The sequence below is a fragment of the Misgurnus anguillicaudatus genome, chromosome 19 (genome assembly GCF_027580225.2).
Source record: "Misgurnus anguillicaudatus chromosome 19, ASM2758022v2, whole genome shotgun sequence".
NCBI lineage: Eukaryota > Metazoa > Chordata > Actinopteri > Cypriniformes > Cobitidae > Misgurnus > Misgurnus anguillicaudatus.
In genome coordinates this window covers 11,546,773-11,618,861 of record NC_073355.2, presented here as the reverse complement: position 1 = coordinate 11,618,861, position 72,089 = coordinate 11,546,773, and the positions used below count along the sequence as shown (strand labels likewise).

Sequence of the window (72,089 nt, the reverse complement as noted above, 5' to 3'; positions counted from 1 at the left end):
GAAGTAATATTTCTCCAAATATGCATACTTTGAATTAAAAGCCCAGATGGATGTTGTTTCATCGAGTGCTTTCATGACGATCACGGATGAGTGTTTTTATCAATGAGTGCGGCTGAGGGTTATATTTCAAATTAAAGGTATGTACCGTTTTTTATTTTCATTTTTGTAAATAAATAGCTCTTCAGTACATCCACTCCCTCGCGCAGGTTATCAAGTAATAAACGTAAATATACATGTACATGCTATTTAACACTTTAACAAATCATTATCCTAAGTCATTGTTAAAGCAGAGTCCTCTAAATATATAATTTAAAACAGTATGAAGCTTGCCTGCTTTAAAGGGAATGAAGCTTACAGTATAAAGTTGACCTGTTAAAACAGAAATAAAAGTACATCAAAAACACACAAAACTTCAATTTACAAAATGTTTAAACAGTAAATAACTATTATTTTAATGCCAGCATTAAAAGAAACATGCATACATCACCTTTAAAAGCAGGATGTGTCTCTCATATCAAGCGGTCATACGCACTGCCTTTACTCCCAGCATAAGAAAGATAACCTCACATACGAAAACTCTAAAATATCAATAAAAAAACTTAAACACATGTTGTACTACATTCTTCTGATAATTAGTTTAATAAACTTAATGTACAATATACATGTATTTGCATTTTAACAAATAATTATCCTAAGTCATTGTTAAAGCAGAGTCCCCTAAAAATATATCATTTAAAACAGTATAAAGCTCACCTGTTATAAAAGAAATAAAGTACAATAAGAACACACAAAACTTAAATTTTCTAAATGTTTTTAACAGTAAATAAGTATTATTTTAATGTCAGTATTGAAAGAAACATGCATGCATCACGTTTAAAAACAGGATGTGTCTCTGTAAGATTACCTCACATACGAAAGCTGAAATATCAATAAAAAATCTACGTTTAATAAACTTAGTGTAAAATATAAATTTATATGCTTTGTAACACTTTAACACGCCTTAAAGCAGAGTCCTCTAAATATAGCATTTAAAACAGTATGAAGCTTACCTGCTTTAAAGGGAATGTAGCTTACAGTATAAAGTTTACCTGTTATAAATTAAATAAATTACAATAAGAGCACACAAAACTTCAATTTTCATAATGTTTTTAACAGTAAATGATTATTATTTTCCTCTCTTACCTGTTTGTGTTGTTAGTCTGCAGGTGGTTCAGCAGGACTGATGATTCAGGGCTTTTTCAGGTGAAAATAATCAGGAGGCAGCTTGAAAATAACTGATTAAATTTAAAATCCAAAAAGGAGGGAATTAAAGAACCCTTTTGCCAAGACAAAGAACCATTTCAACAAAAAAGGGTTCTTCAGTAAGCTATGGTTCTATTTAGAACCTTTACCATCGTTTCAGAACCTTTGAAGAACCATTTTTCTTAAAGGCGGGCGTACACGGTGCGATTTTTGCCGTCGTAGGAGCTTGCATGAGATTTTTTTTCTCGGGAGCAAATCGTTCATGCTCGTATGGTCGCGGCTCGCACCGTGTGAGAGGAATTACGAGCCGAGCAGGTTACGAGCACCTTACGACCTCACGATAATTTTAAACATATCAAAAAAGTTCGGGAGCTGTCGGTATAAATTCGTAGTGTTGGTGCGGGCCGGGTCAACGAGACGATCTGGTAAAGCACTTGAAGTTGACCAATCAGAATGTACAAAACACAGAAGAAGAAAGACAAATGTGGCACTGCTACCCTTAAATCTGCACGACAACTCTATAGCTGGCTATGTTTCACGCACACACACACACTCCAGTGACCGGACATCATGACAAATATGACAGGTCCTTTCAGTGACGAACTCTTGATCAGCTTCTTTGCCTGAAAAACCTGTCATACGTGTTTTTGTTATGTCCGGCCACAGATTTGGATGTGTGCGCAAACAGTAGAGAGTGTAGATTAGGCTATAAAGGCTACCTCAATGCATAAAAGTAGGGCTACTTTTTGATATTAAAAAAAATGATTCATTTAGAATTTAATGTAAGTATACTAGAGTTTCTCATTAGTTACAGTATACATACACGATATGTGCCAGTCATTAACTTACACTGGCCTACAGGTACCACACACTTATTGTGTATATACAATTTGTAAGTACAGAAGTGTTTGATATTAGTTATCATATATATACACTATAAATACCTGTCATTAACCCTAACTTGCCTGTAAAAACTAAATACTTAAATTGTACATTTATGTGTAAGTACAGTAATGGTTCTGGTTAGTTACATCAGTGGGGAACCTTCAGGGCCTTCTACGCCTTCAGAGAAGGCCTAAAAAAATTAATAAAAATATTTTTATAATAATACTAATAAATAATAAAGTATTCAATAAAAATATGTTTTTACATGTTTAAATTTATATTTAATTTAATTTAATACATGTAATATATTTTCTCTCATCTATGTTATAACGTTAAGCTTACTGTCAGGTTCATATCCAATCAGAATCGTCTGTCTCTATTAAGGCCCGGTAAACTGGCTCATTCATTGGTTAGGACTTCAAGAATCCCAAGGAAGGCCAAGCTATGTGTTTTGGTGTGGAGAGTGACGGGCAAATCGACCAATCACGCTTTGATTTCAAGTGGGCGGGTAAAAAACAAAGCATTGTAAGCCTTCATGAAGTCCTAATCATGCAACAAGCTGGATGCGAGCTGCCGTAAAACACCAAAGAAGAAGAAGTCCTAATCATAGACCGTCTAATGGCCCGAATCTCTGCGGTGAGAGTGGTTGAGGTAAATGGCAGAAAACGTGATTGACGTTTTGGCTAGTTTGATAGGGCTGAGGTAAAAACGAAATTACTTAAGCGGGTACTCGTGAAGAGCACAGCCGAGAGATGCGCGTGCAGCTGGGCTGCGCATATCAGACGTGAACACGAGAAAAATAATGGGTTTAATTATACTTTCACTTCCTGACAGTTTTACTTGAGGATAGTAATGACTGCAGGCGACGCCGAATTACATACAATATAATTACCTAACTAAATCTCAGAGAATGCAAAAACATTCACCGGGGCTCGGGCTAGGGATTTTGCGAGCCCGCAAAATATAACAGTTATAAGCCACAAGGAGGTGCACTGAGAACGCAGGGTGCTATATTTCCCCTTATGAAAAAAGACTAACAAGCTATCCTACAGCTAAATATATATTTACAAAAAACAAAAATTAAATGCAAATTTACAGAGCAGCAGAGTCTGTATTTGTGTTTATCAGTTAGATTAAAGTAATTTTAAACTTTAAAACTGCATTTAAAGGCAAACGATGCCTATTCTGTAATTTAACTTTGCGTGCTCAGAATTTTTACACGTTCACTGTATGATTTAACGAAATACGAATAGCCTAGTATTATATTCTGAATTTTAAAATTTATGAAAAACAAACTACTCTCAATTTATTTTGGTGTTTTTTCCCCCATGCTCACTTGTCTCCATTTTCCTGTTTTTAAGAATTAAGGCGGTGTAGTAAGTAGAACCTATCCATTAAATTAGTGACTTTCATTTATTGCGCCATGCGTAATTGCGCATGTAGAGGCATTTGCACTTCATTGCATATTTTGAAGGCCCAGCTGAAGCACTCACGGTTCGCCACTGAGTTACATTATACCTACACTATAAGTATGTATCTGGTATTACTCAGTACTTATCTAGAGTTACATAATGGGCCCTATTTGAACGATCTGAAACGCAAGTGCGAAGCGCAAAGCGCAAGTGACTTTGTGGGCGGATCTTGGGCACTGTTGCTATTTTCCTGGTGGGAGAAATAACTCTCGCGCCAGGCGCAAATCAATAAGGGGTTGGTCTGAAGTAGGTTCATTATTCATAGGTGTGGTTTGGGCGTAACGTCAAATAAACCAATCAGAACGCTATCCAACATTCTCTTTAAACGCAAGTGCGCAAGTTTCATGGCGGGTTGCTATTATTATGATGGATTTACCAGACGCACGGCAGGAGCGGTTCACAGCCGAGGAGACCCACGTTCTTGTAAGAGCAGTCAAAGACAGAGAAGTTGTTTTGTATGGGGATAGGAGAAACCTGCCCAAATCAGCGTAGGTTAAACAGGCGTGAGAGAAAATAGCCATCAGCTGGCATCCCCATCGTTGCGCCAAGTGCTACAATGATGTCAGGAGATGGGGGAATCCCAAGTTTGCCAGCATAAATCGGGCACAACGTGTAACGGAAGGTGGATCTGCCTCTAAACGGGACCTGACACCAGCAGAGGACATCGCTGCGTCCACCCTCACCGCTGAAAGGGTTTGGGGGCTTTGAAATTGGACCCAAGAAACGCAAGCAAGGTCCAACCCCAAAGTACACTTACAAATCAAGTTCATATACATTAAGGTTTCTTATGAAAACATTTTAATTATTAGTTACATAAAATAAACGTAATACAGCCACACAACAAACTTATGAAAATGTTTTAAAGCTCACGTAACACACGCTGTTTCTGCATTTCTGATGTTAATCTGGAGTACCTATAGAGTAGTATGACATCCTTTATAACTCTAAAGAGTCTTTAGTTTAATCAGATTTATAAAAGAAAGATTAGCTTTACCGAATCTTTCCGATAACGTACGAAAAAATGAAGAAGGAGGAGTTATAACACGGGAGGAGCGAGTACGAGTCATGCAACACTATACAACACTGTTTTAACTTATGATTCACTACATGTTCGTGTCATTTATATAATATACACGCGCCTATTTCCAACATAAGACAGAAGTCTTACTTAACGCGTGCAACTCGTCATGACCCGGTTCTGAAAATCCACCGCATCAAACACACACGCAAAACTCCGCTGCTAATCCGAAAAATAAACTATATCCATTGTTTCCATAAGGCTGGATGTCTTCTCCTTACATCCAAAAACACACTTCTTGTTGTGCCATTGTTGACTTTTGAAATTAAACAAAGCTGAGTGGTGTCTGGGCGGGGTTTTGCGTGGGAAGTTTTCCGGCGGAAGCCCATATAAAGAAGTGATTCGTATCGAAAACCCCTGAAACGTCAGTTAGAACTGTAATCGAAAAAAACTAGCCGAAACTTGTACGAACCCTGGCAAAGTGCATTCGGCACAGAAATACTCTGAAACACGCCCAACTGCTGTTTTGACACTTTGGCTACGTTTAGCATGAGAAAACAACTCTATAACTGTTTTAATAAGTCAGAATGCTTGAAATACCATTAAACCCCCCCCTTTAATCGTTATTTGCATGACTTTTTAACGCAGCCACACAATAAATAAAAACTATCACCACAATGCTCACCACAATGATTTCCCTTATCTCATGTGTTAATATTTTTTATTGTAACAATTTATGATTTGCAAAAATAACTGTTGCATCTGTGTAGATTGGATAAGCAAAGTGTGTGCGCGTTGTGCATGCTATACATTATGGTCAAGCATGCGGCCTTAAAATAGCATAATGAACTACGTGCAACGCGCCACTGACTTTAGACTAGTTTTTTTGGTCAGTGGCGCAATTGTTTTTTGAAACTGCAAAATGGCATCAGGGATGGTTTGTGCCAGAACACGCAAGTTCATTCCCTAGTTTGCCGACGTGCGTCTGTGGAGGGAAAAACCCGCTGTGCGCTGGTGCAAAATACGAATGATACATGCTTCACTGACAAAGTCAATTGCGCTGGGTGCAAGATAGGGCCCAATAACTACCAAGTATGTACCACTGGTAAGTACAGGAATAATACCAGTTAATTACCATGTAGATACCTAAAAGCAAGTACCACACATTTGTCGGTAAGTACAACTTATTTACCATATATGTACAAGGTAAGTACACGTATTGTAAAATAAAGTGCTACCGACTTTTTTTCTGGACATAGAGATTTACAGCAAAAGTAAAAGCAGAAAATAGTAAAACAATTCACCTGCATAATTTATTCATGCCACAAAACATGCTGGAAGTCATGGAAGAGTTTTGAGTCAATCTTGATGTTCCTTTGTTTTTAACTGCAGGCATGTAAGATTATAAAATAACTATAAGCGGGAGGGAGAGGGCGTGCACAGGTTGTGCCGGAATGTGACCAATGGGGGATCGTGTGCAGTGACTGGGGGAGTTAGGTCGAGCTCAAGAGTAATGAGGAAGTGATCAGATGTGTGTATTGGGGTGACCTGGGTGTGGTAAGTGGAACAGCAGCGTGTGTAGATAAGATCTAAAAGATTACCAGACCTGTGGGTTGGTGAAGTAGGGACTCACTTGAGGTCAAAAGACGCAGTCTGGGGGTTGAAGTCAGCTGTCTGTGGTTTCTCAAGGTGGATGTTGAAGTACCCAAGTACTACTAAAGGAGTACCATCCTCTGGGAATGAAGACCGAAGTACATCCAACACCTCCAAGAAGTGTCCAAGTTGACCTGGGGGTCGATTGATAACTAAAAAATGGACTTTAGTAGGGTGGATGATAGTAACAACATGCGACTTGTAAGAGCTGCCAGCACATGAGGGTGTTTGCTGTTGTTGGGAATTCTTAAATTAAGATGCTTTTTCTTGATGAGCAAAACGAACCGAGCAAATAAGTCTAGTTTTTAGACCCAAAATTTCAATTTTGTGCATAAAACAAGCAAAAAAATGTGTTACCCCATTGGCTTACCCCATATTTTAAACCACATACAATTTCCAGACAATAACAATGTAAGTGTGTTGATTTAAAGGTATAATAAAATGGTTATAATTGTAGTAAATATGTACTTACTGAAATTATAAATGTTCAGGGTACTTCATGGTACTTCTACTTGATTTTTAACACTTGACAGCTAAACATTTTACAGTCTTATTTAAACAGTTTATCATAAGTAAAGTGGCTAAACTTGGGCTGTTTGACTGCACCGTCAATTTGGAAAAAAGTTTAAAAAACGTTAGCATTTTTTATCATGAAATAAATGTTAAAAGTTCTTCCTATTGAATGCAAAAGGCCTTTTCACCAACTATTTTATATTATATTATGTTCATAACATGTTATGTTAACATTCCATTTTGTGCGGCTATAAATCATTACAATCAAACCTTTTATTTAGTAACAAATATAATCAGTTAATGAACTGGAAAAATTTGAATTTAGTCTATATGAATACAGTCTTATTAAAACTGAAAAAAAATTATTCATTCAATTTACACATTTTTTTTAAGGTAAGTGGTTGCAATCGATTTATTTAAGCTACATTTAAACAAAAAAGATTAGTAAAGTAAAATAAAATGAAAAACTTTTGTTTAAATGTAGCTTAAATAAATTGATTGCAACCACTTACCTTAAAAAAATTGTGTAAATTGAATGAATCATTTTTTTTCAGTGTAATTTACTCTGTAAAAATACATTTATTTGATACAGTGTAGTTGACATAAACATTGTGTAGCATAATTTTGTTTAAAACAGGTTTGTAATGAGGCAGACAATTTCTAGAAAGCTTCCATAAGATGTTAAGTTAGACAATACATTTTTAGTCACCATTATGATCAGTGTTTGCTTCAGTTGGACGTGTTTACTTCAGCAGTCCAGACTATGATAATGAAAAAAAATGTTTTAAAGATAAAGGTAATTGGTAGAGTTAATGCCCTACAAATGGTAACCCAGAAGCCAAGTTTATGTTTTGCAATAATGTTGGTCACACACACAGTCTGAGCAACACCTTGCTGATTCAAGACAGCATGATATAGCACAAGATATTGAGAAAATACTTACCTTACTTCTGTTTAACTATTACCACAATTGCAAAATCTTTTGGACCTACTTGTTTCAACTAAATTTTTGCATTTTTTTTCCGTAGAAAACACTTTGTAATAAATGTTGTCTTTTTAAAAACATAGTTTATGCACAGGGTTGCAAAATAAAGGAATGTCCTGAGGATTAAATAAAACTAAATCTAAATAGGGTTTCAAATGCAAGTTGGAAGAAATCAAGAAAAAGAACACATGGTCCTCAATCTAAAAGCCAAGACATATATTGTAAAGCCTGGGATACACTGCACGATTATTGGCTGTCCAAGACGAAAGATTGCCATCATGAAACAATCGCCGCGATTTTTGTTATCATGGCTCTTCATCGGTGATCCTATGTGCAGTGAGAGAAGTTCACAGACGGCCGTTTTTCCGGTCTTGCGTCCAAAGATAACCTACAACAGTTTTCTGACAGTGTCAGAAATTCGGCATGATCACTGCACAGTGTGTTTGCTGCTACGATCTGCGTACTGGTATTTGTTTACCACGAGCGCATGCTGGTGATGTTGCGCAACGTGTGACGCTGCCGCGAAGCTTCCGTGTCATCATCGTATGGTCTGCATGCCTGTCATACCCGAGTTTAAACAATACAGTTGTATAGTCGTAACAGTGTGATAAGTTAATGATCTTATAAGAGGGCAAAAATCCTGCAGTGTATTCTGGGCTTAAGAAGACACATGTTTCAAGATAAAAAACTGATTATTTTTAAATTTAATTCATTTAATTTTCTATTGAAAAGGCAGAGCATTTGGGAAATATTTTGCCAATAACTAAAAGCTTCTCTTCGTTTTGTCTAACCAATTGTTGTGCCAAATAAAAAAAAATTCTAGGTTAATTTAAGTATTTTCAGTTTATAAACTGGTCTGACGTTTACCAACATTTGGTTTGGTTTACGTTATTTCGCGTCACCGTATAATAAGAAATTTGTTGAAAAAACTGGTAAAGTTAGGGATATTTAAACAGGTTTAAACTTATTAACATTTTGCTACATATGTATCATATGATCTACCATGGTAATGTTAATTTATTAATGTATGATTGTTTTAAGCATGTGTGTTCAGTTTAGAAGTTGAAATGTTGTAAATGTATTATATTGTACTTCAGCTAAGGTAACAAATGGGAGCTTATTTCAAAATTACAACCAAAAATGTTATTATTATTCTACAAAATTGGGTAATTTTAAGATTCAATACATTTCTAATGTAGGTTTAAACTTAAAGGGACACTTCACCGATTTGCATTAAGCTTTGTATCGTTAGAACCACAGTCATGTTTTTGATTGGTCGTGCATCATTCCCTCAGTTTCCCCAGAGAGAGGAGAAATATGATCAGCCGCCATCTTTATGCTAAGCTAAGCTAACAGACGTTGTGGAGTCAGCCAGACTTCATGCCACAATAATAGCGGAAGGTAATCGATATGATATGGAAGAGGGTGATTTTGCAAGTGTGATGCTCTAATCCGCTGTTCATTGCACATTTATGAGCCACAATACAGCAAAGAGCTGAAGCAGATGGAGGAACAGAAGCCAGAGGAGTAGGCCAGAGCCTGGGCTTCGGCTGAGTAGAGAAGCCCGGAAAAGACGCCGCAACCCTCGGCCTGGACTGGCTTGAGCTTACAGAACTAGTAGTACTAGTAGTGCCTGTACTCTCGCTGTGTGCTTTCTGTATAACATTTCCGCATCAGATCAGGTTATGGACGTTTGTTTGGTGAATGGTCCCGGGGAAGAGAAGTACGCGTGTTTGGGCGGGTTTATTTCACAGACGTGTTTTAGCTTACGAGCACAAGCGCAGAGCCAGCGCGTCTGTGGAGTATACATATTGTGCGGTGGACGCGTTTGTGTGCAGGATGCGGCATTTTCTTCTTTATACATGTTTGGCCAACCACTCTCAAAAATAAATCAGAAACTGCATGAAGCTTGCTCCTACCCAAGCTTTGTACCGTATATGGACAGCTGTGTCCTGGATACATATTTTAGAATCCTAAACTGGAAGCGACAGCCAACTATTAAGTGAGTGTTTCTATTATCTTTGTTATACTAACGTGGCATTTACGTACACAATAGCATATCTGAGCGGTGTTCCGATTAATGGGAGTGGCTTGCGGAGCTGTCCATTGTGGTGCATTGTGGGAGTTGTAGCTTTCCATACAAATGTGCCCTAAAGTCACGTTCTGTCTTTTCTCGGTCAAATAGGCACACAATTTTAAATTTATGTTACATTTCGACTACAAATATGACCCACTTTCAATAAACATTAATGTTTCTAACGATGAAATGGCCCTTTAACTCTGGTTGATCATCTGTATTGCTGAATCAACCTCTTTTTATACATGTTTTTGTAACTATTTGAATTTATCACAAAAACATACGGTACACAATAAATTAATAATAATAACGCAATAGAATATATTTGTTGTCACTGCACAGCTTTACAATTAAATTTAAGCTCTCTCTTCAGAAGTACAGACATGTGTTCAAAAAAAAAAAAAAACACTGTACAAAAGATGTTGTTTTCATGGTAAAAATAGGCAGCTGGTGTTGCCAAAAAGTTCTGTAAAATATGATAAGCCTGTAACTATTTTACTGTATAAATAAAAATAATAATAGGAAAATTTAAATTTAACATATTTTGTAACTGACCATGTGTGTCGTGTAACAGCCTACACAGAAATATTTGCATTTCATGCCATATCATGCAGTTTAGCAATCAGCCAGACATATTTCATGCTGTGTTTGACCAACATAGGCCTATTGTAAAACACAAACTCTACCTGCTTGATGATCTAATGTCAGCTAGCTGAAAAATATCATTATAAAACGGGCAGGGCCGGGTTTCCCAAAAGCATCGCAAGGCTAAGTAGATCGTAAAAACGATCGCACGAATCATTTTAGAATAACGAGCCGCTTCCCAAAAGCTTCGTAGCTTAAGTAGCACTTGAAAATCATCGCAGATCTACGAGTGCTCCGGAGTAATCGTTAATTCATAAGTGCATCGAAGACAAAAGAGTTACAAGGTCACCTGGAGGACAATTACATAATATACGTATATATTATGACAAAAATAATGTGTTTTTTGAACTTTAAATCACACAACAGTATTGTGGGAGAGCCCAACAATAATTATCTAAACTTTTTTGTGGTCAAATTAGTGGCCAGTGAGAAAATGTAAGTTGGAAAAACGAAAATTTTAGGTGTAACCAATTTAAGTCATTTTTTAAGTTAATCCAAAATTCACCTGACATAACTCATTCTAAGAAATGTCCAAAGTCTTTCAACTTCGCTACATAAAAATCCGTTGAAATTTAACCATTTGACCAACTTAATTACAAGTAGATTTTCAGGTTTACTCACTTAAGGATATAAAGTCCACCAAACTTGTTAAAAAAGAGAGAAAAAAAGGGGGTACAAAACAGTCAACTGTACTTTAAAGGTACACAATATTTTTTTTTATTTTTATTTACCCTTTATTTTACCAGGTGATGTCCCATTGAGATATTCAAATCTCTTTTGCAATAGATCCTTAAGGTACAGTATTGTACCCCAAAAAGTACAACTATATTGTTTACATTGTTTACAACTACGTATACATGTAAACTTTATATTGTAAAGATACAAAACGTATCCTAAAGGGCTCGTTATTGTTGTGCGTAGGTCCTACGGCGTAGCCGCGATGGCGTAGGATCCACGTCGGATTTCATTTATATTTTTTCGTCGTCGTCCGCAACATTTATTTTAATTATGGAAGTAAATAAACAGCGACTTTTGTTGCAGTTTGAGTTAAATCACTCCTCAACTTGGCCATTCTTTGTTTTCACGGTCACAAATGACGCAGTTTTTTTACCTGAGGGGAGGGGTTCTGGTGGACCAATCACAGCACTTGCGGTCCACGTAGAACTGACGCGTTGTTAAAAATTTTGGGAGATGCACGTCAGGCTACGCACAGGCTACGGATAGCCTACGCCGTAGCAAGGTACTATATATATATATATATATATATTTTTTTTTTTTTACCTACAGCAGTACCTTGAATTAACATCCCACAGTGTCCAAAATCACTTCAGAGGATTAAACAGCTTCACAAACGCTATTAACATGACTTTATTGACTTTAAATTATTTATTTTCTGTTATTCTGTCATATCATCTACAGAAGCTCTTACACTGTAAACCCGAATGCTCAAATAATTGAATAGATAAAATCTTGAATTTTATAAAAGCTCGAAAATCTTGATTTTATAAAAACTTTCTAACTTAAATTTTTTGAGTTATTGACTTATTATTTCTTTTAAGTAATTTAAACATATTGTTAAACCTATTGACTATTTGTGGATTAAGTAAAAATTACATAAAACTAAAATTTTACTGTACTTATTTCCTTATTGCACATTGTGCAATATACTTTTCATTTACAGGGTCATGTGTTTTTAATTGGGGAGCTATAGCATGCTGTGCATGAAACTTAATTCGGAGAGTAAAATATGAAATTAAGTGTTATTTTATGTTAATGCTTGTGTAATTTGCTTCTTTTATGCTGTTTGCCCAACACTACTTGGGCAATTGGGAAGTAGGGCATGTTACAAAAAATACTTCCTGTAAATAAGGAATATAAATATCACTACAAACCTAGATGAGCTTCAGACTTCAGCTGAACGTGAACAGTGAACAGAAGACTTCATCTCTTATCACACCAGTGACACTCACAAACTCCAGGTAAGACTTGACTTTACAACAATATAAACAGTTGTGTGGTGTTAGGACAGTAGGGGAGAACGGGTGCGAAAGTAACATGGGATGAAAGTAACAAAGTGATTTTCTCAGAGCCTGACTCGATTTGTACTCCAAACTGTGACAGCATCTTAAACACACAACCCTTGACAGAGCTGGCAGATATAACACTTCTTTCTGGCTCTCGAATATGATTGGCTGATAGCCGTGATATATTCTACTAGTATCGTAAAAGTAACCGCTTCACCATTTCGCATCGTTTACATATCATTCTGCCACTGATCATAAATGAGCGAGGAAGGCATGAAGCACTTGAGCTGTACAGTCGCTCTGTGACTGGAAAAATCTGCCAACAGAACATCACACACACATTAAGCTGCTTTCCGTGTCTCAATCAGTTCCATAGCTCCCGAGGTCATGAATCGGGTAAAGTGATCAGCCCGGTTCCTTTCAAAGATCCGAAGTCTTGATGTGTAAACTTTTGAGGGAGTAGCGGTCATTTTCTCTCATAGCATGGCCGATTAAATGCGTATGCAAACACTGACACCCGCTGGTAGCGCATGGAACTCACACATACGATTTTTTTCTAAGCAAATGTTTGAATAGGCACTATCTTTACTAATCGATTGCACATTTAACTCTTTCGCCGCCAGCGTTTTTAAAAAAGTTGCCAGCCAGCGCCAGCGTTTTTCATGATTTTCACAAAAGTTTAATGCCTTCCAGAAAATGTTCTTCTTTAAATATATAAACATACAATATACCAAATGAAAGAACAGACCCTCTGCGTTTAAACAAAAAAAAGTTTCATCCTACCTCCAGTAGTTCTTTTGTAATCAGCTCTTGAATATGGGTACACTCTAAAAACAAACTGTGCTATATAGCACCAAAAGTGGTTCTTTGTTCGTAATCATAGAAGAACCGTTTTTAGTGCCATATAGCACCGGTGAAGCACCAGTGAAGCACCTGTGTAGAACCATATAGTGCTATATAGAACCATATGTGGTGCTTTAGTGGTGCTATATGGCCCCTATATGGTTCTACACAGGTATTACACAGGTGCTTCACCGGTGCTATATGGCACTAAAAATGGTTCTTCTATGGTTACGATTCAAATCAACAGTTTTGGTGCTATATAGCACCGTTTGTTTTTTAGAGTGTAGGTTTCTGCACCACAAAAACACCACATTTTGAGCAAAAAGCAGAGATAATTCCATTTTTGTGACTTTTCATAGAGATCCCATTCAGAGCAATCTTTAAAACAGAAAAAGACATGCAGCCGTTTGCCTAGGGCAATTCTTTTAAAAAGTTGCGGAAGGGCGCCACCTGGTGGATAATAGAGGTATTGCGGAAAGCCGGAAATACTCGTCATTGGCAGGGAAGCGTTTTCTCTTGATTGACGATATATCTTGTCAATGGCGGCGAAAGAGTTAAATATTAAACATATATATTTTTGCCTGAACTAATCTAAAAACTACATTTTGTGACCCAGAAACAGTAATATTGAGAAAAGGCTATTACATTTATTGAGTTCAAAAGTAACAATGGGCTACTTATGTTCAAAGTGAAATTATACTGAAGTCGTTCTAAATTTCTACAAAAGTCCACCTAGTATTGGTAGACCTCAAAATAATCTTTCTCCCATAGTCACACATAGTTTATATATTAATAGTTAGAAGTGATAACTGTTGGAAGTTTACAACTGTGTACCATTAGAGAAGATTATATACCTTTAGGGGGAGAAGTGAATTTTTTGATAAAAGGTGAAACCATTGAATTATATAAAAACAGTGCCACCTGATTTGATTTGATTTGTTAAAGTTAATTTCCTAATTGTTTCAAATTGCATCCTTCTTTTTGTCCCTTTCTTATTTATTTATTATTATTTTTATTCATGTCTGTGTGCGTTTTTAGTGTATGTGTTTATGTCAGATGTTTGTTTTTACTGTTAAATTTTAAAAAGTTAAGCCATTGATAAGTGGTCTAGTGAAATATCATTGCTTTCAGTAAATGACAAAGGATTCCAACCTTGTGGTATTTCTTAATCCTTAGATGGGTACTTCTAATAACTGCAACTCCAAAAAAAAGAGTTATTTGAGGTAATATTAAGTAAACATATCCTATACGGTACTTTTATTGCACAGTACTTTAGCTACATTATAGAGAGGAAATTGTTTTATATCAATAAACGATTGCTTTCTTACCAGTTTTGCTAAATGACCTACACAGCCACTTATAAAAACATATTTCATGTTATGTTGTCTGCGACTTTAATCCGACTAGTTACATAAAAACAGTGCTTCACCCAACCTCGGGTGTGCATTACAGTATTTTAGAATAATTCAATGGCCCGTTCTCAATTATTCCTTACTTCATCACTGCACACTACTTCAGTGTCACTTTATACACTATCTACTGTGCACTCACTGGTTTATATACATGTTTGTTTTTTAGTAAAGCCATAGTTAATTAAAATTTTTGTAGAAAAACTTAAAACTTAAAATTCGCATTACATTAAATGAAAACAAAAATCAAACAGTTGGAAATTTTGAAGCGATTTTTTGAAAGAGCTAGACAGAGAATTAAAAGAGAAGGACCAGAGAGAGAGAGCGAGCGAGCGAGCGAGCGAGACGCACTTTAAAGAGAGACGCACTCACGTCGCTCTCTCTCTCTCTCTCTCTCACTCGCTCGCTCGCTCTCTCTGCAAGTGTAACTGTGTTACTATGGTTACCAATGTTAGTAGCGGATTAATTTCTAACTGTAATCAAACTGACTGGAACTACCTATGCATTAAACGGTTTTAATGCACACCATCAGAATTGAGTATTTAAACAGACCATGGTATAAACAGAGTTAAATCCGTTTAACAGTTTAAATACACCATTTCAGTAATTTACTGTTCTTGCAGTAAACTGTAAAAAAATCAGTAGAAATTACAGTGTTACTGGTTGCCGGTAACTTACCGTAGATTTAAATTTGTTATTTACGGCAAAATTTTGTTAAAAGTTAAATGAACATAAAATAACAGCATCAAGCAAAGCATTTTGGGAAACAAAAACTGAAGCAAAAAACAGAAAAAGGTTGATGATGATTTCTGGTTCCCACTTCCCAGAATGCTTTGCATGAGGCTGTTATTGTCATAGATATGTATAAAGGCTAGATGGCTTACCGGCGCTGAGAGCCAATGGGACCCGACGACGTCACACGGCGGCCATCTTAGGACAGGACCGCTCGTCCAGTTATACCATTAAAGTCTATTGTGCATGTAGTGCTGAAATAACTATATTTTGCTCAATTTTCAACCGATTTTCAAACGGCTTGGTGTGTCATAAACGTCAGGGATGCGGCTATTTAACTGCATACTTGTGAAAAATTATACATCGAAACATCGGCATCAGCACAAATATAGCCACGTTAATAAGGTTTGTAATACACCAAACCGTTTGTAAATCCGTCAAGAATTCAGCAAGTTACGAGCATTTTAGTTGCCGTATGTCACTCACCTTCCGTCCACAGCAGCAGGGAGCAGCACTATGGCAGCACTGACCTAAGATGGCCGCCAAGTGACGACACAGCTGACTCCGCCTTGAGCCATCTAGCCTTTATACACATCTATGGTTATTGTATAGTTTTATTCTGTAAAGATAAAGATTTTATTTAATTGTGAACAAACTCTTGCCAGTAAATAATATAAATTTAAATCTACGGTAAGTTACCGGCAACCAGCTGTAAGTAACACTGTCATTTCTACAGATTTTTTATAGTGTAGCTAGCCAGCAACAGTGTTGCCAGTATGTTACTGTAAGTGCCCTATCAAACACCCGGCCCATTTTGCAACGCAAGTGTCTTTTCTTAGTTTCAACCTGGCGCAATTAGCATTTTCACATTTAGTGCCACGTTGTTTAAATAGCAAATGCATTTGCACCCATGGGCGTTCTGGTCTGAAAACGAGGTGTGTTCAGGCGCATTTTTGGTGTGCTGCTATTTTAAAATAGACTATGCCACTGACCAACTAAAACCTGGTCTAAAGTCAATGGCGCAATATTGTTTTTGTTATTTAATGAGCGCATTAGTAATATGCGCCTATAAATGGGACAACAACGAGAACCTTTTTTAAGTAGTGCTTTTCACTCACAGCGCTGTCCGAGTGCTGAAAGGTTTCGGCTCTAAACATGTTTGTAAATTCTTTATCTCCTGTTTGTTACAAATAAAATATTTTTAGAGTACAAACCTTTTCTTGCATATTTGTAAATTATTTTTGGAGATTACACTGATCATGTAGGCTATCCATACATGTACTGCAATTAAAAGCCTGCTATTTTTACTTCCATGACTGAAAGAAAACAACCTAGTTTTTCAGTTTACAAATTACGCCATCCAAATAGGGAATCAGCATGGCACCTGCGCAACTGGCTTCAAAAGGGAATGAGAGATGAGACTCTCATTGGTTTATTGCATGCTATGCCCAAAACACACCCATTACTCATTAGGAGAATATAGGAACAACCCTTTTGGGCTGCGCGCTTAGCGCACAAATAATTTTCCCATCGTTAAATGAGCAAAAGTGGATTTGGACATGCCGATTTAGACTGTGGGCAGTGCGCTTTAGACAATGCGCTTAGATTGTTAAAATAGAGCCCTAAAAATGTGTTGTTTCTATTCATTGTATGATTCACATCATACAAAAATCGCTGCCTTTCTGGACATCTTCTATTGACAATGAACTAAACACTCGTGGCTGCCGCGTACCTTGTGAAACGGCTATAACACAGCCCAAGCTGGGGGCTTAAAGGCCTGTAGTTGTGTAGCTTTGGTCTACCTGTGAAAGATCTTTATTTTTCTGTGATAACTGTGATGCTTTTTGAAAGTGTGGAGTGGCTGGTCACTAAGATATTTTTAGATTAGAACTAATGAACTAATCTCATTCTAACAAACTGTTTTTTCTCTGTTATTTAAGCTCTATGGATTCAGAGACAATTGAAGTGGCAGCTTTAGGAAGACCTCTATATCCTGGAATGCTTTACGACTGCCGCAAGCATTCCTTTATTCCAGGTGCTGTATCTACTAATTATTTATATTTTCTACTATGCTTCACCAATTATCAGTCATATAAAGCATGCAAATATTAAATCATGTAAAGCTTAGGACTCACCAAACACGAACCAGAGTCCCTGAACAATATATCTGGGGTCTCAAAAGTAAGTAATCTCCTCCTTATGAATTTATTCAGATTTTTTGCTATAAGATAAGACCCCCTTTTACAACCAGTGCATATGCAAGGTTGTGCTAACAAATTATTATTGTTATTATTATTATAAAAGGATAAAATGATGAGACGCTGTTTTAATATTTACAGCAAAGCAAATAATTATCAAAGATACAAAGAAGTTGTTAGATCTAAAAAGCAATACAAAATTATAGTTTAACCTAATGCACATTCTTACTCTGGTTTCATTTATTACAATACTGTATGCTCCGAGCCCAGTCTCCTGAAAATGCGTATAAATAGCACGAAGTGTAAAACTCGTGCAATACATACGCCAAATTCCACTTTGGCGTGCAAATGATACGCAAGTCCTTCCCATTCACTTAAACGGGCATCTTTTTTGTCGTTTTATTTATTGGTTTCTCAATTTTCTTGCTTTTTTTACCATTTTCGCTTGGGTTTAGGGTTAGAACAACTTTTTGTTATATACAAAATGACATCCTAACCCAAACCCACAACTCTAACCCCAACTCCAAGCGACCATGGCTTAAATATGGACAAAAACATAGAGAAACCTGTATATTAAATAACCTCATTAAGCAAATCTAAAATCTAACCCTAAACCCAAGTGAAAATGGTTTAAAAAACAGAAAAAAATTGAGAAACCAATAAATAAAACGACAAAAAAGATGCCCCGTTTAAGTGAATGGGAAGGACTTGCGTATCATATGCACGCCAAAGTGGAATTTGGCGTATGTATTGCACGAGTTTTACACTTCGTGCTATTTATACGCATCCTCAGGAGACTGGGTAGGATGTTCCAGGCAGGGTCTTAAACATATTGCAACATGATGTGCACTGTTGTAGGGTTTCAGAAAGTAATACAATTGATTTGTGAACAGGACAGGACATGAATAAGAACAGGACAGAAACATGAATTTTCGAATGACCCTAAAAGTATACACTGTAAAAAATTGCTGTAATTATGCTGGTTGCCAGTAACTGTAGAAGATAAAGACAGAAAATGTTTCATGTTCAATTAACTTTGAACAAACTGTTGCCAGTAAATAACAGAAATGTAAAACCTACAGTACGTTACTGGCAGCTAGTTGCCAGTAATACCCAATAATACTGTAATTTCTACAGATATTTTTTACAGTGTAACTAGCCTACCACTGCTAGGATGGTCAGCTGTCTTTCCTGTATGCTTGTGGCACTGTCTTAGGCAACTCACATAATGGTCATTGCAGTATATTGGCTAGTCAAATCTGTGGTCCGGGTGGATTGGGGGTAATGTGTTACACATAATGTGCATTACTTTTCAGTTAGGTTTTTTCAAACTGGTCAATTAAAGTCCTAAATTAAAATTAATGTAGACAAGCACACTCATGCACAGAAAAAAGCAATACAAACAATGCTATTAAAAATGCTATTAAACAGAGACAGCAGTCCAGAGCTTGACTTAGCAGTCATGTTTACTACAAATCTGCGCTTAAAGTGTGTGACACAACTACATGAGCACTTTGGTTAATGCAGAATAGATGCGATTAAAGTGTTTACATGCCTGTTTATTGCAAAACGCCACATCTTTTACTAGAATTATGCATACTGTGATTATGAGCTTAATAGCATTATCAGCCTGATCGGAAGAGAAATCGTCGTACATATTTTACAAATTGGCTAATTCAAATGAATTTGTACGAAGTTAATCATACCAAAACGTATGATTATCATAAAAAACATTAATGAAACTCCAACCCTAACCCCAATGTCACAGGGTTTTTAAAGCCATTAAACAAAGTAAAGCAGAAAATATCTTTACCTTGTAATTGCTTTTCTTCCTTTGCTTTTCTCTTTTTCTCTTTAGCTCCTAAAAGGTATCGTTTTAATGCCATAGTTTGCCAAACCACCGCAACCTCACTAAAATAAGTCTTGTTTTTATCTTTATTGAAATATGTAACGTAAACATTGCGTTGTCATTTCCAAGCATGCAATGAGACAAACCTCCATAAGCACAATTGCGTCATTAACATTATGCAAATTAGCCCACTCTGGTCTTATTTTGTAATTTGTAATGTTTTATGTCTTTACTTACAGGTAATGTTTTGTATTTATTATCATTTTACTGTAGATTGTTGTGTGGGGAATTTATCCTGTTGTTAAATCAACATATCCTCCAACCCATACGATTGCTGTGGTTATTTGTCCATTTTACCAAATATGACCAATAGATGCATTTACTAAATTAGCGCATCTACCGGCAGCAGGTGAAACTTAATATATTAGGGTATAAAATTATATTTTGGGGTATCATTTTGCTATGATGACATGTACTGGGATAAGATTTTCAATTTAAACCACCAGGATTAATTGTATTTTATTAAACATTACACTATTCAGGCATTTAGTGCAATACCCACCCTGCTGAAAAAACAATAAAACCATTACAGAAAATTCTAATGGTTTCCATTAAAATACCAATAGGAACCATTCGCTTTTACCATTAAAACCACTACACTGTAGTGTGTTTTGGGCCATATTCCATTAGAACCAATAGGCCTTACATATAACCAATAGAACCAATACACACCATTAGAGACCAACAAAAACCAATACTCTGTAGTGCAGGGGTCTCCAACCTTTTTCATTGGAGAGCTACTTTCTAAAAAATAAAAGTGGTCGAGAGCTACTTGTGTCACGTTATACCTAAAACACTGGTCTATTAACTCAGTGTGATTTGAACTCTTTCCTGCCAGCATTTTTTTTTTAAGTTGCCAGCCAGTGCAAGCATTTTTTTATTTTTCACAAAATTGTAATACCTTTCAGAAAATGCTTTTCTTTAAACATAAACATGCGATACATCAAATGAAAGAACACATCCTACAACAACAAAAAAAAAACTTTCATGTTGTCTTTATACTTTTTTATCACCTCTTGTAAGATTCGTCCAAAAATACCACATTTTGAATAAAAAAATCAATTATTAAAGGAACACGCCCACATTTTGGGAATTTAGCTTATTCACCGTATCCCCCAGAGTTAGATAAGTCCATACATACCTCTCTCATCTCCGTGCGTGCTGTAACTCTGTCTGACGCAGCCCCCGCTAGCTTAGCTTAGCACAAAGACTGGAAATGCATGGCTCCAGCTAGTATACTGCTCCCAATAAGTGACAAAATAACGCGATCATTTTCCTATTTGTGTGTTGTGGTTTGTATAGTCAAACCGTGTACAAATAACAAGGTGATATGAGACACAGCGATCTTTTAACAGTATACATACTGAGAACTATATTCTCTGAAGACGAAGCACTGCCGCACGGGCGGAGCGACCCGCACAATTCTGACCGAACTCTCTGCTCCTCACCAGGGGCTTCTCGTGTGCTGCGAGCAGACCACTCCGCCCATGCGGCAGTGCTTCGTCTTCAGAGAATATAGTTCTCAGTATGTATACTGTTAAAAGATCGCTGTGTCTCATATCACCTTGTTATTTGTACACGGTTTGACTATACAAATCACAACACATAAATAGGAAAATGATCGCGTTATTTTGTCACTTATTGGGAGCAGTGTACTGGCTGGAGCCATGCATTTCCAGTCTTTGTGCTGGGCTAGGCTGGCGGGGGCTGCGTCGGACAGAGTTGCAGCGCGCGCGGAGATGGGAGGGGTATGTATGGACTTGTCTGGCTCTGGGGGATGCGGTGAATGGGCTGAATTCCCAAAATGTGGGCGTGTTCCTTTAAAGATCAGATTTAGAAAGATGATCCAAACATAGAGTATTTACTGCTTTTGGATTCATAATAGGGATGTGCATGTATGTCACATGGCTCTCTCGTATCTCTTGACATTTTATGTTTAAATATGAGATGATAACCCATTGAACCTGTGACGACGACTGTATTTTCGTTTTATCAAAAATGAATCCAAAAATGACGGCATCCATTTTAACCATAGTGCCTCGACTCGAGATGTGCACGGATCGTCCGGTTGCCACGGCGCGAGCTGTACAGCGTTGCGCGGATCGTCCGGTTGCCCCGGCGCGGGCTTTAAAGCGTTGCGCCTATCGTCCGGTTGCCGCGGCCCGGGCTTCACAGCATTGCGGAGATCGTCCGGTTGCCGCGGCCCGGGCTTCACAGCATTGCGGAGATCGTCCGGTTGCCGCGGCGCGTGCTTCACAGCGTTGCGCGGATCGTCCGGTTGCCGCGGCGCGTGCTTCACAGCGTTGCGCGGATCGTCCGGTTACCGCGCCGCGGGCTTCACCGCGTTGCGCGGATCGTCCGGCGTGGGTGCGCGGACTTATCTGTTTGTTTTTGAATCATAAATGTTAAATTACTGATGTCATATGATACGCCGGTCTACACAGCTCAACGCGACGTCAAACACGTACCCACAGTCTTTACTACCACAGGCGCTTGTAACACTAACCAGACATCCAATTGCGCCATAACCACAAAAAATAAATAAATAAATAAACCTGCGAGCGAGCTACCTGCAATTAAGACACGAGCTACCAGTAGCTCGCGAGCGACGTGTTGGAGACCCCTGCTGTAGTGTGTTTCGGGCCATATTCCATTTTTTTTCAGCAGGGCATTTATTTATTATATGATATAAACACAGCATACAAAACAGTCACAACTTTTTAAAAATGTACTTAAAATATACCGTGTATATAATAAAATATAAGTGTACCGAGGTCAAACGATCAATTTATTTGAAGAAAAACGCAAAAGTGATGACAATCTGCTGAAAATATTAGATCCGGTGTAGACTGATTTAAAAACTGCTGCCAGAAGAAGTAATAATACGTCATCTATTGATTGTAAAAAGGCATTGGCTCTTGTGTGTTTCATGAGTGATCGCATCATTACGTTAGCTAAGAATGTGAAGCGCTATTGGCTCCTCTGACCGACTACGTCATGCTGGTTTATGCTTGAATGAGATCTGACTGTGCGTTTTGATCTTGAGTTCTTCATATAAAGTAATCGTATGGCTTCAGTTCGCAAGGTTTGCAACGCGAATGGTTTGTAATACTTTTATACTGTTTTATGCAATAAATACCTGACTGTACTTTTACTTGCGTGTTGTGTTTTATATGATTGAGAGGTGGTTGGGTTTAGGGTAAGTGTGGGGTTAGATGCTCCAAAATATCTTTAAAACCATGAATGTTTATGAAACCGTTTCTACATTTATAAATTCATAAAATTAAATGTGTCTTATCTGATGTAAAAGGCAAAAACCTTAAAGCGTAACAACAGGTTGTATTTACAGTTGAAAGAAAAAGTATGTGAACCCTTTGGGCTTACTTGGATTTCTTCATAAATTGGTAATAGATGAAGCTCAGAACACATTTTAAGTCACAACAATAGAGAAACACAGTCTGCTTAAACTAATACCGCACAAACATTATACGTTTTCATGTTTTTATTGAACACAACATGTAAACATTCATAGTGCAGGGTGGAAAAAGTATGTGAAAGCCTAGGCTAATGACTTCTCCAAGAGCTAATTGGAGCCAGGAGTCAGCCAACCTGGGGTCCAATCAATGTGAAGAGATTGGATGTGTTGATTAAAGCTGCCCTGTCCAATAAAAAACACACACCAGTTTTGAGTTTGCTGTTCTGAAGAAGCATTGTCTTATGTGAACCATGCCTCGCACAAAAGAGCTCTCAGAAGACCTACGATCAAGAATTGTTGACTTACATAAAGCTGGAAAGGGCTACAAAAGTATCTATAAAAGTGTTGATGTCCATGTGTCCACGGTAAGACAGATTGTCCACAAATGGATAAAGTTCAGCACTGTTGCTACACTCCATAGGCGTGGTCATCCTGTAAAGATGACTGCAAGAGCACAGCGCAGAATGCTCAATGAGGTGAAGAAGAATCCTAGAGTGTCAGCTAAAGACTTACAGAAATCTGTACATGCTAACATTTTTGTTGACAAATCTACAATAAGGAAAACATTAAACAAGAATGGACTTCATGGGAGGACAACACGGAGGAAGCCACTGCTGTCCAAAAACAACTTTGTAGCACGTTTGAAGTTTGCAAAAGAGCACCTGGATGTAACATAGCACTACTGGCAAAACATTCTGTGGACAGATGAAACCAAAATTGAGTTGTTTGGAAAAAACACACAACGCTATGTGTGGAGAACAAAAGGCACAGCACACCAACATCAAAACCTCATCCCAACTGTGAAATATGGTGGAGGGGGCATCATGGTTTGGGGCTGCTTTGCTGCCTCAGGCCCAGGACAGATTACTGTCATCGATGAAAAAATGAATTCCAAAGTTTATCAAGACATTTTGCAGGTAAACTTAAGACCATCTGTCCGCCAACTGAAGCTTAACAGAGGATGGACGATGCAACAGGACAACGACCCAAAGCAAAGAATTAAATCAACAACAGAATGGCTTCAACAGAAGAAAATACGCCTTCTGGAGTGGCCTAGTCAGAGTCCTGACCTCAACCCAATTGAGATGCTGTGGCATGACCTCAAGGGAGCGATTCACACCAGACATCCGAAGAATATTGCTGAACTGAAACATTGTTGTAAAGAGGAATGGTCCAAAATTTCTCCTGACCGTTGTGTGGGTCTGATCTACAACTATAGGAAACGTTTGGTTAATGTTATTGCTGCCAAAGGAGGGTCAACCAGTTATTAAACACAAAGGTTCACATACTTTTTCCACCCTGCACTATGAATGTTTACATGTTGTGTTCAATAAAAACATGAAAACGTATAATGTTTGTGCGGTATTAGTTTCAGCAGACTGTGTTTCTCTATTGTTGTGACTTAGATGAAGATCCGAACACATTTTATGACCAATTTATGAAGAAATCCAAGTAAGCCCAAAGGGTTCACATTCTTTTTCTTTCAACTGTATAAGCTACTGCCACAAGAGGACACAAATGCCTTAATACGTCACTTTACAGCGTAATAAGGTGTTTGCACAAACGACTTATGAGGTCGTTCTTTTTTGGAGGACAGTCTCTGTTAAATCCCTGTGGGGTTTCACCCACAATCTTTGTGATCCCTATATTAATCAATAAGGTCCCTGTGTATGCTGATCGCATCTATGAGATTTGAGCAACAACAAAATAATTTTATGCATGGAGGGACCTCATCTTGTCGCGGGGCCCCAGGCAATTGCCTGTATTGCCTGTTGGACGGGCCGCCCCTGATTGTACTGCCACAGCTGTATTTAGTATTTTTTCTCTCCTCTGCACCCCCCTCCCACAATGGTTTAAACACAGTATCCTTAAAAAGTGACAATTATTTATATTTTATAAATATAAAATAATTATATTTCAGTTGTTATAAAATGCACATTAGTAAAGATATACATCTATTATACTAATACTATGCTAATTCTTATTTTTAATAATATTATAGTTTTATATACTGTACAAGACTGATGTAAAAAATGTTAGGGAAGTGCAGCTTTGTTTACTGTTTGCACATCATCGTTTTACTGTAGAGTTCCTCTGGTTTCACTGCTTCAAATGTGAATATACAGATTACTGCCACCTGCTGGCACGTGAGAGTTATTTTCTCACGTGTTAAAGCTTAACTTATGCCTATATGCAGCTGACATGCCACAGCCAGCTTTCATCTCTGCAGTTTTTCTTGTTGGTTTGGTGTGTCCTGGGCTTACAGTGCTGTACGTGTATAGATCAACAACAGTAGGCTACTGTACATAACATACTCATATGTTAAAGCACTTCCTCATTCCAGGTGTTACACTGTGGGATAAAAAGTCATTAAAGGATGATTTGGACATCCGCTCACAGCCCCAAACTGATTTGAAGTTTAGTAGCTCTGACTCTATCTCTGATAAGTGCAGTCTTCTGGATGTAAGTGCCTCTCTGCAGGCCAGCTTCATGAGTGGGCTGGTGAAGGTTGAAGGATCTGCCAAGTATCTGCGTGACACCAAATCCTCAAACCAACAGTCCAGAGTAACAATGCATTACAGAGAAACCACAAAATTTGAACAGCTCACTATGACCCAGCTGAGCCATTTCACCTACCATCAGTTATTTGAGCAGAAAACCGCGACTCATGTGGTCACAGCTGTGCTGTATGGAGCTAATGCCTTCTTGGTGTTTGATCGGACATTTTCAGACGATGAAACCAAACAGGATATTGAGGGAGAACTGGATGTCATGGTCAAGAGCTTCCCTGGATTTTCTATTGGAGGAAAAGGAGACGTTAAAATGACAGATGAAGAGAAGAAAAAGGCTGAAAAAATTAGCTGCACATTTCATGGTGACTTTCATCTTGAGCAGAACCCCACCACATACATAGAGGCCCTGCAGGTGTACCAGCAGCTGCCCACCTTGCTGAACAAAAATAACGGGATTGGGGTTCCATTAAAAATCTGGCTCTATCCTCTATCTCTGTTAGATAAACAAGCAGCTCGGCTGGTGAGAGAAATCAGCACAAGTCTGGTTTCTAACACTAAAGCTGTAATGGAGAGTCTGGAAGAAGCAAAGAGGAGATCCAACGACCTGATCAGAAAAGCACAGATAAATGTTTTCAGTAACATTGATGAAAGGGTTCGCACATTTCAGAGCTCATTAAGCATTTACACGCTTGCGTTACAGAAGGAACTGTGCAATGTGCTACCTGATATTCAAGGAGGAGGAAAGCCGGAGGAGTCACTGGAAGATATCCTGAAGATTTACAACGAATCCCCTTTTAATGCAAGCAGTCTTAACCAGTGGTTAGATAACCCAAAGTCTGAACTTGACCTCTTGAGTTCCTACACCAAATCTCTGAAGGGGATCAGAACTGAAGACTCAGAAGGATTGAAAACCATCCTCCTTAATCCTGATATTGAGGTAGTGGTGTGTTTGAACTTTACATCTCTGAAGTATGAAGACCCATATCTTTCAAACCTGAATGTCTTCCTCAAATCTAAGCAGTTTAATGAGCTTGATGGAAAAATAAACTTACCTTTGCAAACTAAACCATCTGACACAAAGTGGTTTGAAGATTCAGATACCATCGTAAAGATGAGAGAGAACTTATCTCAAATCAAAAGATTCTCAGAAGCCAATAAAAATAATAAGAGAATGTGCTTCATTATTTCTGCCATCTCTGATCCCTCCAGTCCAGGCTCCTCCATCTATCTGTATGAAAAAGGCAAATTGACAAACCCACAGTTTCAGCCTTTAGTGTCCAAACTGCCTGCACCTAAAGTAATCATCGAGGGAAACACAGTGTCCATTATTATGTCGAAGTCCCCAGCTGAAAAAATAGAACAATACAGAGTGGAGTACAAGGAGGAAAAACCAGAAAAGAAGGAAGATTGGGTTGTCAAAAACACAACTGATGAAAACTTTACTCTGACTGGATTGGAGTATGGAAAAGAGTACCTGGTCCGCTACAGGATAGTGGGTGAAGTGGAAGTGAGTGAAGCCAGTGATACTGCCTGTCTTTCTTTAGGTAAATATGATCTGCACATTTGTTACAAATTAATTCACTCAAAAAATTTTATATTTTACTTTATATATTCTCTCATTGTGTATTTCTGTTAGCTGATTCAGCTCTACCTGTGATTGTGGGTGGGTCAGGAGGTGATCCATTCTCCTTTATCAGTAATAATGAAAATACAGTTAAGAGGATCAGCATTTCTTATGCCACGGTTTGTGAATTTTTTTAGTCTATTATTTATCATTTGTGATCATCAAAATATTTAGCACACTTTTTTATTTTATACATGCATGTTTTTTTTGTGATCCCCAGGATACCTTCTGCACAATGGAGGTGACATTAAATAATGGACAGATGATTACCCGTGGTACACAGAAAGCCAATACAGAAAAAGACATTATCTTTGAAGAAGATGATGAAATCACCAAAGCAACGTTGTGGCCAAATCCTAAGAAAAACAGAGTTGCTGGTTTGGAATTTGAAGTTCAAAAAAGTGATGGTAAACCTGCAACATACTGTATTAAGTGTAAGCAGCTGGGAGAGCCTGTTAATATTAATGTGAAATCAGGAACATTTTATGGCATTACAGGGAGAAGTGGAGAGCAAATTGATGCTCTGGGTCTCTACTTTATTTAAATGTGTCCAACTATGGTGACAGCATCCAGATTACAAAAATATTTTCTTCTTCAAAAAGTGTATTTAGCAAATTTAATAAGTATGTAAGACTACAATGTTGTCACAAGTTCGCATTAACATGTAATCAATAGAGTAATGAGATTTGGGGTGCTGTCCAAGGGGAGGTAATGTTAGCCCGAACCCAGAGCACCTTCCCCTCTTGATGCTAAAATAGATGTACCAGCAGATAGTAAGGATGGGGTGGAGGAGGGATGCTACAAAAAACTATCATGGGACAGAGGTGAGGGACGGCTATCTAAAAATCAGTTTTAGTTGGACTACTGATTTTTTTTTTTTTTTTTTGAGTTAAATGGTACAATAGTCAATTGTTGTCTATTTTTGTCAAAATGTATCATTCAATTATTAAGCAGTAATCGTTTTGAGGTTATTAATCCAATGCTGATGTATTTAGATTTTATTCAATTTATGATCTTGTGAAAGTACATAATGTGAAATAAAGAGCTTGACCTAATTAGATTTTTCATTTTTGTTTTACGAAAATCAGTTTGTACTCCAGATGATGTTTTATTCTAGTTCTAAACATTTAAAGGCGCTTTTCTATTGCATAGTACCCCACGGTTTGGTTTAGTTTAGGTCGGGTCAGCTTACTTTTGGGAGCTTTTCCATTGGGTGCAGTACGTAGTACCTGATCATTTTTTTAGTACCACCTCGGTTGGGGTTCCAAGGGATCCGAGCTTATACCAAACGTGACGTGAAAACGCTGCAAATCACTGATTGGAGAGAATCGTCACTACCAGCGTCATCGCTATAATGTAAAGATTAGCTTTACCTTAGTGCTAGCTTGTGCTGTCTAGAGCAAACATGTTGTCATCTGTGCTCTGCTATAAGTTCCCAAACTCACTTTAACTCAGGTTGAAAACCAGGAACACCATACCAGTTTTTTTCCAGACTTGCAGTTTGTAGTGGCACATTTGCAACACACGTGCGCATTATATGTGTGTATATGCAACTTAAGTGAGGCTCAGCGGAGTGCGTCGACTGACGACGCCACTGGTGTTTGTACAGAAACTGTCATGTGATACAGAGGTATTGATAAACGCAATGTGCAAACATCTTTGTGGAGGTGGATTTAGATTTTGTGGCGGACTGAGAAATAATTAAATGTATGGGGATGTTTAGCATTCCAACGATGCTCTCACTTGTATGATACAGCAGCAGGCAGCGCAAATATAACGACATGCCTATAATCCCTCCTACTGCGAAGTGTTACTAAACTCGATGGAAAAGCTAACCAAGCCAAAGTGAGGGGAGCCTGCTGACATAGGCTTAACTTATAACTTTCTTCTATACATTACATTATTACTACGCTCGCTAATACAGTTCCATCTTAGCTGCTGTACTCTGCTACTTATGTTGTCCACCTAAAAAAACTTTTTTACAAATTTGTTAAACTGTCTTTATATACCAATACATAATTAAAATGTAAGTACTCTGAAAAAGAGAGTATAAAACTCGAGTGTCTGTAGAAAAACACAGCTAATTTTTCCATTTGGGACGAAACAAATGATTGGCTTACGCGACTGTCACTCTCTCTCTCGCGGCCATGGCACCACCCCTGTTGCTACGGGATCTGCTCAGACATGCGCACACCCGATTGATTTGAACGTGCACGAGGCACTCTAGGAGCAGGGCCGGATTAACCATACGGGCAACTGGGCAATTGCCCAGGGGCCCAAGACCTCCAAAGGGCCCCGGGCAGCAAGGGCACGAGCAAAATACTGTATCTGGTAATCTCCCGCTGGCCGCTTTAAATTAAACAAACTGTCAACACGGGCTTTTGCGCTCAATGCGCTGCAAAGAGAGACGCTGCGCTGCCTGACTTTGAACGTGAGTTGAGAGCGGTTGAGAGTCAGTCTCATGCGGACTGACCAATGAAGAGAGGGCCTCAAGTTAAGACCCTCTTCTCATTGGTCAGTCCGCATGAGGTGGGCAGAGCCATAGGTGGGTAAAAGGTTCGCCGAGCGTTACGTGACGCAAGCCGTTGCTACAACAGAAAAAAAATGAGACATGGAGAAGCGGGAGCGCGAAGCGGAAATTAAAGAAGGAAAAGGACATCAGAAACGCAGAAAATGTAAAGTATAAACAGTGGTGTAGTCTACGTGATACGCAGGTATCTGCGCTCTGATCGGCATATGAAATCAAATTACTATAGGGGCGCGAAAGAACCCACAGCCGAGTGACAGCAAAGTACCGGGAGAGCGATTCCAGTTATCACATGGAGAAATCTGCTTTGAATCGCTCTCGCGGTACTTTGACATTACCAAGCGGTCTGCTTAGCGCCAAATGAAGTCGAACCTGCAGTGTAGCTGCTCACGTGACACTGTAAACAAACCGACCATGTGGAGAGTTGAACAAGTGGAGCAGTGCACAACATAAATCCAGAGAGTTCACAACACACATGTGAGTAAACAACATTTAAATCATCAGTCCAGTTTATTACTATCTGGAGGTAAGGCTCCAATAAAATAAGCCGGTGTTTATGTCCTGATGGTTTTTAGCCGCCTTCCAGCATGTGTGCTTGTGCTTCACAGTGTTAAACTTACTTTCTCTGTGTTCATTTATATCTACGTTCAAGATGTAGCCTATATGATCTTAAACTTCTGTGAGGAAATTCATGTCTGCGTTGATGTTCAGTTTAGACTTGCAAATTAAAGATCATTTTCTTCACTTTGGTTTGGGTGTCTAATATTAGGCTATATGATGGTCTTGTAATAGTAATTAAGTAAAAGCCTATTTTCATTTTTAGACACTAAAAAAAGGATATGCAAAAAAATAAGCTTTTTATATCAATGACTATGCAAATTAGAGTTTATCCATGGTCATCTTAAATGTGTATTAATTAAAAAGTTCTGTTAAGTGAGCTTCCGTCAACGACGAGGACAACTCAGCTAAGTTAGCAAGGACTTTTCTACACCGCCAGCTTACTTTTACAGCCCGGAGATTATACAGATGCTGATGTGTTTTGTTTTCATAGTATCATATGTGAGTGAATGTCTTTGATAGGGGACATAGTAGTGCATTTGTATGAGCATTTAAATATTTGTAAATCAAAATACACCTGATGACAGTTAGAATTTGAAGTATTGAGTATATTTACTGTATATTACAGTAATATATTCTGTACATGACCATATTATGGTGATCCTGGGGTCGTGATGATGGGGCCCTTGAATATTGTTGCCCAGAGTATAACAAAGTGTTAATCTGGCCCTGTCTAGGAGGAGTGAAAGTACAGCAGAGAAAGAGCATTCAGAACTCACAGTACCTGCATATGCAGTCAGCGAAGGCAAAAAAAGAAATAAACGAAGAAATCAAACGAGATTAAATATCGCTTGGCTTTTCCTCGAGTAGACAATGCGGCAGCAGTATTGTCTCCGGAGTGTAGTCCCCATCAGAGTCAACAATGCTTTCATCACGGAAACTCTTCCATGCAAAACACCGTTTATGTTATGAATCTTCCACAAAATTCACCTTCATAACAGTGTAACTGACGGTAATAAAAAACCTTGTATCAATGCAATCTGTTTTTAGCTTTGTCTTATAAATATAACTAGCTTGTTTGTTACCGAATCAAACTAAATTTTTTTAAACTTTACCAGTATCGAAATGCTAGCTTAATAGTGAGTACTAAAAGCCATCCTATTTGTTTATATACATAGTGATAAAGTTAGGTGTATTATTACATGTGATTGTGACATGATGTTACTACATGCACCGCGCTCCTTCCTCTCCGCTCGTCTGAGGTAAATGCTTCTCCATGTGTTTTGTGTATTGGCGGCGTGGCTTTAGAAGAAACCCAGAAGGGAGGGGGTGGAGTGAATGGAAAAATGAGCTGTGTTTAAAGCGTAACTAAACCCCTGGTCAGAGCCTGACTCCACCCACTGGCAATATTTGAAAAATGCAAGAAAAGTGGGCAGATCCCAACGGAGATAGAGGGGACGAACTAAGCTCGTACCAAGTGTGTGGTGAGATCGTAACAAGGGCGTGGGGAGCTTGAACCTGCTTACGTCAAGAGTTACTTTTTGGACCCAACATCCAATAGGAAAATCCAACTGCAGTAGCCACCGTTCAACCTGAAGAGGGCAGCACTCAGACGTTTTTACACCATATATTGTAGTATTGAAACACTTTATATCCAAATGTCAAAAAACTTACTAAAATCAATGAAGAGCACTAATAAAGCATCATTCTTACAGATCATTAACTAAAAAAAGTTGGTTAAGGGTTTAGTTACTCTTTAAAACAGTCGTGAGAGGTTTATAGACACTCAATTTTTATACTTAAGACAGTTAAAACTAATTTGTAAAAAAGTTTTTTTAGCTAATTCCTGCCTTTTATCAATGGAAAGCTGTTTTGAAACAATTAAACAATTGTAAAAGCGCTATATAAATAAAATCGAATTATATTGTTTGATTAACATAATGGACAAACATATAAGCAGATTTCTTGAGCGTACTGCCATTTTAACACGGGATAAGCACAAACCATACTAACACACACAAACTGTTTACCGTTCACTTTAAGACATAACTGACTGTTTTATGAGAATACTTGGTATTTCGAGATAATTTTGAATCTCACAAACAGAATCTCGCATATACAGATTATGTGTCTGCATGCTTTTTGAAACTTGCATTTCCGTGGGTGCGCTTATGTGTGTGTGTGTGTGTGTGTGTGTGTGTGTGTGTGTGTGTGCGCGTGTGTCTGCATCACTGTCTGTGCACAGAAAACAGCTCACTTTAACGTAGTCTTGTGCTCAAATTGTTTAAAATCGCTTGAATGTTACCATTTGCAAGGTTTAGAAACACGTCCACTGATAAACTTTCTATATAATTATTTATTTCTGAAGGATGTGTATTTGAGCAATTTTTATTAAAGAGATTATTATAATTTATGGGTGATTTCTTCGGCTTTTTCACAAAAAATTGTTTGTCTTTCTTTGACTGCAGGTGGGCCAGCCGTCAATCTGAGTGGCCCAGTGCCACCCTGGCCCTTATGTAGCCTTGCCACTGGTGTAACACAGTCCTTTAATTGACGAAACACTTGTGACTTCTGCACTAAAGGTTGAAAAAGTTATCCCCTTAAAATTAATATTACATATGACAAACTAAAAATAACCAGTGATGCACCAAATTCTGTATTCTTGGCGAAAACAAGTTTTTGTATAAATGCATTATTATTAGACTTTTTTGTTTTATTAATTTAATGAATCTGAGTTGGACTACAAACCAGACCAAAATGACATGAATCGGTTTTCAGGCCAAAAGAAAAGAAACGCTGAAATTTCAGTGCATAACACGCATTCTGTTAGCTGTAGTTTTGCAGGGGTTTCAAATAGCAGAAACTTGGAAAGTTCACCATCTGTATACACAATCCATGGTATAAACTACATATGTTGGAAAACAAAACATGAAGAAATAAAATATTTGAATGCAAAATGAAAAGAGGGAACCAAACTCCACCAGACACAGTAATTTGTCTCACACACAGGGCAATGATAGGTTATGGGTTAATTTGTACTTCGTGCAGAGATGGAAACTCGAGACCTGCAACTTGGATTAGAGTTGCACTTAAGTCACAAAAAAAAGAATTAAAACTTGATTTGGACAGCAGACTCGAGACTTGACTTGGACTTGTAAAAATATTTTCACATTTTACTACCCCACATGACATCATAATACTAGGGATGGACTGAATGTTCAGCTACAGTTTAGGCTAATCAAGGTCTAAAGTGTTACTAGAAAGCTACAGTATAGGCAGGTGAGGTTTAATTAGGGTTAATGCTAAAATCTGCAGGACTGCAGCTCTCCAGGACTGACGTTCGCCACCCCTGAACTAGATGCTAAAGTTGGTAGATAAAAGGCGTAGCTTGAGCATGGGGGGCCAGATTGGTTTATCATTAAATAGATACCAGAACATGTGCTATGATTTTTACAGCAAACTGACAAACTTTATGATTCCATTCAAATACAGATACAAATGATTCTGAGATTGTTACAGATACAGATACAAATACTGACTCCGTTGCACACCCCAATCATTGACTATAGTAAACTGTGGTAAAATTCTTAGAAAAATGTGTTAAAAAATACTGTATTAAGGTACAAAAACAAAATACAGATTATTATATCACACTATAGTAATTATTTTGTTTTAATATCAAGCATAACACAAAATGGCATGTTTAAAATCTGTTTAATGAAAAGGTTAATTGGAATCCATGCTTTGTTCATGATTATGAGGACTGTGAATTACTATAAATTACAATTTATAATGTGAATGCGGTGATATATGTCATGTAATGTGATTTTTCACATTTATACTCTATATTTATATATATATATATATATATATATATATATATATATATATATATATATATATATATATATATATATATATATATAACATCAAAATGCTGTATTTTTTAAAAACATTGAATTAAAATTAGTACAAATAAGGAATAAATTCACTGATACTAAAATAATATGGGGTGGGGACTTTAACTCTGTACATAATGGAATAATGGATAGATGGCCATCAAAACATGATGTTAATGCTGAAATAAGCAATGTGTGCTTTCGTTTAGGGTTAATAGATATTTGGCGCCGTAAAAATCCAAAGATTCTATTCAATCTGTTTCCATAGAGCCTTTCATCTTGACAGATCATAAAGCAAACAGAGGTTACTGGAAGCTCAATAAGACACTTTTAGAAAACGAAACATTTAATTTGAAAGTAATAGAAATTGTTGACCGGTATTGGGCTCAGGCTAAAGTTATGAATACATTTGGTAAATATTGGGAACTCACTAAATATGAAATAAGGAATTTAGCCATTTCAATAGGGAAAACACTTGCTTCTGCTAAAAGACAGAAAGAATGTAAAATTATAAAAGAAATTATGGAGCTCTCTTGTAAAGGAACCTTAAATGCCAAAGAATTATTAAAATTATCATCATTACAAACTGATTTGGATACTATTTATGAAGAGAAAGCTAGAGGAGCATTTACAAGATCAAGGCAAATGTGGCTCGAACAGGGGGAAAAGAATACAAAGTATTTTTTTAACTTAGAAAAGAGAAATGGAGAGATGTCTTCAATTAATAGACTATTAATAAATAATACTGTGTCAGAGGATTATAAAGAAGTATCCCAACATGTTACTCAGTTTTATAAACATCTCTACACCTCTAATTTAGTCACTAATGATATGGATACATTTCTGGCCAATGTGGGTCAAATAAAAACTGTTAGTAAGGATTTCAAATTATTCTGTGATGAAGAAATACAATTGGACGAAATTAAAGAAAGTATTGGGAATTTGAAAGATAATCGGTCTCCAGGTAACGATGGACTTCTTAGTGAATTCTATAAGGTTTTTAGAGATAAGTTAGCACCGTTTTTGCTTGCAGTATATAAGTCTTATCACCCTGCTAGACGGGGAGGGGCCAAAGCACATTACATTGTCTGACATTGTTTTTACAATTTCACACACCTCTTTAACATTATCTTTGGTGATCTCCGACTGGCGGAGTCTGGTGTCACTAGTGCCAACGTGTATAACAATCGTAGAAAAACTTACATTTAGCATTAGCCAGCACTTTAAGTTTGGATGTAATGTCAGACACTCTGGCTCCCCATATACATTTGACTATGGTGGCTGGTGCCTCAATGTTCACGTTCCTGAGAATAGAATCACCTATAACTATGCCACTTGTAACAGACGTCTCAGCTGGTGTGCTGCTGAGAGGGAAGAATCTGTTTGAAATTATGGTGTGTGGTGGATGCAGTTTACAACTATCCCACCTGACAGTCACCCAGTTAATCAACTGCCTTGACTCTGATGTCGTAACCAAGCCATGTGCATTACAAGTAACACTAGGTGCATCCAAAACAGTTTCTAGCGTTCGGATGCACGCTTCTAGTTTTGCAACATTCTCCATCAGCCTTACTACTTTATTACACTTAGCGCATGTAAAACCTTCTTTGCTGACAGAAGAAGCTAACTATACATGTGGCATGAAATGCAGGTTACAATAACAAGCGGAGTCTTACCGCTTTCATGCCGGGCGGTGGAGTTTCCGTTCATCCGAACACAGTCCGTGAAGCTGCATTGCGTGGGAAACTGTTGCCAGGGTGATGTTAGGCACGCTGTGCATCACGTTGGATCTATGATAGCAGGGCAGCAGCTTTTCCACAGCTTCGTGTTTTGGTGAGCACAGGTCTGAAAAACATACATTGAATAAATCCACCATTAGATTGGCAAGGAGAGCAGATTCACATTAAACGGACAGTGTAAACAAATGCTAATGTAAGCCGGCACCGTTTGGTGACGCTAGCAGACTATATGCTTACACTGGGCGTTACTAGTTATACATCGTTATGTTTAGAAATACTATTCGATTACATAATTCACTGTATTGTTCACATTGATGCCCTATTGTATCACAGGAACAAACCTGGACTTTTAAATACATGAAGTTTACATAGTTGATTGGAAATGTATTTTCTTTCATTTTGTTACTGTGTTCTTTTTGAAAAAAGTATGATTTTGAAAAAAGTCAGATTTTTATTTAATATGTCCGCTTTAAATCACATACAAAAAGCAACCATAAACGTAACGTTAGCTTACACACTCCTTTTTCATCAAAGCATAATTATCCAGTAGTGTTATGCACAACCATGCTATAGTTAGTCACTATATAGTTAAGCAACTAGTAAACTTTGAGTCCACACCATAGATTCTATAGATTTAAAAAAAAAATGCTGAATTACCTGTAGAGAAGATAGAAAGCAGGGAACTTCGGCGTCTCTTGAGCCTCATGAGCTTGTTCCATCTTGGAAAACTACTCCAATGTTGACTTTGGTCTTGTTGTCGTTTTACATCTATTTTTCACTTCCTTGCCGACTCATTTTAATGTCTTCGAGAATAGGTCTTCAACAGGCTTTCAAATCTGCATCTCAAACTAAAGCATTAGATCGCACATTCCTCATGGTGTGTGGCTGTTTCTCAATCCGAAGGCTTTCAGCCTACGCAGGTCGCATATGCAGGCTGCATACATCATAAAGCCTGGTTTATTTAAGTTAACTGAGCATTACATTCGCATGTCATAAGCATATTACATAAATTTACGATTAACTAAAAATAATTGTCAGCTTTATAATTGTTAATATTCTGAAATAAAACTGTCTTGATGACGTATTTCGCCTACAAATGCAACCTCGGGAGGCTTCAGATAACGGCCAGCGTGAGTGTAGTGTGAAAGCGCAAAAGGCGGAGCTTGAATTTTCAGGAATGTCCCCCATCGGCAAGTGTATTTCAAAGATGGAGGCACAACATGGATTCAGCCAGTCAAGCGACTCGCCCGCATGTATTCTAAATAGCAGATTCTAGACTTATGAGAATACTTTTATTAGTGGGTGGAAGTAATTACTTATGAATGAGCACATATTTTTGAAAGAACACATGGGATTTTGCTAAGAATTAACTAAAAAAAAAAACTACACAGTGTAGCTTTAAGTAGGAACAGGAAATACTGTATTACAGCCCTGATACCATGTAGTTTCTGTAAAATTACTTAATTTCTTTGAGATCATAACACATAACATTTTACTATCTAACTACGACAATGACTTAAAGGGCTCTATCTTACACCCGGCGCAATGCAGCGCAATGCGCGACACAAGTGTCTTTCGCTAGTTTCCACATTAATTTTCACGTTTAGCGCCGCGTTGTTTAAATAGCAAATGCATTTGCGCCCCCTTTTGCGCCCATGGGCGTTCTGGTCTGAAAACGAGGCGTGTTCAGGCGCATTGTTGGCGCATTGCTATTTTGAGGCAACTAAAATAGACTACGCCATTGACCAACAAAAACCTGGTCTAAAGTCTAAAGTCAATGGCGCAATGTGTTTTATGTTATTTAAAGAGCGTATTAGTAATATGCGCCTATAAACGGGACGACAACGCGGGTTTGCTTATCACAAAGTACTACATGAATGCGCAGCAGCACAAAAATGCTTTTAAATATGAAAGATTGAATGTAAAAGATTATTATTGAGTCTCTTGGACATAAATGAGGAGTAAATATTAGACGTTAGAAGGCGCAAAGAGCTGCTTCACCTGCAGCCATGGTAAGTAAATAAATGCTTTGCTTTAAACAAATGCATCTGTTTTTAAATGTTTTTTTTAATGCTACCTCGCGGATTTATTGTATATGATGACTCTGTTCCTGCGGATATGGTGAGATGAGAAACATTTTAAGTAATGCTTAAAAAAAAACTCTTTGCTGAAAAAAACGCTGTCCAAAGTGCTGAAACGTGAGGAGAGCCGTTTGTAAATTCTTTATCTTCTGTTTGTTACAAATAAAGTATTTTTAGAGTACAAACCTTCTCTTACATACTTGTAAATTATTTTTTGATGATATTGGATAGCTATACATTTAAAGCAATTACAAGCCTGCTTTTTTACTTCCATGACTAAAAGAAAACAGGTTTTAAAGGTTTTAATAAAAAAATAACAATTTCAAGACAAATGAAAAACAACACAATTATTTAACATTAATCTTAAACTGGGGATCTTCTTACTCTGCTTAGTTTTTCAGTTTACAAAGTTCGTCATCTAAATAGGGATTAGACATAGCGCCAGCGCAACTTGCTTTTAAAGGGGATGAAAGCTGAGACTCTCATTGGTTTACTGCACGTTACGCCCAAAATACTCCCATTACAATAGGACCAACCCTTTCCGACCATGCGCTCGGCGCACAAACCATTTTTTCCGTCGTTAAATTAGCAAAAGTGGATTCGGACACGCCCATTTAGACGTTGCGCTTTGCGCTTAAGACAATGCGCTTAGATCATTAAAATAGGGCCCAAATAGTCCGATTTATTATTATAAGGGTTTGTTCAGTTTAGTAGTGTTGTAATACATAGTGTCAAAAACAGAAGTATAACATTTAAAAGTAACAATGTACTTACCAACATTTTACTGCTTCATAACACCATCAGGCTGGTGTAATTACAGAAATTTTACTTCACAAGTAAATCCTGAACTTATAATTTCATTAAGTACATATTCACTAATATTACAATTTTATTATAACTTTAAATCAACGCAATTTACATTCTTATTGTCTGGATAATGCACCGTAATTACTTGTACTATGTGGTATAAAAATAACATTACCATAACATTACCCAGTTATTACCCATTTGTAAAGTGCAACCCAAATGGTCATTGTGTATATTAGACTCTGTTCCCCAAAACTACTAAAAGTTTTACTTTTAAAACTACTTTTCCCTGCAGTTTCAGAACTGGTCCTCAATATCATCAACTCGTCACTAAAACAAAAGTTTCAACAGCTTTCAAAGTGTCAGTTTTTCAAACCGAGCACACACACATCTATTATACTGTATGCCTTTAACATTACATGTGAGCTGCCTCTACGGTGAGATGACCTTGTTTCTGTTTACACATGAAAGCAGGGGTGCTCAGAAGATTGTTAGAAATGTAAGTGGAAGTGCCAAGGAAAAGACTGAACGCTGGTCTCGTCCTTGGTTCACAGACAACATCTGAGACAGACATGTTCAATTCTATTTTGGAATTCAATAAGGAACAAGGAACCAACATTGCATACATTACATTGCATATTAGATAAAGTACAAGAGAAACACTAGGGATTAAATAAACAAGATAACAAGAAGGATAACAATAAACTCTTTGAACTGATGAACTACTATGGAAACAGAGACAGAAAGCAAGACACAAATTAAGTAACTATGAAACTGTGCTGCAAAGATATCCATCTAAGCATTTGATAATGACAGTCTATGGGATCACAGTTGCTTTCTTAAGAAAACGCCACATCACTGCTTCCTGTCTTGATGTGTATAAAGCAGTCACAGGCAGGTAATATGTGCCATGCTGACTGCTAAATGACATCACAACCTTCCAGTAAGATGTAAGGGGGTCCTCATCCTAGGAGGAGGAAAAACCCCTTAACATTAACACAAGCATACTGAGAAGTGCCAGAAAATATTAATATTTATAAACTACAGAGACCATACCTCACCCACTGGAAAAGATTGTATGGAGATAGACAATGGTCTCACCATTCAAAAATCATTTGAAACTAATACTCGTCACACAAACATGATACACATATCCAAAGAAAGACTAAAAAGTATACTTTTAAACAAGCTTATTATAATCGAAAACAAATATTGCATGTTTATATAATCTGTATTGAAGTGAAGAGAGTACAGTTTTTTCCTGGCTGTAATTATCTGTAATGAGGTCATGCCCACAGGCCTACATCACTCTCATCAGTACAAAACCATGAAGTGTAAAGACATATTCACACTTTTTGGACTTAAAGTTATATGGTAACATAAGCCACATTAAGTTTATTTAACAGCTCATAGCAAAGCTCGGTTGTGTATCACTCAAAAGTTTCAGTTTCTTCGCATTGCTTGGATAAAGACTTTGAAAATTAATTTGTTTTTAAATTAATAATTTTTTATTTTTAGTAACCACGCATAAACATCATTTACTTAGAAATACAAACATGTACACACATTACTCACATATTATATTAGCCTAGTTTGTGCTGAATACAGTGTTGTGTGATATTAGCCATTAATATGTGACCAGTCACAGAAAGTAGGGACACAAGTCGGATCTGGGGCATTTTGAGTTATTCACAGATTCAGTGCAGTTTCTAAACTTTCCAACGGTGTGTAACGCATGGAAATCTGATAAGATTTGGAGAAGTTGTGGCCATTTGAATGAAACACATTCAAGAAATAGAAAGGCGAGAAAATAGAGACGGAAAGTTACACTTTTCCCTGCCGGGAGAGACAACAGGGCTCATTTACATCTCATTTAGCTAAGCCATACCCTGTGTAAAGTCGTTTTGAGATACAGATGTTCTAGCATCATATGTAGTATTTTGTGACAGAAGTCCGGATGACAACATGCAAAAATAAACAGGACTTTTCACCTTTGTGTTGATCACAAGTCGAGATGTGTGAATCATCCAATGACCATTTTTGTCCACAAATGCCTATAATCCGTGATATACTCTATTGTTTACATCAGATTTCGCATGAATGTCTGGTAATAGAATATAATATACAATCTGAGGACTATTTACATCGTAACATATAAGGGTATATGAGATTACACTTCATGTTCCAGTAAACACATGAACCCGCCTTGAAAGTTTGTATTTAACAGTAGGGAGGTAGTATTATAGATAATCCAAACAGCGCTGTCGAAAATGTGACGTCCTTTAGGGATGTAACCAATCGCTCGCTCGTTCCTCCATCAGCCAATGACTTCATGGAAAATATTGATAGACAAAACATGTAGCAAATTCTATAACGAATTTAACAATCTCAGCCGCGTCACTAAAGTCAGGTGACTTCACACGGTTCACAACAGAACCAAAAGAGAAGACCAGGGGTTAAAGCAAAAATAAATCCTGAGCCTGAACTTTTTTGTTGGGTTGCGAGGGTGGACACAAACTCTGGGTTTTTTGGCAAACAAAAAATAACATTAATTTAAAATGATTGTCCTTGAAACTATCCCTTTCATTGACAACTTCATTATTTTTATAATAATTTGCTATTTACATTATATTATTTTATTTTGGATATTTATAGAAAGAACATGGCATCCAGGTGCGGGTCACAGAAAGTTATAAAACTTTTCAACTTTTCAAAGTAAAATCTATTAAAATGTTGACCGTAATAATCCAAATAGAATATCAAGATTTTTGTCATAATCATGCAGTCCTTCTAAGAAATTAATATGAAGTACAATAAGTCAGTTTATTAGAGAAAACTATGTTGCGTTATATTAACAACAAAAACATTACAACGCTCCGAGATCTTGTAACTTAAATAATGGGAAATAAATACAAAACAGAAAATACACAAATAGTTTACAAAAAAACTACTGTTCCATTCAATTAACAAAAAACTAAAACAACATTGAAGTGCTTAGATCACTTTAAGATTCAGCTTAACAGTAACTTTATTTCTTCTTTCTTTTTTGTTTGGGTTTTGAGTCATCAGAAATCTGATGACGTCTTTTCAGCATATTTGCAGATGCAGTTGATGAGGCTGGTGCAGTGGAGGTAGGTAAGGCATAAAAGAGAGGAAAGAACCTGGCTGGTCCAGAGGAGGAGGTGGCTGGACCAGAGATGGAAGTTAGTGGTCCAGAGGATGCTGTGGGTGGCCCACAGGAGGTAGAGGCTGGCTGAGACGAGGGTGTTTTTTTAGCTGGCCCAGATGAGCTGGTGGCTGTCCCAAAAGAGGGAGGCTGTTTGACTGTCCCAGAGGAGGTAGAGGCTGGCTTAGAAGAAGGAGGTTTTCTGTCTGGCACAGATGAGGTGGAGGCTGTCACAAAAGAGTGAGGTTGTTTACCTGTCCCAGAGGAGGTAGAGGCTGGCATAGAAGGAGGTTTTCTGGCTGGCCCAGATGAGGTGGTGGCTATCACAAAAGAGGGAGGTTGTGTGCCTGTCCCAGAGGAGGTAGAGGCTGGCTTAGAAGACGGAGGTTTTCTGGCTGGCCCAGATGAGGTGGTGGCTGTCACAAAAGAGGGAGGTCGTTTGACTGTCCCAGAGGAGGTAGAACCTGGCTGAGAAGAGGGAGGTTTTCTAGCTGGCCCAGATGAGGTGGTGGCTGTCAAAAAAGAGGGAGGTTGTGTGCCTGTCCCAGAGGAGGTAGAGGCTGGTGTAGAAGAGGGAGGTTTTCTGGCTAGCCCAGATGAGGTGGTGGCTGTCCCAAAAGAGGGAGGTCGTTTGACTGTCCCAGAGGAGGTAGAACCTGGCTGAGAAGAGGGAGGTTTTTTAAGTGCCCCAGATGAGGTGGTGGCTGTCCCAAAAGAGGGAAGTTGTTTTACTGTCCCAGAGGAGGTAGAGGTGGCATTGGATGGTTCAGCAGAGGTGGCATTGGATGGTTCAGCAGAGGAGGCTTTGGCTGGCCTTTTGGTTTTTCTGGCCTGTTGCACTAGTTTGTTTGCTGCCTCAGATGACAGCATCTTTGTTGCATCAATTATCCTTTTCTGCTTTATTGCCTGTTCTCTATCATTCTTTTTTTTTAAGTGTAATTGGTAGTTTTGGTATGATGACAGGCAGGACCGCCTCAAAGGCTGGTCTATGGTGATAGTTGAGGCTGTCCAGTCCCTGGCTTTCATTGTGGACTTAACAACTGCAAGGCTCTCATAAGTTTCCACATTCATTGAGCACCTGTCTGTTTCGAGGATATCATCCATTAAATTGAATGATCCCTCTACCAGGGGGCCTGTGAAAATAGAAAGAAGGGCTTTAACCAGCTTAATCAGAGTGGGATACCTCACACCTCTCTCTGCATTTTTTAAAGATGCAACCCAGCTCCACCAGTCAACATCGACTCTGCTGTCCTCTTCAACGTAGGTCTTACCTTGAGGTAGAAGGTCCGAATCAATCTGATATGCCCGAACTTCCTCCTCTAGTTGACCGACCTCTTCCGATGGAACAACATGAGGCAAAGCCTCTCCTAATGCCATAAAAGCTCCACAAACAGAGTCACATTGAATAAGACATGGAGTCAGAGCAGAGAGTGAGGTGATTGTTTTGTTGTCCAGGGGTAGATTTTTGAGTAGGAACTCAGCTGATTTGATGTACCCTTCTCTGAGTGACTTATAGAGATTCCCAACCCATATTTTCCTTTCCACACGGGCCTTGTTCATGGGAGAATAGCAGAACCTTCCAACACAAAGTCTCTTGTTTGAAAGCTGTAAATCTCTACTCTGGACATCAACCTTGAGGATCTCCTTAACACTTAAAGGGATAGCCTCTGGCTTCATAAATTTGCTAAGCAGCTCTCGCACAAGAGCCACCATTTCGACATGCAACAAGTGCACCATGGGCTTTTCATGTTGCAGTTTTTTGACAAACACTTGTTGGCAGGACACCTGTAAACACAAATAAAATAACTTTAGATTTTTTTCAAGAGCAATTAAAACCTCACAACGAGATGAGAGTTATTAACAAACAATACTGTGTTAGAAACTCTCAACGCTGCTTATTTTTGTTGTAAAAGAGACCTGACTGTTCCATTTGTACCTTATCTAAACAACAACTTTTGTCATCAGTCAGAAATGAACCATAACCACTGTTGTTACTCTTATTACATTTACATCAAAGGGATAGTTCACCCAAAAATGACAATTCTGTTCATTTACTCACACTCATGTTGTTACAAACCTGCACAAATGTCTTTGTTCTGATGAACACAAAGGAAGATATTTTGAGAAATGCTTTGGACGATTATGGACCCCATTTACTTCCATAGTATTCTTTTTTCCTACTATGACAGTGGATGGGGTCCACAAACAGTTTGGTTAAAAAATATCTTCCTTTGTGTTTATCAGGAAAAAAAAACATCTATGTGGGTTTGTAACAACATGAGAGTGAGTAAATGATGACAGAATTTTCATTTTGGGGTGAACTATCCCTTTAAGTTGCCATGAGTTTACCTACTCATACAAGATACCTCTGAACAAGTCGATCATGACCTTCAGCCTTCGAACTCTGTGAAGAGCACAGAGATCCGAGTCTTACGGTTCTGGTTAACTTGTGTTCTGGATGCTGTGGCCTGCTCTTGTTGAAGAACATCTATTCTGGCCTTTTCCTCGGCTGTAACCTCATTTCTTTCAAGCACCTGATTAAGAAGCCATCTATTGCATGCACACACACACATGCACACACATACACAGGTAAGCACCTACCCACACACATACATATTGTACTGTGCAGAAGTCCTAGGCACATAAGCATTTTCTATCCACATGGGATTAAGCTAGTTATTTACATCATTTGCTGAAGTGTGTCCAAAGGAAATATCAGTTTACATTTTTTTGACATGTCTTTGCATTGTATTAATACAGTAAGATTGTATATGCCTAAAGAGTCTGACAGCAGCCAGCGCCACACACAGAGATCCGATCCCACCACCATCAAGTCCGTCGGCCACCACATAAAGAAAAAGGAGAAAACTGAGACAAACCAAATCCAAAAGAAATGTTGCAATTGCTGCAAAGCTGCAGTACAGTGAAAGTTTAGGCACTTGTGTAAAAAATCTGTGAAGTGGAAATTATTTGAAAAATAATGTCATAAATAGATTTTCTTTATCGATTAATTTTCTAAATTAATTCAACTAAATTAAAACAAATTAAATCAATTAAATCTTGCACCTAGTTTTTAACCCTCTAGGCACCACGGTCAACTTTTGTCGACAAGATGCGTCACTGAATGTAACTGCCGATTTTGTCACATAGGGTGTCAAATTTCGTTCATCCCCCCCTCCACTAGATGGCAGACATGTCATACTTTATACCCGACTCAGAAAAATATCATGCTTCTATACAAACTCTTAGAGCAAGAGCGCATTGAAGTGCGCAACAGCAAAGCTAGTGTGCAAGTGAGTCATTTTATCAGAGCGATAACCTCAGCGAGTTTTTTCAATACATGATCATATAATGGCATCAAAAAAGCTTACCTGCAATGAAGTATTGGGTCTTATATTCGCTGACAATGATTATGAAGGGGAATATCTGCCTTCAGAAGATGCTGGTGATTCATTTAGTGACCACGATTCAGACGCGCCCCTGCTTTGCAATCGTGCGGCTGGACAAAGTTAGGGCCCTATAAAATCCGTTTTATTTTTTCCCAAATTCCGTTTTATTTTTTCCCAAATTCCGTTTTCTCCGTTTTAATTTTTGCAAATTCCGTTTTATCCGTTTTAATTTTTGGCAATTATATTTTTTACCCTTTACTTTTATTTTAGTCATAAAAAGAGTGTGCCTTTTAATGTTAATGATTAAAATGTAAATGATTTGGGGGAAAAACTGGATAACAGGATTACTTTTAATGACTATAAAAGATGCATTTACACACGCACAAACACACGCACGCGCACACACAACTCAATTCAATGCATTGTTTTTTTTAGTGTTGTTGCAGGAGGAGGCTACAACAAGGTGTCAACGCAGTGGTGCCTTCAGAAGTGCCTTAAACACATCAATCCAGCGGAATGCGATCCATATTTTATACACAATCGCTTGAAATGCATATAACTTTACAAACATACACAGGATAGTGATCTGACTTAGGACAGCATGAGCATGCAGCTCTTTTCACGTGCGAGCGAAAGAGAGACAGGGAGCGGCGCCATGATGCAGATGATTATATTTTTAAATGCGAGGGATAGTTAGTTTCCCTCAGCTCGCTTGAAATGCATAAAACTGAACAAACATACACAGGATAGTGATCTGACTTAGGACAGCATGAGCGCGCAGCTATTTGCACGTGCGAGCGAAAGAGAGACAGAGAGCGGCGCCATGATGTAGATGATTATATTTTAAATGCGAGGGATAGTTAGTTTGCCTCAGCTCGCTTGAAATGCATAAAACTGAACAAATACATGAGGATTTGTGTTCGCACTTTGGACAGATGCGTGAGCGCGTGCACATGAGAGAGGTACAGTGAGACAGACATGGATGAGAGAGTGCATGTATCTTTGCGCTCACCGTGAACAGAGTGTTGACTAAACTTCCAAACTAACAGTTCTCCGGTCACATAAAAGTCATGTGAGACCTGCTCGGAACTAAGTGCTTAGCGTCGAATTTCTTCATTTTTTCGCTGACGAAATCAGAGTCGTGGAGAGCCGCTTCGCCATGGTTTCAGTGTTTTGGAGGAGGTCTGAAACGACGGGAGGGGGCGTGTCGCCCAGATTTACTTCCCCCGGTCTGCATTTCCCACAGACATACGTTCGTCTCCCACACAAAAACATAATTTTATTCAAAATATGTAAAATTCCGCGAAATTCCGCGTTTATACTAGATTCCGTGTTAATTAGCCAATTCCGCGATTCCGTCCGCGATTCCGTGATCGCGGAAATTATAGGGCCCTACAAAGTGAAAGTGTAGCTAAGTTATACACCAAGCACATGATGAATCCTTTGCCCAATGTCAGTGGTGGGAATGTTACACGGGGTCGGAGAATTCATCGGGTTAGCGGGCGTGTTACAGGTGTGGGGAATGAGGCTGGAGGTAATATGCGCGTCCAGTCTTTTTACCGTGCAAGCAATGTAGAGCGAGCTGCGTCTTCCCGACCGGGCCCTGGGAGTCTGTCGGGTAATTACTTGTAATTGTTTTACTTCAATCAAATATCATATTTTTGCATTTTTTAAAGCTTAAAAGAAGAAACATTGTAGATTCTTTTTTATAGCTTTCTTTGTTCATATTTACTTTTGGCCATGAATGTCATATAAGGCTGAATAATTAATTGAAAAACGATTTAGGATTACAATTATAGGTGAAATAATAAGACAATTGCCACAACCCTCATACCGCTGTCAATTGAGTGTGCTTTGGCAGTGTTTGGGCACTGAATACAGTGGCAAACCAGAGACTTTAAAATTAATATGAAGAGCTCTTTTCCAAAACGCTATAAATCCATTTCAATAGTTTTCAGAAAAAGTAAATTTTTTACCCAGACCCACACATTTTGTGAATATTCAATTTATTCTGTTATAATTGATTTTTTGCTCAATCTGAACATGTTGAATAATGATTATTAAATCAAACGACAATATTGTTGATTATAAATTCAAAGATAATTTTATTTTTTTTCAAAACGCTATAAATCCATAATTTTTTTTCCATAAATTTATGTTTTTTCTTAAAAAAAAAAAAAAAACAGAACAGAACATCCAACATATACTCAGGGACTCTACTATAAATGAATAAGTAAATTATTTAGATTGTGATATACATTGGAGCCAGTATGAAATAAACAGAATTACACATAACTAACTTGCTATTACTTCCTCCACAATTTCAGTTTTCTCCTTAGCAGGGCGTTAGGAACCTCTTTTGCTATATATATTTCACATCTCTCTCTCTCTCTCTCTCTCTCTCTCTCTCTCTCTCTCTCTCTCTCTCTCTCTCTCTCTCGTCTACACACAGTTTGTATTAACCTCACACGCACACACAGCGAGCTCCCCTCGTTCTGTTCTCAATGACATACCATGTAACAACGCGCTCATAATGTCCAATCCAAAAAGCACAACTTTACAGATGTCCCTGCATTGGTCACTAGCCACATTGTGTACTTTTGTACGACATTGATCAATGTATCAAACGCCAGTCTGTCTATCAGCAGGCTATCGAACTATTCAGTACTTTTCATGTTACGTTAGCAGGCTTCTTCACAGGAAAAAAACTTTATCGCGAACGTACAAAACGGTATTAAACGAGCCAGTTCTGAAACGAAAGTTGTACATACCAAACACTTTGATGAAGATCGACTTGCAAACGGGTACCTTCTCCGGATGATGTATTAACATGACATTAATCCTCATTTTGAGTAATGAATGAACATAAACACACATCTGTTCAGAGCACCGCCATTGGATTGTGTCGAACGCTCATTGAGTTCTGAATGGTCGAGAGGATAAATCGCGTTTAGGCTAAAAATAGACTCGGCGCTTATCGCGTTTTGGAAAAGAACGGCATCTTGTACCTACATTTTAACAAGGAAATGTAGTGATTTGGCATGAAACGTTCATGGAGCAGTGAATAGGTTCAGTACACAGCCAAATGACATGACAAACTCATTTTTGTAAAAAATGGCGTTTATCGCGTTTTGGAAAAGAGCTCTTCATATGTTGATGTGCAATTTAACCATTCGTTTTCATCATTATTAATTTTTTACATTATATTTTTTAGTTTTGGATGTTTATAGAAAAAAATTTGGTATGCGCTGCTTCAAAGAAAGTAATAAAACAGTTCAAAACTTCAATGTAAAATCTATTAAATTATCGTTATTATTATTGCAATTACAATATTGTAAGTAAATAATCAACAATTCAGATTTTTGTCATAATGGTTCAGCCCTGCATGCATGCATGCATTGTTTCACTGCTGATCTGCTCCTTCTTAAATAAAACCTAACTATTCAAATTTGTGAATTAGAAGGAAGCACATCATTACACATAGCATTATAGCCCACAACAATGTAAATTAACAAAGGCAGTACATTTAAAATAAGTAACAAATTAGTTTAAATTGCATGATTTGTATTACAGTACAGTACCTGTATTTATGTTCTTCACTCGGATCCAGCACATGGTAATAGTGTACCAACAGTACATCCTGAAGTTCACTCAGTCTGTTGCACACCTCCAGCATCTGAAGAAATCTGTTGCTGATCGGTCTGATCAAGCTCTTAGGAGGGAGATGGAGCAGACTCCGAAACGCTGCAAAAATCTCCTTCTGTTTTGGTGACTTCTCAATATCATAGTATACGTCAGAGCAGAAATCTTCAACTTCTGTGCTGAACGGGCTCATGAGGGCCTTGGCAGCATTGGACACCATATGGACAGTGTCTCCAGATACGTCTAAGAGGTAAGGGTTCTCCTTTCTAGCTTGCGTCTCAAGTCCAGTCTTTTTTCCTCTCATGACTGCACAATTGTCTAGAAGAATACTAATCACTTGTTTCCACTCAAGTCCATAAGACTGCAGAACATCTTTTAGTTCCACCATAAGGGCTGAGGCATTGGCAATATTAACTTTTCGACTTGCCAGATGTTGAGTTGTTACTCTGGTCAAATCATCATCAAAAAATCGAACAAGGACATTTAGAATTTTGTCCATGTTTTGGCTAGTGGCTTCATCTATATTCAGTGAAAACATGCATTTTTTTAGCTTCTCAGACAGACGTTTTTTAAACTCTGATGCTATGCCATGTGTATTTAGATAACTGGCATGCTGATTTGAAACTGACAGTCAAAGCATTTTTGTTTTCCGCTACTTTTTTACACAGATTTACTAGCGGTTGAGAGATTCTGAATGATAAATCATGTTCTGCGATGAACGTGCACACGCGTATTTTTAGGTCACAAACACGGTCAGTCATTGAGGCCGGTACGTCAGCTGTGGTGGTTGCTCCCGGTAATCGTGTTGTGTGTTGGAGAGCGCGGACAGCTGCTTTATGACCGGGGTCTAATTCGTGACGTGTTAAAACTTTTTTACCGCTACTTGAATATTTTAGCTTTCTCGAGCACAACGTACAGAAGCATGCACCTGGTTCCCTTATTTTTTTACACCAGCTACCAAAAGGCTTGCCGTCTCTGCCTGTTTCTTCTATCCACGCCCAGCGCCATTTATTTTTAAGACCTTTGTCGATTGTAACGTCTTCCCCGGGCTTCATAAATTTACTCTCCATCCTGTCGCCGGTTTACACATTCACGTCTCCGCGCCGACATACGGAGGAATCTGTTGCAGATGATCTCACCCACACTCCAAGACCCTCCCATTCAACTTCCGATTGGCTAGTAATGTTGTTTGGTTGTGACTGAAAGGTGTGTTGCTCTCATACTATTGGTAGGCAAACCCGCGAACTCGAATATGATATCAACATAGTTTTTTAATATATTTTTTTTGCGCAGCCAATTATGCTGCGCGCCGGAAATCCGGCACGGTGCCGGAAAACTTTAAGCCCTGGAAGACAATGCTGAATAAAGTAGTAATTCTCTAACTGACCCACTGATGTCACATGAACTACTTTGATTATGTTTTTATTACCTATCTGGACATGGAAACCGTACATAGATTTTCAATGGAGGGACAGTAAGCTCTTGGACTAAATCTATCGTTAAAACATCTTAAACTTTGTGGGCAAAAAAGCCGCAATACAGTTTGTAAATACACACAGACAATGACGCCCCCGCTGCATGCTAGAATCTCCGGAAAAACAAGCTGATTTCAACCGCAAAATAAAGCTTTTAAATATACAAAAACTGTTATCTCAAACATGAAGAGGCTTCTTTGTGATTTTAACTAAAAGATTCTGCAAAAAAAAATTACAAATTTTGAAAAAAAAACTCATCTTGAAAGTTGTGCTGCCGACTTGTGTCACTGGTTTCCGTGACGGGTCACATATGTTTAAAGCAACTAAGAAAAGACCATGTATAAGCATGTCAAAACCAAAAGTGTCCCAAAATGGTCGGCCCCTAAGGGTTAATAAAGGCAAGCGCCACTAAGAAAGCAGTCTCCATCATGAGATGAGGAAACCCACTTTTTTTCGCGGCTCAAAAGGAGCCCTCTGAAGGCCCGAGAGGACCATCAAGAGATCCCAAGAGGGGATGAGGCACAGTCTAGGTGGGTTTAATCCTCTTGCACCTCTCAGGAACCTACTAATCAATTTGTGCTGTCCAACAATCTACTCTCAAGATGAAGGTGATGGGCTGCAATAGCCGCCACATACACCTTGAAGTTAGACAGAGAAAGAGTTGTTTCTGTAATCTAATCCTGGGTCCACAGGGGCGTTTTCTCGAACACCAGGACAACAAAAGATGCCACTTAAAAGCATTGAGCCGCCTGGTAAAGGGGGCTACAGCCAGAGCGATGGTTACACCAAACAGCCTAATTCGTGAGATGGGTTTGACAAGAAAGTGAAAATTCTCTGCATCTGCGCAAAATAAAGCCAGAGATGTCTCTCTTGGACCACTACGGTGGACATCGCTCGACTCAGAGGGCATGCTGTCATGTTCATCCTCAAGGGCAGGGTCAATGACAGCGCAAAGTTCCTGCAATATCTCTGAGTCTGACCTACCCTCGTGCAGTCTAGTACAGGAGGACCAGAAGGCAGGTTTACCCATAGCTATTTAAGCAATCGGCACGGGTGCCGAAAAACTGACAGGCTTTGGAAGGGAGACTTGGTTGTAGGGCTGCAACAACGATTCGATTAAATCGATAAAAATTGATTACTAAAAGAGTTGGCAACGAATTTCATAATCGATGTATTGTGTCGCGTCCAGGGCTGAAGTGCTGATACAGGACCTCCATGGGCTCATCCACCACTTCAGACAGCAAAAAAATTTCTCCGATGGTGCAATAGATAACTCCACAATGCCCAGAATAGTGACAGTAAATTCACCCGAAGATGAATTTCTAATCCAACAGGTGAAAAACGAGCATATCAAAGAGGCACAGGTTATGAGTAATTAACTCGGCAACGTGCCGCTCACACTTACCACGTATCACACGTGCCACTCCCCAGACTGACAGATGCTGAAGTAACAGCTGAACTGCCAGCGTGGGAAGCAAACACATTTGTGACCGCAACATTTTAAATAGATACGCTCTCGCAATGCGAAGAACAAGAGCGTATTGCGGTCTCCTTTTATACATGCAAGGTGGGCATAGACTGTTATGCAAATACCTTTCGCGCAATTTCATTGGCGTTTTACACACAAGTCAGACCAGATTTGCTATCAAGAGTACACCCCATACTGTCATGATCGACACAACATATAAGTTACAATTGATGGACAACTGTACCCGGGAAGAGAGCATTCTGTCTCCAAATGGAAAAGAAAATGTAAAATAAAGCATGTGCAATGCTTTCAGGTCAGTTCACAAACCTGTAAAAATGTATAACTTTGGCTGCTGACACCGCCAACTCATCTACCTGATTTAAATAATATAACAATGTACCAATTTATATAATTTAACTTTAATTGTTTAAATAACATTGTTGCGTTTTGAAGCATGGTAAAAATATCTATACTAAAGACATTTGTTATTGTCAGGTTCCCGTTCTGTTTCCCCTGTTATTTCATATTGGACTTTAATTCCCATCATCTTTTATTACTCTGTGTCACATGATTTGTCTTGTTACTCTCTTAAAAATAAAATTATACATAAATAAGGAAACAAAAGTATAAATACTCATTTATTTTATTTTTAAAATATTTATTTATGTAATTATTTTATTTATTTATAATTCATTCAGCTTCAACATGTCACATTTTGTGTGTGTCGGTTTGCCTGTTTCTTGTGTTATGGTTATTAAAGTTTATCATTTTTCCAAATCGTTTCTCTGATTCACTAGTCTTCTTCCTACACACGGAAAACATGACACATGACACGTTACACTGAAAAACACTAGATCAAAGCGAATAGGCGTATACCACGTCAAAGATTTTATCAAGCTTGTAATCACTTTTGTGGTTATGATAAGGCAGTGTTATCTTTGCATCAGGATGAGTAAAGAAAACACCCAGTCAATGGAAAAGAAAAAATTTTCAAAGAATTGGAGAGTGTGTTTTCTTTTACAAATGTAGGTGATGCACCCAGTGTTTACTTTATCTGGGTGTTCTGGCTGACACATATCCTTCCAATAAACGTCTTTTATTCGCGTTATAAATAAAACAGATACTGTATTTTTCAGACTATAAGATGCTCCGGAGTATATTTTGACGTATAAGTCGAGTTGCACCTGACTATAAATTCCAGTACCCGTCAAACTATGATAAAAGTGCGACTTATAGTCTGGAAAATAAGGTAATTCACTTAGTTCCCCTCCTTGTAGTGTGATGTCATTGCTATTAACCACCCGTTCACTGACGCTTTTGGCACAGTACCGGCACCATGTGAGAAGTGCAGGAAAGCATGAAAAAGTACAAGTATGCTAAAGATAAAAAAGAAAGATAAAAATAGAGAAGTGCCGGTACTGGGTACCAGTGAGTAGCGGCCCACTTCAAGCACTGGATATGATGTCTTTTTAGTGTGGTCTAAAAAGTTCTGTGACAAAAACTATAATGGAGCAATTGATGAGGGGGTTTTAGATACCATACTCTTTTCCAGTCCGTGACAACCTCTTTCCCAAGTGAGCTGAAAAGCTAAGCATTTTCCTGTAGCTTTTAAGGCCTTTCTGTACAACCATGAGGTAAAATGACTAGAAGAGGGTAAACAGACAAACTCTTAACATAAAAATGCTAACATACTAAAGTCCTAACAAAAATAATTGCAAAAATTATTTAATTGAAATGAAGAAAATAGTACAATTGTCTATATGCAAAAAAATTTCAGGTTCAAGCCTTGTGTGTGTGTGTGTGTGTGTGTGCATATGTAAATGTGTGCATGTTAAGTTTTGAGGTGTGTAGTATTTTACTGAATTTTATTTAGCCGTTTGCCCTAAACTGGTTGGGCAATTGGGCAATACTGGGAATGTTACAAAAAATACTTCCTGTAAATAAGCGATCTAAATATCACTACAAACCTAGATGAGCTTCAGACTTCAGCTGATGACATTAAGAGAAGACTTCATCTCTTATCACACCAGTGACACTCACACACTCCAGGTGAGACTTTACAACAATATAAACCATTGTGTTTGGGACAGTAGGGGAGAGCAGGCGGAAAAGTAACATTTCTCAGAAAAACGTAATTTTTAAAAGAAATGTTTTAGACCTGTTTTATATTTTGTTGTGGTCAATAACTCACAAGTCTGGTCTATCAATAACAGGAAATATGAAACTACTTCATTTTAAACATAAGTAGCCCATTGTTATATTGACCCTGTCAGCTGGGATGAAAGTAACACAACAGAACAAAATAGATATTTGTGTTATACTTGTTTTTAGTATATAAATACATTACAATGACCTTGTTAATATATAACTGTAAACATATTTTGTTATTTATCTTTGCAAAAAAATAATTAAATTACATTTTCATTTTAAATTTCAGTTTCATCAAATGTTTTCAAAAACAACCAAACAGTATAAACTTAAATTTTTTCAACAGTATAATTAATTATGAAAATTAAATTAGCATAATATAAATTCTAATGATAAAGCAACAGTATTAACAGCGGGACAAAAGTAACAAGTGTTACTTTTGTTCAGACAGAAACTCCTGACATTTAAACCCGATTTACTTTTATTTTGAAAAATGTGTTAGTGCACTAAATAACCTGTAGATTGATCAGTACTTTAACACAAGAAGCCAAAAACACAACGCATTACAAAAAAATGACCGCTTTAGGAATTTACTTACCATGGTCAAAAATCAGCCTTTCGGACCTGCACGCGGGAAACTATGACGAAATAATGTGATATTTGTAAGCTCTGTCAGGGGTTGCATGCTAAATATACCATGTTGTGTTTTTTTTGTGGATAAAGCTTGTGTTTAAACATTTTAGGAAACACATGTTAACGGTTTAACAATTTTAATATTGTATGTGAAACAAGCAACACAGAGATTTTTTGTATATTTTTGTGTTTATGGTTGAATTAAACCCTTTTTGACTGACTTCTTATGACGAGTAAGAACCCTTTTTACCTCCAACAAGTGAAGTTAATCAAGGACTCTGAATCGACATAAAGTAAGAAAAGCTGTCTTTTCGTCCCATACAATCAATATTTTTGTTTAACAAGAGGATTATCATCGAGTGATTGACGCATCGAGTGACTCACGCATTGAGTATTTCAGGCATCATTCAGACAAGATACTGGGATTTAATCGACTATAGCGGCTGTGATTCTCCGATGCCATTTGGATTATACACAAAACGGATTTAATTGATCAGACTTTAGTGAACTTTTAAAGTTTTGGATTTTTGGGGGTATATTATTTGACTTCGGATATTATTAAACTTTGCTGCGTTATGGACACGTCATGTTTTTGCCACCACACATCATCGCAAGAGGGCAATCTCATCTGCAGAAAACCATCAAGCTACATCTGATAAAATAGTCCGGCCAAAACTCTTTTTTCGTGAGTTAGCACCTGCTGTTGATGCAATTTAGCACTTTGCTAAATCACAGCCACCAAGGACAGATGTGAGTGTGTTGATTCAGGAGGTTTGGTCAACATTATGCAACGTCAAAATGATATTGCTGAAATTTTCATAAAACAGCAGTCTTCATACTTTCCCACCAATGGCTATTCCAGTTTTTAGTGGTTACCCACACTGAGTGAAGAACAAGACAACAAACAACAATGACAGATTGTACAACCCCAAATCAGAAAAAGTTGGGACACTGTAGAAATTGTGAGTAAAAAAGGAATGTAATAATTTACTAATCTCATAAACTTATATTTTCTTCACAATAAAATATAGATAACATATCAAATGTTGAAAGTGAGACATTTTGAAATGTCATGCCAAATATTGGCTCATTTTGGATTTCATGAGAGCTACACATTCCAAAAAAAGTTGGGACAGGTAGCAATAAGAGGCCGGAAAAGGTAAATGTACATATAAGGAACAGCTGGAGGAAGACCAATGTTTAAGAATAGGAATCTTGTCCCATTCTTGTCTAAAACAGGCTTTTAGTTGCTCAACTGTCTTAGGTCTTCTTTGTCGCATCTTCCTCTTTATGATGCACCAAATGTTTTCTGTGGGTGAAACATCTGGACTGCAGGCTGGCCATTTCAGTACTCAGATCCTTCTTCTACGCAGCCATGATGTTGTAATTGATGCAGTATGTGGTCTGGCATTGTCATGTTGGAAAATGCAAGGTCTTCCCTGAAAGAGACGACATCTGAATGGGAGCATATGTTATTTTAGAACTTGGATAAACCTTTCAGCATTGACGGTGCCTTTCCAGATGTGTAAGCTGCCCATCCCACACGCACTCATGCAACCCCAAACCATCAGAGATGCAGGTTTCTGAAATGAGCGCTAATAACAACTTGGGATGTCCTTGTCCTATTTAGTCTGGATGAAATGGCGTCCCAGTTTTCCAAAATGAACTTCAAATTTTGATTTGTACCACAGAACAGTTTTATCACTTTGCCAAAGTCAATTTTAAATGAGCATTGCCCAGGGAAATTTCCTGAGCCCATGTTGTGATTTCCATTACAGTAGCATTCCTGTATGTGATGCAGTGCCGTGTAAGGGCCCGAAGATCACGGGCATCCAGTATGGTTTTCCAGCCTTGACCCTTACGCACAGAGATTGTTCCAGATTCTCTGAATCTTTGAATGATATTATCCACTGTAGATGATGATAACTTCTATCTCTTTGCAATTTTTCTCTGAGAAACTCAGAAAACTATTTTTCGCTGCAGCATTGGGGCAATTGGTGATTCTCTGCCCATCTTGACTTCTGACAGACCTAATAAGTTGCAAATTAGTCCTTAAGCTGTTCCTTATAGGTACATTTAAATTTTCTGGCCTCTTATTGCTACCTGTCCCAACTTTTTTTGGGATGTGTAGCTCTCATGAAATTTATAATACCCAATATTTGCAATGGCATTTCAAAATGTCTCACTTTCTACATATGTTATCTATAATCTATTGTGAATAAAATATAAGTTTATGAGATTAGTAAATTATTCCATTCCTTTTTTATTCACAATTGTTCCAACTTCTTCTGATTTGGGGTTGTACTTCTTAGATCAATTGCAGGGCAACCAAAGGTACTGGTACGCAGTTGTCAACCCATGCCTTCTGATAGGGGCTACAAAGAGGCTGAGAGACTACTCTACTAACATTTTGACAATGAGTACACAATTGCAACTGGCCAGCTTTAACACCCGAGGATAACAAAGCTTTAACAGAATTTGCTCTTTTCCGTACTGGCAGAGCACTGCACGGGCCTGAAGTCGCAACGGGTGCAGAAAAATAATGAATAGGGCTATACAAAACCAAACCAAATAAACATGCAGGTTGCCTTATCTTACAACTTCGCTATGCATAATTTTTTTTAAAATGTACTGTAAGGACTTTACCACAGAATATGGCTATTCATAAATCCAACAGTTTAACTAAGAAAAAGTAAATCTATACTCAAGAAAAAAACGACACAGCCTTCTTACATGAATACAGGGAGAAGTCTTTTATGTCTTGGATGATGTGTGCATAGATTATGCACAGTATCCAAGGTTTTATCCCTATCTAGTCCTCCATCTATAATTTTCCCAGTGCACTAAAGGTCCTGCTGCTAAATACACAACAGCTGCATTGTACTGTAAATGTCCGGCTGTGTGTGTGTGTGTGTGTGTGTGTGTGTGTGTGTGTGTGTGTGTGTGTGTGTGTGCCCGAAGGGGCTTGGGCTAAAATGCAGGGCTCTACTTACTGGTTCTCGCAACACGGCTGACAGTGTGGAATATATTGAAGAGATGGACAGTCCAAGCAACATGTGTATGTGTATGTGATAGTATCAAAGCTTCCCTTCAAGCTGAGAGAAAGGAGGAGAGTAGTTGCCTGTGAGCTTCAAAAAAGGACTGGCTTAAAAGCAAGATTCTTTGAACTGGTTAGTTTTGTTGACAAACAGGCAAAGATTGTTTCCCATTTATTGCTTGGCAATATTCAGTATAAAAAAATGGCAAGAGACAATCTTAAACACAAAACAAACAAATCAGGTAACTTACCAGTGAAAGAAAGAAACACAAAATTTGTAACAAGTGTGACACCTGTTCCAGAACTAAAAAAAAATACAAAGAACAAAGGAACATCAATGAGCAAAATCCAGCCATGCTACCTTGTGCTGTAATAAAAACCATGGATTGGACGTTTGCAATATTCTGAAGCAGAAGCCACACAAAGAAAACAGACACAAAGTCTTTCTGAAATCTAAGGGCTTGTGTTATGGTTGTTTATTACCAGGTCACATGAGTAAAGATTGTATGCAAAGACTTACATGTCAGAAATGCTCACTAAAGCATCCTTCATCTCCCAGAAAGGAAGCCACTTTTTCAAGATGGAGACAGCTCCACAACTGTAACAAAGATATGTAACATAAACAGTGAAACTTGTGGTTGTACTGGGGCTGGTCATTTAGTGTGCTCATTGGCCATAGTAGCAGTTAGAGTTAAAGGTCACTGTCACTCCGTGACCAGCGATTGGTGGCGCGATCTGTGACGTCAGACCCTTACGGCAGCAGATTGACAGATGGATCGTCAAATCAGAATCCACACCTGAAACGCAGCACACAGACATGCACACATGCAGCAACACAAGAAAATAACTTACATAGCACAGCGTATACGTAACAGTCACATATTGTCAAATCTGAAATTTTGTGGCTTTTTTCATGATAACTGAAGTCTATGGGCTATTTAAGTACCATATAAGTTTCAAAACAGTAATTTAACAGTCAAATGCACACAGCCTGCTTGAAGTAGCTGTGAGTTAAAACCTCCTTTTTGCTAAAGAAACCCCCAAGGAATATCGCAGCATGTGAGAAAATGTTGTTTAATCGATGGATGTCAGAAAACTAAATCATTGCACAGCCTTCTAAAAAACATTTATATACAAGAACATTGGCTAATGTTCATTTATTCAGAAATTCTTCAACAATTAATTTGACTAAAGCCATCTGTCCTAAAAGTGACTGCTTCAATGTGGCAGTTTAATGTTGGTTTCTCCAAGAATCTAGACATCAAAGATGTTGCAGTACTTACTTTGTTGGGTCCGACCTCAAATCCACAACTCGTAAGTAAACACATTTTAAGTAGGGCTGCACGATAACGTGCATGCGATTGTCATGCGTATTTCATTGATTAAAAAGCGCAATCACCTGCTTTCAGAACCGGCTGCCGCTCCTGAAAGCAGCTGATGGTGATTTACTACTAATCAATGAACCGGCTTTACTGACGAGGTGCACGAGACAATCGCATGCAATTTATCATGCAGCCCTAACTTTAAATAACATTATGGAGCCAGAGAAAACTGAATTGATATATTGTAAACAGTTATGCAACACTAACATGATGCTTACATGTTGCTAACTGGATGCTTAAATGTTGTTTTGTAAAGTCTTTAAGTCTTTGTGTTAAGTCTTTTGGAGGCCACAAATTTTAACAGAATATCTGCCGGAAATCAGACGTTTGTTTTCTTAAGTCACCGATACCGTTATTTCAACTGCATATTTCACTCATAAAACAACCAGCCAATCAGAAGAGAGGCTCATAAATATTACTGTTACCTGTTTTAGCAGAGCTCCTGAAAGAGGAGCTGTAAAAAAGTATAGAGATTGTTTTTGGTACTTAAACTGCAAATATATATTTTTAACCTCTCAACGTGCACTAGTTCGTGTGTGGGATGACGTCAGGTTTTTTACGCTGCTTACATTATGTATATAGCCTACTGTCCACAAACATTAACAATATTAACATTACTTTACATCTTTTACAAGGTCAGTGTATGATCTCTGTTTTGAGAAACAGATGCTCTAGCATCATAAAGTAGTATTTTGTGACAGAAGTCCAGATAAGAACATGCAAAATATAAACGGGAGTACTTACCTTTGTGTTGATATAACGATCGCAAGTCGAATCCAGTCTGTTTCAGATGTCCGAATAACTCATGAAAACGGTCTAATAGAATACATCCAATGAACATTTTTGTCCACAAATGCATATAATCCGTGAAATATAGATATATAGTATGTTGTTTACATCAGATTTCGCATGAACGTCTTGTAATAAAATGTAATATACAATCTGCGGACTATTTGCATCGTAACACTGTATATACCGTACCTAAAGATTACACTTTAGGTTCCGCTAAAAACACATAAACCTGGGGGAGTATTACAGAAAAGTCCTAACTTTAAAATCTTATCTTAACTGTTTGGTAACCATGGAAATTTCAGTTAGGACCTCATTTAAGACAAAAGCTATTACAGAATGATGTTCCTAAATGCATTCTTATCTTAACTGCAGATAGGAAAGTGGTATTACAGAAGCATCCTAACTTGACAAAACATCCTAAAAACGGTCTTAACTTTAGGGTAACCTCACAGGTGTCCTAACTTAAAACTTTAATGAGAGTCAGCTGAAATAATCAGATGATGATAGAGCTGCGGGAGAATGACATTACATTTTTAACAAAGTGAAGGATGAAATACATCAATGTTTGTTTTTGGATTACTCTTTGAATGTTTTTTACCTTCACACATTCACATAATCACAATGTTTCTCACTAGTGGAGCGATCTTTCAATCTATTTCATCCCTCATTATTAAAAAACAGTTATCTTATCCGTGAACACTTGATGGGATTAGTGAATACAGTACACACTTGACTCAGCATCTATTTCTTGTCATGTCTCTATCAAATGTTGAAATGTACAGTAGTATCCTAGCACTTAGGAAGAATAATTTTTTTAATTTTTGTAAGTCACATTTGCTAAATGTTTAAATATGGTAACTGATAGATGATGTGCTAAACACTAATACAAAAAACACAGACTATGATTACTATGAATTTAATGAAATGTATGTTTCTGGCCCATTGAAATTAAAAGGACAATTCTTTTGTTTACTGTAGCAGCAGCTCACGCATTGCTGGTTGCTTGGTAACAGACATGACAGTTGATAGCCGAACATGATTAAGCGATTTGGGATTTTCTAACTAGAGATGAGATAAGATTTGGTGAGATAAGATGAGAATCCTAAATCAATTTAAGATTTGCTTCTGTAATATGAATTTGTGAAAAATCTTAACTTAACCCATCATATCTTAAGTTAAGACCTAAGATAGAAAGTTTCTGTAATACACCCCCTGAGGTCAAACTTTGTTTCTAAAAGTAGGCGGGAGTATAATACATAATATCCCAACAGAGCTGTCAAATATCGTGACGTCATCTGACTCGCTCGTTTCTCCAATGCCCTTACAAAAATTAACCATGGTTTTATTGTGGTAAAAGTGTAGTAACCATGGTTTTTTGGTGTATTAATTACTATCAGCAAAACCATGGTTATTTTGTGGTTACCATGGTGACCATGTTTTTTTGTTTTAACTGTAGTAAACCCATGGTTAATTTTCATAAGGGTGATTCATGGAAAATATTGATAGACAGAACGTGTAGCCAATTAACGTCTTTAGACTTGTGGCTTTGGGATCATTGCATTTCTAGGTTCCACACACATATTTATCATTAAGTTTTTTAGTAATAAAACTTACTTCAGCCTCTCTAACATTTTTTATTAAAAAAAATAATAATGTTGAAAGGCCTGTTACATAAGCAGACTGAATGAGAACAATTTTGTGGAGCTCCCTCAGGTGTTCTCACAGGATATTCCAGTTAAAAGAGAAAACATTCCCCAACAAAAGGATGTTAAGAAATGCAAATACCTTGATGAGGTGTGTCTTCCTCAGATAGATGCAGGTATTGGCTTACTAATAGTAACAAATATACCCAAGGTTCTTGAGCCTTGGCAAGTCATCAACAGCAGAGGAGATGGGCCTTATGCTGTCAAGACCATAATGGGCTGGATTGAAAATGGACCTTTGGATAGAGAGAACATCCAAACTAACAGCGACACAGGATGGCCACAGGTTATGGCAAACAGGATTTCGATGGTAGGCCTGGATAACTTAATCCAACAGCAAATGAGAAAATTTGGAAATGTCTATAGAGGATAGGCAGTTTTTGAAGTCTGTATCACAGTCCATTCAGCTTGTTGATGGAAATTACTGCATTGACCTTCCATTGAGCAAAAAGGATGTAGCATTTCCCAAAAACTATGCTGTTGCTTCTCTCTATGCTCAATGTCCGAAAAAATTAAAAGAAGTTCCGATTTTCACAAGGACTACTGTAGTTTCATAGACGACATGTTACTCAAAGATCAGGCTGAAAAATCACTGCAAGTGAAACTGAAGGAAACCTTGGCAGAGTCAGGTACATCCAACACCATAGTGTGTATAATTTGTGGATGTGTAGTTTCTGTTTCGTTTCTTTGTTCGCTACGGTGGTTGAGCGGGATTGTGCAGGTGCAGGTGAGGAAATAAAGAGAAAAAGAGAGTTTTCTTACCGTGTTGCAGTCTTTCATGAATAAAGCTTGCGTTTAAACATTTTAGAAAACACAAGTTAAAGGTTTAATAACTGTAATATTGTATTCGAAACAAAAACAAAGGGATCTTTGTATATTTATGTGTTTATGTTTGGATTAAACCCTTTTGATTTTGACTGACTTCTATGACAAGTAAGAACCCTTCTTTTCCTGCCACAAGTGAAGTTCAAGGACTTTGCATCTACAATTCTGACGAGACAGAAACGCAATGAATGCTAAACTTGTCTAGTAATATATATTAAAGCTTCACACCTTGCCACAGCTTTAATAAATCAGGCTTTGGTCAAGCATTTCTTGACCCAGTCTTATTTAATGCAGAAGGTACAATTTTATTGGTGTGTGTAACAGCTCAAGTATACAGTATGTCACTGAATCTGTGTGTGAAAACTCTATTGTAAGATAAAGAGCATCACAGATTTCAAGCAATAATTTCACTTTGATCGCTGACATGAACCTCCTCAGTCAGTATTAAAAATATCAAGTTTATATTTTCACAAAATGTTCTTTACCTTATGTTGGGTGATTTAATCTAGAAAACAGTAAACCACAAATAAATACTTTAGCTGGGTTTTCACAGGCAGGGTCACAATTATCTAGTAGTGTATAAATCTAAAGGGAGAGAACAGGTGTGTGTAGGAAACACTAATGCTAACCTTTCGTCAAGTCATGATAAACTCAATCAGACGTTTTCTCTGTCAGTACCATCTGTGACTGTTGATGTTAACGCGAAAAAGAAAGTATTCGGAGGAACGGGCATTGAAAACACCACCCCCCTTTCACTGTTATGTAGAAAGAGGGGCGTGCTGCACTCAACATGAGAGAGAAAGGGAGGGGATGTGTTTGAGTGCTTGCAGCAATAAATTAAGCAGTTTTTTAAACAGTAAAATGTAAATGGGAATCATGAAAAATCTATTTGTGGCACCCAGTGTTGATTCTGTGATGGTGCGCCACGAGTAAAAAAATAAATGTATGGGGAAAACTGCCACATATTTTGTGCACGGAAATCTGCAATTTATGCTGCGAAAGTGCGGCGTATTTGAAAAAATGCAGCCCCCACATACATATGCCCTCCAAGACCAGGGGCCTCGTTTATCAACATTGCGTAGAAAATGTTCTAGATTTGTACCTACGAATGAAATTAAGAATGTGCCTAAGTACAAAAAAATCGGGATTTATCAAACGTGCGCACGTGGTTCGTACGCACATCAGTAAGTAATCCATGATGATAAATCCCACTTGTTCTTAAGCACCATGCTCGTGCACGTTCATGTTCATTTGCATTTCGAAACGCCTCCAAGGAACCATATATGGTCACAACACCTCCCGTTATAAGTCACGTGGTTGTGCTTTTTCCCTCATCGCAATAATGGCAAAGAGAGCGTAAAAGAGGCATTTTACAGACGCAGAAATTGAGTTACTGGTGGATGAGGTTAAATTCTAATAACACATTCTGTTTGGTTCACTTAGTGCGGGAGGAATGACTAACAAAAGAAAACAAATCTACATGGGAACATGTTACCAGTGAGTTTAATTCTGTTGGGTATGAGAACACTTTTAGAAATAAAAAAGTCATTTGACATTAAATTATCAGCCAAAAAAAAAAAAACGCGTCACAGGACACCGACTTGAAACGAGTGCAACTGGAGGAGGACAGACAACTTTCCACCTTGGACAGCAGCATATATAACCAGCATCATTGGCGCAATCTTTGAAAATGCACTACCGGCGGAATTTAATATTTGCCAAGTCTTCCAATAACGCAAGATAAGCCATTGCACTGTGTCAAGCATTTGTCGGAGACTTCATTTATACAAATCACATGTAGAGCTTTCACAGATCACAAATAAATCATTATACTTAATTGCTGTTACCATACTGACGTTAATCATTTTTAACACCTGCTTGTGGATAATAAATAGACACTTCTTTACTCACTGGAACAGGGTCCTGTGTAGTATCGCTATTCTACCACTAGATGCTCTGCGTACGCATACTCCGAGGTGTGCGTATATTTACACACATTTCTAAGTATAAGTGCAATTTGATAAATTCCACACTTTGCGTAAAACTGTTCCTACGCACACTTTACGCACACTTCTGTGCGTGCGCACGCTTGATAAATGAGGCCCCAGGAATGCCCACCTCTGCTTTAAACACTTCCCATTTCTTTACAGCATGTGTGTGAATGCACGCACAGATTTCGGAAAACCATTGGCAGTGTGAAAAAACGAAAAATCCAACAATCCCAGACAAATCCCGGTCACATTTTCTGTGTATTTTCCATAATGTCCGTGTAAAAAAGGCTTTAGAATGTAAAGCTTAGGAGCTCTCTCTCCAAAGCATTCCAATCCATGATGATTTGTAACACAGCGGGGTACCACAGCCCAAGCTGGGTGCTTAAAGGCAACTGTCTGCCTGAAGTTGTTCAGCTTTCGTCTCTCTGCGAAGGATCTCTATTTATTCTATTATCTGTGACACTTCTTGAAGGTGTCGAGTGGCTGTATGGTAACTCTTAAGATATTTTTTATTTTAAAAAGTAAGCAAGAGAGAGAAGTAATGAACTGCACATTTTTCTAAAAATGCATCTTCAATATTTTTAATTAATTGCTTTTTTCTCTTATTTACTAGCGCTATGGAATCAGAGCCAATTATAGTAGCAGCTTTAGGAAGACCTCTATATCCTGGAATGCTTTACGACTGCCGCAAGCATTCATATATTCCAGGTGCTGTATCTACTAACTATTTATATTTTCTATGATAATAAATGCTTTGTATTTGCCTTTTTGTACCTAGTTTTGTACCTATCCTGCAGCTTTTTCCTGATGGTTTGGTGTGTTCTGGGCTTACAGTGCTTTACACGTGTAGATCAACAGTACATAACTGATAAAGCCATTCCTTATTTCAGGTGTTACACTGTGGGATAAAAAGTCAGTAAAGGATAATATGGACATTCGCTCAAAGCTCGATACAGAGATCAAGTTTAGTAGCTCTGACTCTCTCTCTGATAAGTGCAGTCTTCTGGACGTAAATGCCTCTCTGAAGGCCAGCTTCTTCGGTGGGCTGGTAGAGGTTGGGGGATCTGCCAAGTATCTGCGGGACACCAAATCCTCAAAGCAACAGTCCAGAGTAACAATGCATTACAGTGAAACCACAACATTTGAGCAGCTCACTATGACCCAGCTGAGTCAATTCACCTACCCTAAGGTATTTAAGCAGAAAACTGCAACTCATGTGGTCACAGCTGTGCTCTATGGAGCTCAGGCCTTCATGGTGTTTGATCGGACATTTTCAGATGATGACAACAAGCAAAAGATTGAGGGAGAACTGAATGTCATGGTCAAGAAGATCCCTTCATTTTCCATTGAGGGACAAGGAAAAGTTAAAATGACAGATGAAGAGAAGAATATTGCTGAGAGTATCAGCTGCACATTTCATGGTGACTTTCATCTTGAGCAGAACCCAACCACATACATGGAGGCCCTGCAGGTGTACAAGCAGCTTCCCACCTTGCTGAAGAAGAATAACGAGAGTGGGGTTCCAATAAAAGTCTGGCTCTATCCTCTATCTCTGTTAGATGAACAAGCAGCTCGGCTGGTGAGAGAAATCAGCACAAGTCTGGTGGCCAGCACTGAAGATATAATGGAGGAGCTGGGAGAAGCAGAGAGGAGATGCAATGACCTGATCAGAAAAGCACAGATAAATATTTTCAGTGACATTAAAGAACGACTTTGCACATTTCAGAGCTCATTCAGCATTTACAAGCTTGTGTTACAGAAAGCATTGGGCAGAGTCCTACCTGAAATTCAAGGAGCAAAAATGGAGGAGCAGTTACTGGAAGAGATCATGAAGACTCACAACGAATCACCTTTTAATGCAAGCAGTCTTAACCAGTGGTTAGATAACACAAAATGTGCACTTGACCTTTTGAGTTCCTGCACCAAATGTCTGAAGGGGATCAAAACTGAAGATGCAGATGGACTGAAAACTATCCTCCTTAATCCTGATATTGATGTAGTGGTGTGTTTGAACTTTACATCTCTGAAAGATGATGACCCATATCTTACAAACCTAAATGACTTCCTGAAATCTAAGCAGTTTGAGCATGATGGAAATATTACCTTGCAGTCTGTGGCATCCATCACAAAGTGGTTTGACGATCCAAATGCCATCACAAAGATGAGAGAGAACTTATCTCAATTCAAAAGCTTCTCAGAGGCCAATAAAGATGATAAGAGAATGTGCTTCATTATTTCTGCCATCTTTGATTCCTCCAATCCAGGCTCCTCCATCTATCTGTATGAAAAAGGCAAATTGACAGACAAACAGTTTCAGCCTTTAGTGACAAAACTGCCCGCACCTAAAGTAATCATCCAGGGAAACACAGTTTCCATTAATATGTCAATGTTTACAGCTGGATCATTAAAACAATACAGAGTGGAGTACAAGGAGGAAAAACGACAGAAGAAAGAGTGGGTTGTCAAAAACACAACCAATGAAAACATTATTCTAACAGGATTGGAGTATGGAAAAGAGTACCTGGTCCGCTACAGAATAGTGAGTAAAGTGGGAGTGAGTGAAGCCAGTGATACTGCCTGTCTTTCTTTAGGTAAATATAATCTGCACATTTATTACAAATTATATGTACTCAAAATGTTTAAATATACATATATATATATATATATATATATATATATATATATATATATATATATATATATATATATATATATATATATATTATATACACTACCTGACAAAAGTCTTGTCGCTTATCTATTTTGTAGAAACACCTGCTATTAACCTGACTTTTAATTAATCAATTGGTGTTAGAAATAGTTCATATGAAAAGCTAAAACCCTCCCAAATTATGTTTAATGCACTGAAATGAATTAGTTACATAATTTTTTTTAATCATTTATAAAGACAGAGAGGTCAAATTTTGGCAAGACAAAAGTTTTGTCGCCTATGCAGAAATTGAACTGCAAATAAAAAAATATTTTTAGCAAATTCAGTAGTGGTGCTGTGAGATCCAAATTTAATATCTTGTATGACTTCCATGAGCTTGAAAGACTGCATCCATGTGGTTTGGCAAGGATTCATACAATGTATTGATGAAATCATCAGGAATAGCAAAGAAAGCAGTCTTGCATGCCTCCCAGAGTTCATCAGTATTCTTTGGTTTCATCTTCCATGCTTCCTCTTTCATCCTACCCCACATGTGCTCAATGATGTTCATGTCTGGTGACTGGGCTGGCCAATCCTGGAGCATCTTGATCTTCTTCGCCTTGAGAAACCTTGATGTGGAGTTGGAAGTATGCGATCCTGCTGCAGAATTTGGCTTCTTTTATGGTTGGGAATATAAGAGGTAGCGAAGAGATCTTGGTATTTAGAGTATTGATGTTGCCTTCCACCCTGCAGATCTCTTGCACAACCCCCTTACTGGATGTAACCAGACCATGATTTTTCTGCCACCAAACTTCACTGTTTTCTGGGTGACTCTCGGATCCATGCGGGTTCCAGTAGGTCTCCTGCAATATTTGCGGCAACTGTGGTGTAATTCAACAGAAGATTCATTCGAAAAATCCACCTTCTGCTCTTTCAACGTCAATCCTTTTAGCAGGCTTCTGGGCACTGATTCGACCATGGAGGCCATTTCGAGACAAAATCCGACAAACTGTTCTGCTTGACATAGGGATTTCAGGTGACCAGGGCTCGTGGAGCTCTGCTGCAGTGGAAAATGGGCTGGCCTTGGATTTTCGAGCCGACAAAAAGTCCTCTCGAGCAGTTATCTTCAGGGGTCTGCCTGACCTGGGCTTGTCAAAAACGTCTCCAGTCTCTTTAAAAATTTTTCTATCCTCTGTATTTGACTCTGACACACATTGAAGGTGTCTGTCACATCAGCAGTGGATCTGGTCTTCAGCCTCTTGATAATCAAAACTTTAGTCTCAGGGTGAATCTTAGGCATGTTTGCAGAGGTCTAGTTGCAGTTGATGTGAAGGTCTAGTGTATTGGGGTTCTTTTTATATACACCTGAGACCTAATTGATCCATTATTAGTCACAGATGAACGTTATATGACAAGGCGACAAAACTTAAGTCTTTGCAAAAATTGACTCAGTGGGCTTTACCAAGCTGTGAATATTAAAATACTTTTTGACAGTTTTGTTTTGCACTGAAACATTATCACAAAAGCTGTTGGGATTAAAATAAGCCATTTCTTTAAAACAAATTTTGATAAGAAATATAATTTAGGGGCACTACATGTCAATTTGTACACAAGCGACAAGACTTTTGTCAGGTAGTGTATGTATGTATGTATGTATGTATGTATGTATGTGTTCTCTCATTGTGTGTTTCTGTTTGCTTTTTCAGCTCCACCTGTGATTGTGGGTGGGTCAGGAGGTAAAACATTCTCCTTTATCAAAAATTCTGAAAATACTGTTAAGAAGATCACTTTTTATGCCACGGTTGGTGCAGTTTTTTATTCCATTTCATTATTTGTGATGATCAAAATATTTAACATATTTATTTAATATATTTTCTGCAATTTCCAGGATAAGGCCTTCTGCAAAATAGAGGTGACGTTTAATAATGATGAGACGGTTACCACTGGTAAAAGAAAAATGACAGGAAATCAAAAAAAAGAAATTGTGTTTGAAACAGATGATAAAATCCTCACTGCCACTTTGTGGCCAAATAATAAGAATAACCCTACTGACCAGAGAGTTGCTGGTTTGGAATTTTTAGTTGAAAAAAGTGATGGGCAAACTGAAACATACTCTGCTATGTGTAAGAAGCTGGGAAGGCCTGTGAATCTTTATGTAAAGTCAGGAAGATTTTACGGCATTACAGGGAGAAGTGGAGCGCAAATTAATGCTCTGGGTCTCTACTTTATTTAAACGTGTCCAATAATTGTCACAGTATCCAAATTACAAAAAAGTGTTTTTCCAGAAAAGGTAATAAACAAATACCCTAAATAAAATTAATTTAGGTGTTGTTGATGTTTATAATATAATTATTAAGCATTAATTGTTTTGGGGATAATAATTCTAATGCTGATGTATCTTGATTTTTATTTTATTCAATTTATGACCTTGTGAAAGTACTTAAAGGCGGAGTCCATGATGTTTGAAAGCCAATATTGATATTTGAAATCACCTAAACAAACACGCCCCTACCCCAATAGTATCTGGACCTTCTGTTGATAGACCCGCCCCACACATACGCAACCCGGCATTTGATTTGATTTGATTGGCTATTAGTGTGGGTAGTCGGCCCGTCTTCTTTTCCAAACCGTTTTTCAAACATCGTGGACTCCGCCTTTAATGTAATATAAAGAACTTACTGTACTTGATTTGAAAAGACTTGTTTTAAGAAGATCAGTTTGCACTTCTAATAGGAGCGATTTACCATACAGGGCTTATCCTAGTCACAGACTAAAATGTATGTTTGAGCTGCCTTCATTTAAAAACATCTTGCACTGAATTATCTTAACATATACATATGTGTTTGTTTTATCGTTAACATGTACTAATACACACTTACACACCAAAGGAAATGTAAAATTGTGAATCAAACCATAGTTGCTCTTTAAGATGATAAAAGCATGTAATGTGGATGTGTTGTATGATTTACTTTTAGCTTAATGTATTAGTGTGAAAACTAATATGGTAAAACTAAGGCGCTGTTTACACTTGGTATTAAGATGTGTTTTTGTCAGAGGTGGAAAGTAACGAATTACATTTACTCACGTTACTGTAATTGAGTAGTTTTTTTGTGTATTTTTACTTTTTTGAGTAGTTTTTAAAATCTGTACTTTTACTTTTACTTAAGTATGTTTTATTTAAAGTATTGTACTTCGCTACATTTTTAATCATATCCGTTACTGAGTAAAAAATATTTTAAAAAGCAAGGTGATAAAGACGCGCAACGGATGTAAATGGGCGGGTCCCGGAGGAACGCGCAAAAAGAACCATGGAGACGGACGAGACAGGCGCGCGCTAATGCAGACCCGCCTCAGTTCAAATCTATGAAAGAAACCCCTGGTCATATTTAAGTGACCACTTTCCACTGACGCGAAGCGAGTGTTTCATTCTTATGAAAGGTAGGATTCATGCATGCTCTTAAGTACGAAATTGCACGACGCGTTTTTAATACCATGTGCATTATCTTCTGAGGTCTAGCAGCTTTGCGTCAAGTCAAACACAACTTCAAAACGTCCTCGAATGCGCAGGTCATTAGACATTGCAAAGAGAGAGAGAGAGAGAGAGAGAGAGAGAGAGAGAGAGAGAAGAATAAAGGTCATCAGGTACCCAGGTCAGGGAAGTAAGGAGATAATAAACGTGTCAAATGTATATAGACATGGCACTCATCTCATTATATGCTCATTTAAACTATATATAGTTTAATAAAATAATGTATGTTACCAGCAATACATCAATTACAACCTTACTATAGTGATTGTATTTACAAGCTGCTGACCACCTTCAAAAGTGCATAACTCACATGTAAAAATCATTAAACAATTCCATTAATGTTTCTTACTTTAAAAAAGCTTTTTATTTTTTTAACTTTTTGTTATTGCACTTTAATTGTAAAGAATAAAAAACAACTAGTTTGAAATGTATATTCCCTTGTCGTTTTTGAACTATACTAGAATCCTCCACCTCTTCCCGCTGTAAAAAAAGTAACTTTTACTCTGAGTAAAGTTAAAATGTTTTACTTTTACTTGAGTAGATTTTTAGACAAGTAACTTTACTTTTACTTAAGTAAAATATTATTAAAGTAACTTTACTTTTACTTGAGTACAATATTTTATTACTTTTTCCACCTCTGGTTTTCGTTGATCGAATCACAAGTGGACAAAAGAGACACATCACGTTTACACGTGGTATTTAAATTAGGGCTGTGCAAAAAAATCGCCCTCCTCGTCCTCCACTCACCACCAGAGGGATCCATCCCCTGAGTATTAGTACTTTCTGGACTGCATTTCCCATAATCCCACATACCGGGACTGATTGCACTGTCACCTGTTTCCCATCATCCTTTGCCTATATAAACAGAACTTGAACTTGACTTCAGTGTGATGTCTCGATTTGTCACGGCTGTCATTCTGAGCTTTATTCTGTCTGTGATTACCCGGTTTGTTAATTCGATCGGTTTACTCTGGTGTTACAATTGATTGCTCCCTGCCCTGACCCTTCTGCCTTTATTATTGACGACAATATTTGCCTTACCTACATTGCTGTGTTTGCTGTTATTGACCCTTGGCTGTTTGACTATGAGAGTTTTATTAAAAGCCTGCAAATGGATCCTCAGCCTCACGGTGCACCATTACAGAAGACTTTGCCACAAAGTGATCCAGCAGCCATCTCTCAACTCTCTATGGAGCTTTCTGCAAAAAGGCTCGCCGGTCACCAACATCAGCTGGCTCGTCTCACCTCTCTCACGGATGAACTCGTCACGGCACTTCAAAGCTTACAAGGTATTTCAATCACAACCAACCCAACACCGGTCAAACCACCATTTGCGGCTACTTCAGTAGCTTAATTCGCCGCTAACCCTCGACTAGCTTTCCCAGACAAGTTTAAAGGAATAGTCTACCCTTTTGCCACATTAAACTATGC

General features: G+C 37.9%; 2 protein-coding genes across 2 annotated transcripts; both read left to right on the top strand.

The window, feature by feature from the left end:
• Positions 1-17,425: 17,425 nt before the first annotated feature.
• On the top strand, positions 17,426-28,263 carry LOC129430029 (verrucotoxin subunit beta-like). The gene is made up of 4 exons (XM_055187033.2): positions 17,426-17,533; positions 25,425-27,137; positions 27,230-27,336; positions 27,438-28,263. The coding sequence occupies exons 1-4, from the start codon at positions 17,443-17,445 to the stop codon at positions 27,759-27,761; spliced, it is 2,235 nt and encodes a 744-aa protein (XP_055043008.2). The 5' UTR covers positions 17,426-17,442; the 3' UTR covers positions 27,762-28,263.
• A 25,683-nt stretch (positions 28,264-53,946) lies between these two features.
• On the top strand, positions 53,947-69,565 carry LOC129430022 (cytolytic toxin-alpha-like). Its single transcript, XM_055187026.2, has 5 exons — positions 53,947-54,017; positions 65,093-65,187; positions 65,370-67,070; positions 68,836-68,930; positions 69,018-69,565. The coding sequence occupies exons 2-5, from the start codon at positions 65,097-65,099 to the stop codon at positions 69,360-69,362; spliced, it is 2,232 nt and encodes a 743-aa protein (XP_055043001.2). The 5' UTR covers positions 53,947-54,017; positions 65,093-65,096; the 3' UTR covers positions 69,363-69,565.
• Positions 69,566-72,089: the final 2,524 nt, after the last annotated feature.

Excerpts from the sequence above, each read along its gene's own strand:
- LOC129430029 (XM_055187033.2), top strand. The coding sequence starts at position 17,443 with ATGGATTCAGAGACAATTGAAGTGGCAGCTTTAGGAAGACCTCTATAT. Across the intron at positions 27,138-27,229 it reads TACTGCCTGTCTTTCTTTAG|CTGATTCAGCTCTACCTGTG; the intron begins GTAAATATGATC and ends TATTTCTGTTAG. Across the intron at positions 27,337-27,437 it reads TCAGCATTTCTTATGCCACG|GATACCTTCTGCACAATGGA; the intron begins GTTTGTGAATTT and ends TGTGATCCCCAG.
- LOC129430022 (XM_055187026.2), top strand. The coding sequence starts at position 65,097 with ATGGAATCAGAGCCAATTATAGTAGCAGCTTTAGGAAGACCTCTATAT. Across the intron at positions 67,071-68,835 it reads TACTGCCTGTCTTTCTTTAG|CTCCACCTGTGATTGTGGGT; the intron begins GTAAATATAATC and ends TTGCTTTTTCAG. Across the intron at positions 68,931-69,017 it reads AGATCACTTTTTATGCCACG|GATAAGGCCTTCTGCAAAAT; the intron begins GTTGGTGCAGTT and ends TGCAATTTCCAG.